The following is a 72,089-nucleotide window of genomic DNA, read 5'->3' as shown; positions in this document are numbered from 1 at the left end:
TTTTGAAGGTTATTTCATCCGTCCTTCAAAAGTTAAAGCTTGGTAAGTGTTTTGACGGACGGACGGTTGGAATTTTCCGGGCCGTCTGATTAGCTGCAGGTCACGTGATTGACGGGCGGATGACGGACGGATGAGACGGCTCATTGCTAGTCCAGCTCTAGGTGGCATTAAGTTGGAAAAGAAGTGGGAGCGGAGTTGTACTACCAGCCGTGTCGCATCGCGTCGCGTAGCCGGTTTACTCTTACGTCACCGTCGCGTCACCGTTAAAAGTCAGTCCCACACGACACACATTTCCTTAGCAGTTTGCATGCCTATTTTCCGTCAGCACGCCTTTTCTCGTGTAGGTAACATTGCTGCTTCCTTTCGAGGGGTCTGGCCCAGGGTATAAGAGTGACCATACACCAAGTCTTAGCCAAAACCGTAATAGAACGTGTTCTATTTTCCTTCTCTACCCACGAGCAGGAGTCGTCAAGATGGCGGACCCACGTGTAGCAATATAAACCGTTATTTAGTTCCTTTTTTTAAACAATAGGGGGCGTAACAAACATAATGGTGTGAAAAATGAAAATTTTATGATAGTAAAACTAACCTGGAGTATATATGTTAACTAAAATAATCGTATAAAGAAGTAATCGCAAGTTTTAAAAATAAACATTGAAAATGCATTTAAATATTAATAAGTCTTAGTTTCCACCTCCAAACAACAAAGTTTCGGTAGTTTAGTGTTATAGCTTGCGGTTGTGGTGTTCACGTGGTGATTTCTGATGTGGTTAAAAACCTCGTCACTGCAGAAACTTCTTTAACTTTTATTAAATATCAGAATACTGGATTATACATATTGTGCTTTAATACAACATGTATTGATACATTTTATTTATCTTTTTGTTGTAATATTATTAAATACATAGCTCATAACATCGATTTTTATTATTTCACATATAGGTAGATTTATTTTTACTTAAAAAAATTATTTATATGTTTACAAGTAATTTAAACAAAAATAGTTCTCTCATTAAAACTCCTACGTTTATTAGTAAAAGACAGTCCATAAATTATTAATGAATAAACTAACACTTCATGGAAACCCACACATGTTAGCTTAAATGAAAATGTGAGATGGTTTTCCTCCACTTTAGATTTAAATTTATAATGCGATTCATGTGGTTTTTATTTGTCTCACTGTGTTACAAAAATTGTTAGTTACAATTTCTCCAAGTAAGTAGTAAAATTAATTAGTAATCAAGTAACATACATAATATATGTGAATCGGTAGAATTTTTTTTACTATTAAAATGAAATTAGCACTAATTAATACAGTGAATTAGCTTGAATAACTGTCTAATTAATGTAATATTATAAGTAAATCATGAATAAACTGCATGAATACAAAATCCAATTTCCTTCGTATCGTTTAAATTTTATAATACTAGATTTTGAAACCAATAAAAATTACAATTTCGTCAATTTCAAAATTTCTCTGTATTTGTTTTTAAATACCAAAACCACTTTTTTTTTGCAAATGAAATATACAAAATAAAATATCAAAAAATCATTCAACAGGTTACATAATTTTTAACATAAACAGCTAAATTTATTATTATTTGTAGTATTTTGTTAAAACGACAACTAGTTTATCCTTCCCCGATATGCTTGCTTTGCTGTTTTCTGTTAAACATTTTAAGGATCGTGTGTATAGCAGTAAAGAAAGAATTCTCAACTCCAGACAAACATTTATGCCCACTTTTATATCCATAGGTATAATAGAAGTTATAGCCGATATTGGGCATCGTGTGGGGTGGCCTTAAGGGGCCCGCCTCGTCAGGGGTGTATGTGTGTTAGTGAGGCGGGATGATAAGTGTGACGCTCCTGGTGCTTTCTAGCGCGATATAGCCTCTAAGCGCAAGGCTCTGAACTGGCGCGCAGTCTTCTCGTCGTCACAGGACAACTCTGATATTTGAGCGGTGACTTTAACATTATATGGCAGAGAAATTAAGATAACGGGATAATGCAAGTCCCTTGAGTGTTTTAAAGAATCTGTACCGGTTGTCATTACGCCTAAAAATTATTTTGAAAACAAGCCAATTAGCTTATTTTTAAAATACAGTTTAAAAACCTAATCCGAAATTAAAAGTTATTTTCGGCCCGCGGCGAATTCTTAAATGTTTTTCGTAAACAGACCCCATGAGGATATCTTGAGGATATCTTGAGTAGTTTTGTTGTTTCTGTGTGTGTGCCCGGGCAGACAATGATCCATCATGTCCACCCGGAAACGTGTCGAGCAACAATGATCCGAAAGTCCGCCAGATACTTTTCCATTTTGAGGCTGCCAACTGACTAGAAAGCTTGAATAGTGGTGAAAATTTATCTGGAATTGCATGACGATCATTAAAATTAAGAGTTTATAAATCAATAAACACATTTTTCCCTTCTCTGATGTATAGTAAAATATTTTCATATTTACATACGTTATTTCATACACTTCTATGCCTCGAGCAGTTTTTTTTTGTATCAAGCATGAAACTTAGAAATGTGTTTAAATGTAAGGTGAAATCATTTAAAAGAAGTAACCACAAAAATAAACAAAGTTATAAACCTTTTAATATAGTAAAGGTTCCTGGCAATACGCATCTTGATGGCATGTTGTAGGTTAAATTCAACCGTCCGTTCGTGGAAAGTTAAAGCTTGGCAAGGTTTTGAAGGACTGACGGATGGAAAATTTGCGGGACATCTGATTGGCTGCAGATCACGTGATGGACGAATGGATGACGGATGAGACGGGTCACTGTGAATCCAGCTTTATTATATAAGCGCAATGGTGCGAGAACAGCGACCGGGAATAAAATAATTTCAACGCAGCATTGACATCATTGCGAAAATAAAAAATTATCAGCGTGCGTCACTTTCCGAGTAGAAAATGCGTTTCAAAATTTTGTTTTTTATTTAATTTTATGCTGTTGCATCGGTGATAAATAATATTATTTATTGTGTATTTTTTAATTTTACGTTTCATAAATTTACCTGTGGTAAGGTTGAGTTGTGTTCAAGCACTGTAATTTTTCCGAATTTGAATTCAACATGTTCCTCTCACAAACATGTCGATTAAAAAATTTCTTGTAAAAATGTATGGCTGTCATATGTGTGGTGCAGCATAGCTAAAGTTCTGAAAAATTATATATATATATATATATATATATATATATATATATATATATATAATGGTATACTTTGTTTGTGGCGCGGGTAAAAAGTAAAAATCGCATGTTTTGACTACGCGATATTTTACGGTCGCATCGCGTTGTTCTGGCCGTACGACGCCGCAATGGCCACCATACATTGTTTCTCAAATTGCGCACGTGATAATAACATTAGCCACAGTGTGGCCACTGCAGCTGTCAAATCAAGGTTATTTATAGCTGTGGCTAAGTTTTTTTTTTTTTTTTTAATTTTATTTTGGGGGCTTGACCTTTGCCAAAATCTTTTGGCGCGAGTTTTGGCTTCGGCTGCTCGAATTCGTTGTCGCTTTGAATTTATTAGTGGTTTCTTTTTCTCCTAAAAAAAAAACTTCCTCATCCCACACTTTCTGTCGGCATTCACACCGGAATACTACCTACTGTCATTCTGACCCTAACGTCTTAATTAAGTAAAAAAACAAAAATATAATCCAGACGTGTGAACAACTAACTTCTAAATTCGTGGCAACCATTTATTTTAAAGTTTGCATATAAATTATGATTTCATGGCATTCTAGTACTAAATTCAAACTTTTTTTTTTTAATTTGAGGTGATTCATTAGTAACAAGAAATAAATTTTAATTTTTTTTATGTAGAATGTTTTGTCTGTGATGCGTGTGGAATAAAATTCTAAAAGAACAAAACCCTAATCGCTTCTAAGACATATCTTTCACTTTCACATAGAGGTAGCCCACTGTGACAAAAAAAAACAGAAATAAACCTTTCATGCATGAGCGTAAAACCATCATTTTCTTGGCCAGTAAGAAAGATGAAACTACGAAAGAGGTAATTTTCCTAAATTATTATACCTTTTATAAGTTTGTATTTTTGCTCGTGATTTTTAATGCATTTATACTGTACCATATAAATTGTTTCATCCTAATAAATAAGTTTTAATTTTATTGTTTTTAAAAACATAGTGGTCATTTAATATTTCAATCATATCATGAACGAATGCCACGTAATCGCTTGGTACACAGTTTAGAATTGTTTCTTTGTGAACTCTTTCGTAAAAATATTTGTTTTCGACCAACCCTAGAATCCCGAGATTTACACAGTTTTGTGAAAACATATTTATTTATTTATTAATGATAATTATAAATTATAAATTAAAATTTTGTAACAAAATATTTAATTCTTTACATTCATGCTACAATTTAAATATAAATATGGTATAAAAATTCTTGAAAGCATTTGAATAAGTTTATTAACTATAAAATACAGTCATATTAAAAGTTCAATTTATATCACTGTCAAAAATATAAAAATTATAGATGCAAAATAGTTTAGGAAACTACTCTCTTGAGCATGTCTATAAACTACATATAACTTGAATCTTACCGTACTCAGATTGGTTCCCAGGTAGGAAAATAGAGGGTGAATTCCGTTAGAGTGTTAAACGATAGTCCCGACATGTCGCAAAAGGCATTTATTATTTTTTTCTTTTAATCACGTCTTCCGCGAGCGCGTTGCGGCCAGTAAAGAAAAAAAAATGGAACGAAAATATAATTTTTCTATACGACGTCGGAGGGCGCGAGCGTGGTTCGCCTGCCGCCCGGAAGTTTGGTTCCGTCTCTCTCGCTCTCTCGCTCTCTCTCTCTCTCTCTCTCTCGCGCGCGCGGGAGTCAACACGTCCTATCACCTCCGCCGCCTTCAACCGACTGAGCCGCGCGCCGCCGCGCTCCGGCCAGGAAAAGCCGGTCCCGCGCCGGCTGAAGCGCTCTGCGCATGCGCAGGAGGCGATGACGTGTCGGGCTTCCCCTTCCCCTCCCTCCACATCATTCACCCGAACGGCGCGGCGTCGGGCGTCTCCGCACCATCAGAGGAGCTACTCGTTTCCCTGTTTACCTGTGAGATTCCACACGGGAGACCTAAGATGCACATGAAATTCTGCCATTCCCGATTACACCCGATCAATTCACCTTCGGCCAACTTCGGGATTTGTTTTATTTTTGCGCAGGAAAAATGAATTCAAATATTAAAAGTGGTCGGTTAGGTTAGCTACATTAAATTACTTTAAAACACTATGGACAGTTAGTTAGGTTGTTATAGCTACATTAAAATAAACAGAGAAATATAAATATATAAATAAACCCGAGGTTGGCCGAAGGTGAATTGTTCGGGTGTAATCGGGCAGGGACAGAACTTGATGGACATCTTAGGCTTCCCGATTCCACACGCAGGACAGTTACTTACATTGCTATTATAATTAAAGTATCAATTTGTGTGGTGTATATTGGTATCTAAGTCCTACTGACAGCACATATCATCCTTAGATTGCAGTGTACATCTTTCCAACGCACGATTTCCGCTATTAGCGCTGTCATTGTTTCGGTACGCTCTGTTGCTAAATGCACGCCATAGAGTGCAAAAGGTTTCAGACACTACTTTGTAATGTAATGAAAATTTGTTAACTGCATCGGAAAAGAAATTGTATTTTCTAAGGTAAAATTCGAAATACCTTTTTCTGGTTTACGTATTTAAACAAAAGCATCATTTGATAATTTCTTTTTTTTTAATTCAAAGGAGATGTAGTTGGAAGAGGACGTCTTGGTTTCAACCATCTATGTTAACATTTTGTTTATATCTTTTAATTAAAAATGGGCATTTACATTCACTCATGTGTTTCTAATAACAAAAAAGAGTATTTTCAATACGGAGCAACAGCTTCCCCTCCTCCAAGTCTATAATCGAGAAGAGCCAGTCAGGAATTCAACCGGGGGTTATACGGAAAGCAAGTTCGGTGCCTTTCTACTGCGACACCTCATTCCACGATAAAATCGAGCCACAATACACGACTTTGAATGGGAAACGTTTTGAGGTTTTTTGATGTGCAACATCTTAACTTTCGGTGTAAGGCATTTGGTAAGGAGTAAAATCGTGAATAGAACGGATGTCGCATAGAACGGAAATTTGTAACTACGGTGCTGCCATCTGTGGCGGATGGCGCGAACCATATTCCACAAAGCCAAAGGTAAACTTTGAATTATTAACTGTTAAGTGAATTTCAACAAGTGTTTTAATAAAATTATTAGTAAAAATAGCAGGTCCAAAGCCGGAGATTAGAATTTTTTTGAAGTCTTTTTCGCTTTTATCGGAATTGTTTCATTATACAGTTTAAAATCTCGCTCTATTAATAGAATGATTCGATAATCGACGTAAATGATCCGGCAATTAATTCTAGCGGCGGGTTCGGAAACTGAAATATGATTCGCGTCCTGTAATATAGTTGGAAACACAATTAGCGTATGTATTTATAACGCTACGCATTATTTTAAAGAATTCTACGACAAATTTTGTGTCCGAGTTTCGAATTATAAGTTTATTTTCAACATGACGGGGCATAAGTTTGCTCGTTACCGAGGTTAAATGTTACACATCTCTGGCGTGTACTGAAAGACTTGGTCACATTTGTTTTGTTTGTTTTATTTTATATTTAATAATAATTTTTATTTCCCATTTTTTTACACTTTGTTAACAATATTCACTTAATTAACCAGGAAATTTAGCACTCACGAAATCAAGCTTGTATGTGAGTGCATCTAGTCACTTCAAATTACATCGGGGGTTGTCTTTGTCACGTCGTTGAAGACTACAACATTTCGGTTTCCAGTAACCTCGTGAACGAACTCCAAAATCACATATGTACTAGGGAAAATATTACACATGCTCATTGGCAACTGTCTCATCAGACCTGTACACCGGGTTGCTTGCCATTCGTCACTTATTCCGCTAAAGGTTAGTCATTGGCTGTGAGGTCTTCAGATCCACTGCAGCTAAATCACCGGAGCAGCGAAAAGGTAAACGATTTTGGATTCCAAACCATCACCAAATGAATTCACAAAATTTTCCAGTGTCCACCAATCGGTTTTCAGGTCTGATTGGGAGAAAACGCAATGAGTGTTAAAGATGCACAATGTCTAGAGACCGGAAAAATTCGCGGATACATTTCAAGATAGGCTGAAATTCAAACATGTGTACAATTCTGCTGGTTATGCTATTGGCTCGCAGTATAACTGGAGCTCTCTGGGCCAATGAGAGACTATCGACCAAAGAAGCGTCGAATCACAAGCCACCCAGTGGAGACGCCTCACAATTTAGTACCCAATGAACACGCGTGTTTACTTGAGATGTGCGGAGGATAATGGAGGCTATCCTAGAGGTCATTGAATCCGCGAATTTTTCCGGTCCCTAACAATGTCTACCTCTCTCACATTGCGTGTGCACCTTAGAAACAGGTCCGGGTAGTCTGTCAGAGTTTTGGAAAAAACTCGCGTGACACCGCAAGGTATGCCGAGGTCCGGGTGCGGACCTTCCCGCGCCGCCGGTTGGCCTCGGCGCCGACGAACGGCCAGTGATAACCCGGGAAGGCAAGAGGACGCCGAGGGTCAGGTCAGGGGCCTGTAGCGAGGACAGTGCCTGCCAGGTGATGTATTAATAGGCGAAGTTCCGCTGTGTGGCCGACAGCCAACCTGCCGGCATCGCGCAGAAAGAGAGTTTGTCCTGGCCACGAGGAGAGTAGAGTTCGAGCCTAGTAGCCACGAAGATTTAGTGCAATTTTTTCTGATATACGCCATTGGTGTTTTGCGCTGTTTATCACGAAAAAAATTTGGTTGTCTGTAAAGTCGGTTTACGGACGATAGTTTAACGTGACGTCATAACAAAACATTGATGAAATGATTGCAAACTTTTATGAATAAAATTGAATCATTTTTATTGAATTATCACTATTTTGTATGGATACAAAGAAGGAGTGAAATTAAATCTACAATTTAATTGATAAACTTACTTTTATTTGCAGTCATTAATTCAAATATCTTTATTACTTTAACGAAGAGATTATTTAAACTATAACTTTTATACGTGTTTTCTATTTAACTTTTTCCAATCTGTGTTATTCTGTAAGATAGGACGATGATAGGAAAAGTAGGAAACGAATGGCAGTGCTTCAAGTTTAATGTGCTTCGAAAAAGTCAAATCGATGGTTGTTCCAATCGAGTGGAAGAGAGATAGATGCGGCGCAAGCGTACAATGAGCGTAACGGGACACAGCGTGACGGGACAATGTGCGTTACGGGACACTCTCGTGCGTGCAGCCGGCGTTCATCGATTTATTAGACGTTGTCACGTCAACAATTGAAGAAAAATGCAAATTAAGAATTAAAAATGAAAACATAAACCCCACAGAGCTGACGTCAAAGAGATAAACCCAATGATGAACCCAAACAAGTACTATGGACAACACAACGACGAAAGCACAGACGAATACATTCAAACTGCTGTAATAATTCTTTCCTTTACATCAAAACTTGTGATGCCATTTCTAGTAGCTGTGTAGTTGTCAATGAAAAAAATACGGATTGTTCGTAAAAATAATTCTGAGAATTTTGAGAATGTTTTTATGTATTGTAAATTAAATTATGAGGAACATAAAAATGCTATGATAGTAATATGTCGAACGGCTCACTATTCCAAGTTTTGTTATATTGTGATTTGACGTTATCAATTTGAATGTTTTATTTTGTCATATAACTTATCATAAGAAATTTAGATTTTCAGATTTATTAATGGTAAAGCAGTTTTTCTGTAACGTTTTAAATTAATATTCAGTGGACACTAGGTACACCATATGCTTGTGTCAATACATTCTGAATATTGACATCATCTAAGAATATTTAATTAAAGGTGTGTAACATTAAGAGTTCTCCTATCCTGATATTCAAATGATTTTACTTAAGAGTGGGCAATGAGTGGGATAATGACGTCTTTCTTAAATTGTTTACTCAAGGCTCAGCCTCACTTAAATATTTGATTATAGCTTGTTTTGATTATTGGAGTTGTTTGTTAGCACATATTAAGAAAATGTAACTATAGCTATAGATAGTTGGCAAAATATATTATCTCACACTTCAAATATTAATCTTCAACCACCGTCATGTAATTATGATGCAATTAGTCAAACATATTATAAATTATAAATACTTCTTTGCCTTTCCTACAGCTCTAGATAACTTGATGATATCTTGGGACTAAATTTGAAGGTGCTTGTGATTTATGTACTCTGTGCAGTGGGAAAATTCAACAAATTGCCTTTAAAATGAATTCTACGAGGCGAAAACTGAAAAGTGAACACTGTTTTGTGATGCCGAGCCTTAAGTAAATTTGTTATAAAAAAAGTTAAAATTTCTGCTAGTAGTAGATTCTATTTTTATGTACGAAAGATGCTTAAATAGCACCATTTTGCTCCTTAGAATACAATTTTATTTCTACCGGGGGAGAGCCCCCGGACACCCCCTTTGTTAAATCCACCACTTATAATGATACTCTCCTTTGCCCCCCCCCCCCCCCAATTAAATATTTGCTTCCTACGTGCCTACGCTGGAACGGAACATGCAACCTTAAATTAGTCGCATTACAGCCATGACTAAATATATAAGTGTAGACAGCAGTTGACTGTTCAAGCAATAGACTATCGTTACATTTTTAAAAAATACATACGAGACCTCAAAGGACACAAGGATGCATGAAAAGGACGTGAGCGACTAGTCTTTCAAGAAAGACTGCATCAGCTATTCTGTAAGCGTGTGTATGTGTGTATGTATTTATGTATGTATGTATGTATGTATGTATGTATGTATGTATGTATGTATGTATGTATGTATGTATGTATGTATGTAAATATTCGGATGGTCATTTAAAATGCCTGATATCATTTAGGTTCATTTTTCAAGGATCCTTTAGTGCAACAGGTCCTTTACGGAGTTACTGGGAAATAGCACGGAGTATCTTGACTCGCCGAATACTTCAAGACGGGAAACTTGGGCTCTCGGCGAGAGATGAGCGATCACATAAAGCGTTGGAAAGGGGCTAGGGGAGAGAGATAGAGAGTAAGTTTGCCGAATGTCAAATAAAAACACGGTAAAACTAAGGTGCTATCAGAAATGAAGCACATCTACTACACGCTCAATTAAACGAAGTTTCAGAAATTTAAAATATTAATAAGTTTGTTCAAGAGTGCCATAATTCATGACCACAGTAAACAACGTCAATGTTGGGAATATGTTACAGAAAGAAAGTCTAGAAACAAAAATTCACAGATACTTCCTAAATATTTTAAATTCATATACAGTTGTTATAAATTTATGTTTTGGTCAACGTTAAAGCCTGGACTTTAGCGAAAAATTAAACCCTTATTACACAGTAAGTTACACGTAAAGTTGGCTTTATGGTAGCTACCTTATACCTTAGGTGATCACACCTCACTACTGTATGTAATCATCAAATCCCTGCCATTTACAGGGGTATATCCATGCTGGTGTACTTCAAGGATAGTTTAATTTTAATTAAAATCGCAGTGCGCCTCCCACCCAAAGACGCATAAATAAATCTCTGCTAGGCTCTCATTTTGTAATTGGCAATCAGAGCACTTAACTTTTATTTAACGCTTAAATTTATCAAAATCGCAAAGTCAAAAGTTCTTTAAATTAACTTAACTAGGTCAATTACAGTGTAATTTTTTTGTACATTTAACTGAAATAATCGTGTAAGATTACGGATATTTGTAAATTTGTACATCTACATGATAGCAATTGTATTGCAACAAAATAATCTTTAGCAGTAATACTAGGCACAGTAATACTTGCCCAGGAATTGGTGCTTTGTGTTGCCCCAGTACCTAAATTAGTTAAAGTAATTTGTTAACCGTTCCCTGAAAGGCTTTCTATTATTTACCGCGCACATTAAAAAAAATATAATAAAACAATATTTGAATGTAACAGATGAATATTTGATTATCATTTGAATGGTTTAATAAATTTATGTTCGTATAAAACATCTACCAAAATTTAAATTTATGTGCTAATTTCCGTAAGCGCAACAGAAATATTCGGCATCGTTTCAAAAATTGTATTTCGTACATCCAAAAAAAAACCATAGCCATGTGGTGTACAATGTTTACAAAGGAATATTTTGTAAAAGTACAAAAAAATATATTTTTCGGTGTAAAGCGACGTGACGCTAACCATCTTAAAGTCAAGACGTTAAGTCGCATGCCTAAAAGACGAGGCCTTAACCGAGAAGCAACGAAAATTGAACAGCCAAAGATAACATTTGCGTTGATGTGCGACTACACGCAAGCCAACGTTGGGAACATGAAAATACCGCAGATTAATACAGCGACATAAGGACTGGAAAATCCCACACGTCGGTGTCTCTGTCGCTACAGGACCAAAAGTAGTTTTACAACGCCGTGTAGGAGTCCAGCATCGAACACGATAGACCAGAAAGGAACAAATCAGGTGCAAACCAACAATTCTTGAGGTCAAAACGACTATCAACAGATTGAATCCTCCTCGAGAACTCATTGCGATTGAGCAGCATTTTCCACGAGTCAATTAAACCAACGATTTTTCCAGTTTCTGAATGAAATACATGGCTCTTCTCGTGGACACTCGAGGTCACGTGGTACGTGAGGTGACGAAATTATAACGGAGCATTGATTGAGTTATTAAAAGGAGTTGGAAATTGAGAGGAGTTACCAGGGATAATCCCTCAGTCATGGTTAAACGTCTACCGCGTTCCCAACTAGTGTAACACCTGGACACGAACCCGCCTGGAATAGAACCAAGATCGCTTAGGAGAAAGGCGAGTGATCTGAGCAAAACACTCCCCCACCCCCCAACCCCCACAAAGCAACCAAAATACCTGACCTAAAACTGGATTCCTACCTTCTCGTGAGCAGTATGGCGAGCCCTTTGAAACCAATCTGTGCGAGTATAAACAATTCAAGAACTCATGGCCGTGCCCAGGATTATGTGAAGGAGGGGGTTCCAGTTCAACCATTATATCATTTTTTTACGACTAAGAATTCTTTATAATGGAAATTTGGGAAATTTAAAAAATAAAATTAATTAACACACTAAAATCTCAAGGTATAGTAAACTTTTAGTACACCAACGTTTACACTTAAAATTTTCAAGTAATGATTTGCCTTGAGAAAATAAAACTGGACATTTTATATTTTGTTTATTTTCATTAAAATATTTTTATAATTTGTCCTTAAATCAATTTTTTTATTTTGTTAAGACAAGTCATAAATACGTATATATATATATATATATATATATATATATATATATATATATATATATATTAAAATTAATAAATACATGGAACACACATGTCATGTTTGTATGGAAAACATACTTACACATGTGCAAACTGGCATGAAATGTAGACTATACTTGGAAACCGAATACCTGCTGCCTCTGTGTATGAGGGCATGAACGACATTACATTGTATACTATGAGTGAAAGTTGTAGCATGCATAGTAACTTCGGTGCAACGGAACAAGATTAAATTTTCCAGCTGAAATTTTGTCGCGCCCTCTGGTCATCTGCCTCGCTGTTGACGTCACGAATGTGTGAAACGTGACTGGATGAAAATAATTTTTACTCCGCTCTACGTCGTTCCGTTGCGGTGTTGTGTTTCCGTGAACTAAGTCACGTTGCATTTAGAACGCAGATTTTAATAAAAGACTGGTAAATACATCAGCAATCTGATTTACTAAAGAATTAAAAAAGTTAGTACTGCAACTTTTAACTTTTTTAGATATAACAATTAAGCTCTCGGTATATTGCATTTTGTTGGAGTAATTACGTGAATGCGACGGAAGTAAAGGAACGGAAGTTGTAACAGACGGTGCTGGTATCTATGGCGAAAGGCGCGCACCAAATTTCACAAAGTTATCAGTTATTGGGCGTAAAGGTCTGTTTTCAATCCTTCACTATTCCAGTTGCAAATAGCGACTAAAAATCGTTGTAGCTAGCAAAATTAAGGCAGTTATTTAACACTGGAATTGTTATTTTTTCCCCTCATTCAAAAGAGAAGAACATTTTGTCGTGGTAGCAGATGTAATCTATATAAATAAAATATATAAATTTTCGTTCAAAATCTTAAATCTCCGGAAGTTCTTCACCAACTGCTTTGAAATTTTGACACAGCGCTGCATTTGAATACGTGCGCTTATTTATTATAACAATGTCACACCTATGACAGGTAAAAGGATAGAAAGCCCATAGGTAGGTAATTATATATGTAAATGAATGTTTGTGTGCTCCTCTTCTGTTTTGTAAAGGTAAAGACAAATATATAGATAGTAAGAGATAGACATACATAGACAGAGATATATAGAGGGGTGTAGAGAGGTATAGAAAGATAGAGAGAGGGAGATAAACGGATATATAGAGATAGAGCTACGAATATATATGTAAATATATATAGAATACAGAGAGATGTGGAGAGATAGATAGGGAGATAGATTTAGATATAGATAGACACATATACATAGGAGAATATATACTTATAGAGATTGTTATGGCAAGATATGGATAGAGACATATATAATGAATGAGGGATATATATAGATTCACAGAGATGTAGAGAAATTAGATAGGAAGACAGATTGAGATATATAGACATATAAATATATATTGAGAGAAATAGTGAGATTTCTAGCACATATATCAAGAGAGAGATATAGAGATGCTTTTTATGTGTGTACCTACTTCAAACAAATATTAAAAAAAAAAAATTATATTTTCCATTTATCCAGACTGATCCACAGAACACGTGGCTGGGTACAGCTAGTTATATATAATTTGATCCAAGCATCATATTTATTTGCATGATTAGGAAGAAAATCTAATGACTGAATGAATTACACATGTTGTATAATCAAGCTCATATTCCGCTTAGCTTTGACGTGCAGACGCTATAACTATTATTAAAATACTGCACATCATTTTCAAATTCACAAAACAATTAATACTATATTGTTTCCACACACGTTAAATGTTATACTTATATGGAATTAACCGAAATACTAACCTAAAGCACTTTAAAACACATAGTACTAAGAAGGCCTATATTTTTGTACAATTTTTTTTGTTTAAACGACTGAAATCTGCATGTAAATACTCCCTGCAAAAATAATTTAACCTTATTAAACTGTACCAACGTATAATAATACGTATAATTTTGTTATTAATAGAAATAAAAAATAACTTCTAGTGACGAGAATGGAAGCATGTCCCTAGCGAGCACTCTACCGTTGTGCTACTAAGTCAGTCAGGAGTCTTAAAGAAGAATTTGTATTATAATCATTGTAATGCAAGATTTCTTCGGTAATTAAAACTTGTGAATACCTTTTACTGTGATTCTTTTTATTTACCGAATACATTCCACGTTAGTTTCACTATCATAGTTTCATTTGCACACCAATACGTTTGGTATGTACCCTAAAGTTTCCGAACGTGACTCAATATGGGTCAATGATACTAAACGTGGGTCCGCCATCTTTGTGTCACATTTCCGTTCATCGACTTCCGCTCCAGTTTAACATAATTACTTCCATAAGATGCCGTATACCGATAGCTGAGATGTTTACACATCACAAATTTTCATTCATACTGCACTAACAATAAACCGTCATCTTAAAATAGTTCAAAATAACAAATTACTATAAAAATTTGACGTGCTGACTTTCTAACAACTATTAATTGCGTTATTTAACTGTATGATGTTATATATGTACTATAATAGCTATCATAACTGTCAGATTATAAGGCTTCTGGGTTTTAAAGCGTTCTCGTAAACACAGCCGTAAAGGACGTTATATGTTAGTTTCAGAACAGATGTACCTACCTAAAAATAACTGATACGTGGTGAAAAAATCAAAGTAACATTTAATCTACTCAATATATGTAATTGTAAGTAAAAAAATTCAAATCAAACCAAAATTTTTATTAAATAGTGTATGTCCCTTTTCTTCGTTTCTAATAGAAATAATTATCTTCAAAATTACTATGATAGTCTTCATCCGTGAATTTAAATCTAACTATAGAATATTACTGTATTTTTAAATTATACTGCTGAAAAATTACACCTTTGATCTAGTATTTTGGTTTATTTGGTATTTGGAATTTTCGTTTATTCAACGCTCCATAAGTATTTAATCACCTTTTACTGTGTCATATTTCGAAGTAGACCACATGGTATGCTCGATCCATTTCTTTTTCCAATACAGAACGTTACGAAAACAGCAAAAAAAAAAAAAAAAATTGCCAACAACATATGGCCAGTGATACGTAGTTAAAGGCCGAAACATCTATAGTTATACAAAATAATTTATACTTCAAGCAAGATATCTTTTAGTGGTTAGTGAAGCGTACAATATTATTATTAATTTTATTGTTGGAAAATATATGCTTAAGGGGCCCACCTATTCAGGGGGTTTGAGTTTGGTAGTAGGTATGATAAGTGGAACGTTCGCTGGTGCTTCTAGCACGGTATCGCCTCTAAGCGCAATGCTCTGGACTGGCGCGCAGTCTTCTCGTCGTGCATAGGACAACTATGAAATTTGAGCTGTGACCATTAAATGTGTCGAAACCCTTGGCAACTAGACCAACTGTGAACCCATTATTCAACATAAATTTATTTTTGAACTGTTCAATTTGTAGTTTCTTCTAGTTTCACGTAACAAAATATTTCCTCTTTGCAATTTTCCTTTTGCATTATTCGCTTTAGAATTTAGTGTGTGGTTTTTTTTTAAATTCCATAGTACCAATAACTAAAACGGCTACAAAATTTTATTTTTTTTGCGATGAAATCGTCAATTATTTCACTCCGGTAATTTTGTATTACATTATTTAAATGTCAAAATCCTAAAAAAAAAAAAAAAAAAAAAAAAAAAAAAAAAAAAAAAAAGTTTTAAACTTATGTTGCGCACGCGATAAAGTGATACAGATAACTGTAGTCTTCAAGTAAACAATATTTTTCTGGAAAATATATTATCAGATATTTACAGTATATAAATTCAGAGAAGTCATAAACACCAGAATTTTGGTTTCATTTGGTTTCGAAAATTCAATTAACTTTTTTTTCGAACAAATTGTAAACGTGACACGGCATACATATTACGTATTGGAGCTTTCTAAAGGACGCAACATAACACCTAATTTTATAAGTTAGAATTTTTCCGAGATCATACGAGAGATAAAAATCCCTACACGAGATGACAATCTTATCGACGATAAAACCCTCATGCATCGTACCCTCCCCGGCCAAGTGTTCTTGTATATTTAATGTCCCCGGTGCAAGCATCCCATAAAGGAAATAAAACAACGGCGCTGGTTCGACGGAAGGCTTTCACGCGCTGATAAAAGCTTCTATCAGCCCGTAAAATCGACAGCAAGGGGAAAAAAAGTATATATATAGTTCGACAGTGTGTGTGAGGTAGAGAAGGTAAGAGAATCGCGAAACCCATCAAAAGGTTCTGAAAGCTCCGTAAAGATGATGTGGGAAGCGTAAATGGGTAGCCTAAATGCGCTTGCTCCGCTTGAAACACTTAAGCTTTGCTACCGGAGGTAGGGTGGCCCTTTTACATTATTTTTTTAAATCAAACATGAAGCTTAAATCTACTGGCTGCGTCTGACAGGTGAAGATTATTTCCCCTTATCTCTTTTCATTCGGTAAATACTGTTGCTTGCTCGACGCACTTAAGGGGGGTGGATAGTATCCTTAATTATTTGGCTTCTATTACTTCGTGATTTCCAACATTAATTTAAAAATATTATTAATTAAATTGTTTAAAACACGGGTTTTCCACTTAAAAATAATCCTTATTTAATGTTTTTTTTAATGAATTTAATGGAAAATGTTTATGCCAGTTCTAGCATGTACTGAAAGCATGAAATCACATGGTACACATTTTTGGATGTCTGTATGTAACTTTTGACTTGAGACTCTTTATTTTTCGTATGTCATTTATAAATCAATAAAAAAAGAAATGTTTTTTTTTTCTCCTAGAAACTCTAAAGGACCAAGGCATTTTATGGTTTTAGTAAAAACAATTTTTATTTATTCAATAATTGTATACTAAAAATAAAATGTTAAAATACAAATGCTGCATTCGAACAGTTAATCAAAATTTGTATAAGTACCACATGATTTCATGCTTTCAGCACATTGTAAGACTGACTAAAAATTTGCTTAAAGAAAACAAAAAATAAATAAATAAGGGTTTGTTTAGTAGAAAAAGCTTTTTACAAACAATTAAATATGGTTAAATTTTAATTTATTTAAAATCTGCAAAATAACGAAACAATAGAAGCAAAATAGTTTAGGCTCTTCTCATACGTCCACTCTACTATCGAGATGTCCTTTGGACGTTGCGGAACATGGAGTTAGGCTTCGGCCACACAGCGCTATTCTAGTTACTTTTGCAATGTTCGCTACGCTAATAAAACATGCCAGCTGCATCTTAGGTATGGTGAACAGAAAATTATACTAAAATGGCATCAGCACACACTAGCAGACGAAAAAAAGATGGCGGCCTCCAGCGGACGAAGACAAGGTGGCGGACATGATGTCATACCAGTTGACGATACATACCTTGGTATTGGTGGTGAGAAGTCAGTCTAGGTGGCTTCCGTGGAGGAAGGATATGTCGTTTTTAATTTTTTTGCTCTTACCGGTTTCGAACCAAGGACGGGAATCGATCTAATCAATCGGTATTCTAATAAGTCAATTTTTTGATGAATTTTGAACTTTTTTCATTAAAATCGGATAATAAATAAAGATTTTCAAGATGGCATCTGTAACAATAATTGATACAGTGGTGACATAATCCAAATTGTGGGGTGTGACGTAATATGTTTTTATTAGTTTTTTATTGAGAATTTTTAAATACATTAATAAATTACTGGTTTACTCTCGCCGGAAATCGAACCGAAGACCGAAATTGTTTAAATAACTAAACATTTGAAGTAGGCAATTTTTAAAATATTTTTTTTGGAATTTTTTTCGGAATTTCTAGCATTGAAATTACGGATTTTCAAGATGGCAGCCCTAACAAAACATGTAATGGTAATTTTTAATATTTTTAATAAAATTTTGATAATTAATTTTTTTATAAATTTTTAAACTGTTTTCATTAAAATCGGATAATAAATATAGATTTTCAAGATAGCGGACATGACGTCATACTAGTTGACGATATATATACTTTGACATAAGTGGTGGGAGGTCAGTCTGCCAGCAGCATTCGTTAAGGAAGGATCGGTCGACAATTTTTTTTGACCTCACCGGTTTCGAACCAAGGACTCCGAGCTCCATGATGGAAGTGTACATTTAATTTTTTAATATTTTTTATTTCATTTTTTATTAAATTCGATTATTTAATTTTGTTATGAATTTTAAAATTTTCCCCGATTTTCTAAAATAAAAATTACGGATTTTCAAGATGGCGGCCGTAACGGAAATTGCAACAGTGATGTTATAATCCAATATGGCGGTCATAATCCTAGATGATGTCAGAGGCTTATCAGAGGCTTTAAACATGGATGCTTAAGCCTCTTTTAGGACTTAGTGTTCTTTCTAAGGCAAAAAAAATTTTTGAGGTTTTCGAAATCATAATTTTTGAACTGTGGAATGTTTGATTGAGAAATTTTGCCAAAAAAAATGGAAATTTTGGCGAATTTTGAGGACTTTTGGAAAATTTTGAATGTCAAAGTCAAGGTTTAAGGTCATCCAAGATGGCCACCGTGATATCAAAATCCAAGATGGCGGACTGTCACCACCTCGCTCCTCACCCAGAACCCTGGCGCAGGACATACTATTCTATACTACTTTGGTTCTCGGCTATTTCGGCTGATTTCGACCATGCGCAGATCATAAAACCAACATCTGTTTTCATGCGGAATTGGACAGTACTTCTGCGCAAACAACCAAACAATTTCTTTGCTTAAATTCATTACACAAATAAGGTGCTGTTTTAGTGTTTATAGCCCACTTATAAATCTGATACGGTTAACATCGTTTAGTGGAAATTTCACATATCTTATCACAAAACGTGTTAAATTGCCTGCATAAAGCTCGTCATGCTCGCTTTACACAATCTTCTTGATTCTGCATTATGTTGCCGCATTTGCTGCAAACGAATTGTTCCGGCTTCTCCTTGCTGTCAGGCTCGATACTCAGCGTTATGCTGACGCATTTGCTGCAACCGAGTTGCTCTGTCTTCTTTTCACTGTGAGGCTCGATACTTAGCATTATGATGACGCATTTACTGCAACCGAGTTGCTCTGTCTTCTTCCGATTGTGAGGCTCTATATATTTTCATATACAGTTGTCTTTTGTTCATTTTCTCTCCTAATTCTTCACTTCAAAGTTTTGATGTTTTTTCTATTAACTTTTCCCTTTTTTTCTCCAATCTCCTTTTTTTGTGTTGAAGTTTATTTTTTCGTAATCTTTTTTATTAATCATTTCACATCCCATCATTGTTCCCACGAGTAATGGACAATTAAATGGTCCGAAAGAAGATGTGCCTGGTTCCCTGAGGTTGACGCTAGCGACATGACATTTTTAGTCACCCTCTTGCCGGTACCTTATTTTTTGTCGCTACATCCCCGTGCTGGGAGTGGGTAATTTGCATGCCTGCTGCCTTCCTTGGATGTGGTAGCCATTTCTCAGGCTCCCTCTCCGGAAGGCAATCGTTAATCCTGATGATTCTGATCAGGACAATGGAACAAAATTATTAAATTATTGTATTGTCATCGGTCCTTGACAAGTGTGCAAAATTTCGAATTAATCTGACCTTTTAAAGTGGGTAAAAATCATGTTCAAATATTCCGTTACATACAAACATACATACATACAGGTGAAGCTAATAAAAGCATGTTGAAACGGGTGTATGCAGTACAAGAATTCTTGTGCTGCCTGATATTCAAGTTTGAATGTGTTCGTCTGTGCTGTCACTGTTGTGTTGTCCATAATACAGTTTAGGTTTATTGTTAGGTTTATCTGTCTCACATCAACTAATTTAGGCATGTTTTCTGTGAGTTTATGTTTTCAATTTTTATTTCTTAATTTGCTTATATAAATTTTCCCATGACAAACAGTGCAAAACTGCAATGGTGTATGTCCAAGAAATTGTATTAAATCCAAATTACCCATTGCATGACTTATTTAAAGAATATAAAACTTACTGGCTCTTTCTTAATACCACATTGAATGAGCCTTTATCCTAAAGGACTCTTGAAAAGTGCATCTTAAAGGATGTCAGCAATTTTTGCTGACCATCTAAATAGTAGCTATGATCCTTACAAAATCTCGGATGCAGCCATTCATAAAAGAATAAGTCGCTCACTTCCATTCATGCATCATGTGGTCTTTCAAGAAGTTTCTAACTCTATATATCAGTAAAAGAATGTGGGCGACTCTTACAGTACTCACCAGTTATGTATTAACATCTAACCTTGTTAACGAGAGAATAAATGTGTGTTCCTATTGTTCAAGTTGTAAATAAACTTTATGAAAAGATTTTATTAAAATACTATCCACTTTGTTAAAATTCACTAAACAGTTAAAACTTCAAAGTTTCAGCACACTAGAATTTATACTGCTATGTCTTCTTCTAATACCAATATGAAACCTTTTAAAACACACATTATAACACTAAGTATACATTAGTATATATTTATTTTTGCATTCACGACTGAAATCAGTCTGTAAATAATTACTACAAACAAACCTTAACCTCACTGAGCTGAACCTAAATTATTATTATACAATATTATATTATAATTATAATATAATTATATTATGTTATTAAAAAGTTAAAAGATACTATCCAGTGATGAGATTCAAAGATCATCCCCTGAGGTTAACAAGCACACACTTTACCGCTGTGCTACCAAGCCCATTTACATTTTGCAAGGAGAATATCTATTATCATCATTGTAATGTCAGTTTTCTTAGGTATTTAAAAACTTGAGATTAATTTTTTACAATGACTATTGTAGTTTACTAAATATATTACAGAGTAGTTTAACTATCATATAGTTTCTCATTTGACACACCAATGCAGTTTTTATGTACCCTATGTTTACGAAAGTGACTATATACTGGTTTATGTTGCTACATGTGGGTCCGCCATCTTTGTGTCATATTCAAGTTCATCAATTTCTGTTCCATTTTCATGAAATTACTTCTATCGAGAGCAAAGATGTTACCACATCAAAAATGTAATGATAGTCTGTCATTTTGCAACCTAACTACATTATTCATTCTATTATGTTTATTTATCACAGTCAAATAATTCACTTAAACAAGTAAAAATTAAAAAATTCCTTTAAATATAGGTACTATTAAAAATTTGTCGAAAAATACAAATGGCTGTCAAATAAAGTACTTTTTTTTTTTACACACAGCTGTGGAAGGCTTAAAAAAACAGGCTCAATCCAACTCAATTTCCACACTGAATCATTTCTAAGGCAAGTTTTCGAACAATCTGTATAGTAAGGCATCGGTTGTCACGGCACTGTAATGAATAATTGAGACAGTAAAATGACTCGGCATAGTGCACGGGACCGAGCCTCAAGTGAGGCATGCAGTGACGGGTCTCAGGTGGTCTGGACAGCTGACATCACTCGACAAATCACTGAATGACGAGGCAGTCTAACGAAACCATCAGCCAACAAGTATGAGTTTGACAAAGGAGCCAATCCTAGCGGTCAAACTTACTGCTAACTGACAAGGGTCTCCACCAACATGTGAAAGCGTATGGGCGACATTAAATGTCCTGTTTTCACAAACACAGATAGTGAAAAGAGTTAAAGGTAAACAGATGATCCAGATGACAGCTATGACCAGATGTAATTATGTAAATACTTTATTTTATCATTTTAAATTAAAGCTTTTACACACTTTAAATAAAATATATATTTTTTTCCATAAAATTTATTTTTAATAAGAATCTTATTTTACTACATATTCTTACAAAGTTATATAAACATACACACTAATTTTAAATGAACATTTTAATGACAATGCTTTGAATAACACTGTAAATGCATCTACAATGAGAAACCTCTTGTCAAAATATTCACTTAATAGAAATAAAATATATATACATTTTCTTTGTACTGATGATTGTAATTCATCTTGAGATGCATCACGGTTTAAATAAGAGAATAAATCTTTTGGAATAGCTTTCTTAAATGGCAATAATGTGTTATTCAAGAATGCAAAAGCACAAAAGAATAACAAGTTTGTCTCTCTGGCGTTACATTACGACAGACTGTTGGCATCTCCGTTGTCATGGTAGCTGTTCCCATTTATTGTGTATGACGTTCCTAAACCGTAAAGATGCCCACAATACTTGGCATCATCAATGTTATCTTCAAAAAACATCTGAAATAAAAAAAAATTAATTAAGATTATAAATTCACTTTTCACTTTACACTAAACGTTCCCATTCAAATATTTTCCACAATCCAATTTAGCATAATTTTTGAAGAAGAAACCTAAGACAGCCAGGGGCGCAACAACAGGGGGGGCAAGGGTATTTTGCATCCCCTTCTGAAACCTTGAAGTGGGGGCAAACGGGGGCAAAGAAAGTGCTGTGTAATCAATTTTTAGATAATAAAACTGCTTATATAGCACCATTTTCCACCTTGAAATACAAATTTTCCCGGGGGAGGACCCCCGGACCCCCCCCCCCCCCCGTTTCAATAGGGGGGATCGATGATTCTTTATAAAAAGATATTTTGCCCCCCCTTTGGAAATTTAGATGTTGCGCCCCGGAAGACAGCCTATTGTAAATACAAGCTTTAAGATACAAAATCATAATTTCTTTTGAAGAAACCTTCCTGGAAAACTGAAATATTCAACCAGCAAATTTTTTTTTTAGTTACTGCACACACATTAAAAAATATGATTCAACTGTGGGGACCATTTTTTGAGCGCTGGTTAACATTATATGAACCTACTTTCCAAATACTGAAAGTTTTCCAATCATAAGGGTAGGATGGCACAAAAGCTATAGAAAAATTTACCAAATAATTCACAAATTATGTTTTTAAAACCTTAAAATTTCCTTGTTTTACAAAACAAAATTATAATATTAATTTTACGATCGATGTGACGAGAACTGTGTTCGTACAGTATAGCCTAATTAAGTTACCAAATAGTAGAGACCTGCAAAATTAGCGGTTTCGATGGCCTTCAGGATAGACTGCACATACCTCTGTACACTCGGACAAATAATGCAAGTTCATTGGCTGCTGACTTGTAAGTCATCTCAGCTGGTTTGTCTGTGATTCAATCCTTCTTTGGTTGAGGGTTTATAACTGGTTGAGATTCGTCCAGATGAACAGTTAGCCAATAGCAAAATTATCTAAGAGGTATATGTGTTTGAATTCTAGCCTATCACCAAATGAATCCGCGAATTTTGCAGGTCTCTACCAATTACAGTAGAACCCTGTTATAATGTTCCTGCATATAACGTTTTCCTGCTTATAATGTCATATTTTTAAAGTCCCAATATTTCCCCCATAAGGACAATGTATTTATTTCCTGCATATAACGTTCATAAATAGTGAAAAAAATGTTTTAAAACCAAATTATTCCAACACTTACGATAAAAAGTTTCCTTTATGTATGTTTATGTTTACAATCACTGCCATACAATACATGAAGTTTGTTAAAATACAATTTTATGCAATATACTGAAGGTACACAATGTTCATAGTTACGTGTCAGTTGGCACCCTTTGTCAACTCTTCTCTTCCTTGCCATTCCAGTGGGTATTCAGATGCACGTACATAGTCCTACGATATTTAAGTTGCCAACCATTGAGCGAGGGCATAACTAAAGTGTTTTCTATTGCTTACAAATAATTTTTTTTTCATTCATACGTAGGAATCCCAAAATTAAACATTTTCAGGTGGCGAAGGAGTAGACGTTCTCACTCTTAATGTTGTCATCATGAATCGTGAGACAATTTTACAAAAAATGTGGCAGTGTATCTTTAAAGACAAACAAAATTTAAGCAGGGAACAAGACGAAGTTGAAAAATTGTTGGCTTGTTTCAGAAAATTCATGTATCAAGTATACTATCTTTGGTTTTAACATTAAAGTTGTTTACTTAGCTTGGTGAGTCCGTTGGTACAAACCTCGAACATTGTTAAGTGCTAAATTTAGATTTCCTGCTTATAACGTTTTCCTGCTTATAATTTTTTTTTCTTGTGCTCCCTTGAAAAACATTATAACAGGGATCTACTGTAGTGTTATTACAGTTTTATTAATAACTGATATTTACATTACTAATAAATAAATTTTACTTAAAAATATCCCATCACAAATAATTTGCCACTTAAAAAATGTTTATTCGCAAGTCACTCTATGTTTGTCAAGTTCCACAGTTTGCACTCCTCACTAGAGCTAGGCTCAACAGTGGTTCAACCCTTCCCTTGCGCCTGTCTACTGAGACACTTCGCGTGTCTCATGTGATTATGTTTAGTGTTTATTATGTTTAATTATAATTTTAACGTAATTTTTTGAAGTAATGTTTTAATATTTATTTTTATATACGTCTTTACTAGTTTTAGTTAATATTTAATCAAGTACTGTGGTTTACCGTGCGGCCATTGACCCCCTGCTGAATGGACTTGTCCACCCATGAGAGAGGGGGAAATTAGCGGAGGGAGTTGGCTGACGTCACGGCAGTGTGACGTATGCGGCGAGCGAACTTTTTTGGACACTTGGCAGTCGGAGTCGAGAGAACCTTGCGGGAGTTGTGAATATGGGTCGCCAGGGAGTGCACGGGAGTTGGGAACACTACCCATACTTCGTGATGAACGATTAACCATAGACATTGCTACGCGAAGTTATCGTTACCGCGGCCCGCATCAGATGCATAATATTTCTTATAATTTGCAACGTACGGGAACGTATTTCGCATCAACAATTTTAAACTTTTTCGCAAGTCGCGAGTGTCAATCCACCACGCCCCGAAGTGCATCGACCGGGACCATTTGACCGTGCAACAGGTGTGATCTACGCCCAGTCTACAGCCCGGGTACCCGAGGCACGACAGTTTGGTAAATATGTACTGCACGGCGAGCACCAATGTAAGTAGAACTTTAATTTATTAATGGTGAAAGAAGAGGTTGTTTTTGGGACGGTAACCAAGATTTCGTGTGGACTCTCCTCCCCTCCCTCGCGCGGTGATGGACAGACTTAGACTTATGCGATGGCAAGGTTTTTGTGCCGCAGCTAACGTGATCGCTACGGCCGGGCGTCACGTATAGCATTTGTAAATTTTATGTTTTTTTTTATATATGTATTTTATTTCACAAGTTGGTACTTCATGTATTCTATATTACCGGGAATAAATTTAAATGTTTGCATATAATATAATTGGTTTGAGCACTGCAATAATCTACTGCACACCCAATCAAATTGGTAATTTAGTTTTGCGTCTCTACTGCGTTTACACAAGTAGCCTTGGCGAAGACAAGGTCAGCGGGAAAAATTATGCTTGTAACTGGCGGTGCAGGTAGAGATGGACGTGGGCTGTTTGCCCCCCCCCACGGGGAAATTTTTTACACCCCACAAGTGCGCCACTCTGCTCTTAGAGTTGCAGTGGTTATTGCAGTTGCAGTAATTTTACATTTGTCATTGATTCGGTCCACCCTAGACATGGCGAACAGCTGGGTATTCAACTTAGAAAGGGAGCAGTTAATTGCCAATTTGCATGCCGCAGGGCAAATGGTAGAGAACGATGATGATGTGCACTTACTATGTCTTAAGTTAGTCGAATATCTTAATGGGAGTGACGAATGGTCATTTGTGGAAAGCCCTGAGAATGCTCGTGAACGGGATTTGGCAGCCGATGTACTGGCAACTATTGGTGTCAACATGTTGAAAAACTTTCCGCGATTAGAGGCAAATAATGGTGATGAGTTGAGGAAAATATTGCTTGAAGTCGAAATGTTGAATGATACAAAAATTTTTTGTGATGATTGTAGTATGTTGAGGTGTCTTTTGGGGAAAAGTACCGGCATAATGAGGGATATTATTGCGCGCGGATTGGTGGAAAAGCGTAGTTGGCCGCAAGTTCGTGACATGTTGTGGGAGAATTATGCCCGAGGAGAGTTAAATTTGGTTTGATACACGAGTATGTGAGTCGTTTTCAGAAGCGTGGAGAAAGTACTGCGGAATTCGTGGTCGATGTCGTTAGGCACATAAAAATATTTGGAGTGAGATTTTTGGATCACGAAGTTATTTCTATGATTATTGAAAATATGGTCCCTGAAATACGAGTAGAATGTTCGTTTGTTAAGAGGCCGGAAAGTATTTCGGGATTAATGGACTGGGCGGTGGAAGTGGATAATGTAAATTATGCTAGCAGGAGGTCCGGCGAAGGGCAAGTTAGTGCGGCCGCTCAGGAAATAGAAACCGGGAATGCCTTAATGGAGGTGGGAGGCAAAAATAGTGGTGTAGAACTTTCTAGTGAAAGGTCCATTGAGGAAAATTCCCAGCTTAGGGCGACGCCCTTAATATGCGATTTTTGTAAGAAAAAAGGTCATATAAGAGATACGTGTTTTCGTAGGAATGGTTATGTGAGTAATTCTAATAAAATTTGTTTTTGTTGTGGTAAGACGGGACATGTACAAAAATGGTGTAAGCAATGGAGGAGTGGTAAGAAACGTTGCGGGTTCTATGGTAAAAGTGGTCATTTAACGAGTAGATGTTGGCAAAAGATGAAACTTAATCATTTTCGATTTAAAGATAAGCACCATATGTTAGTGATGTGAAGTGGAAATAATTTATGTGTGGAGGTAGAAGTGGGTAAGAATACCGTCAAAGCCCTTGTAGATACCGGAGCGAGTAAGAGTTTCGTGAGCGAAGAATTTTTTGAGCAATGCCTAAAACAAGGGAAACGAGTTGGGCATATTGTAGAGAGAGGGGAAGGTATACAGGTGCAAACAGCTGACGGGAAAATTCATAAGATTGTTGTGAAAGTAATCATGCATATAAAAGTGGATAAATTCTAGTGGGATCGGGAATTTTATGTGATTTCTAATTTGGTGTATAAAATGATATTGGGAATTGATTTTTTGAGTGATACTCGGGCGTTTATTGATTGCCGGACTCGTAGGTTAAGTTTCGGTTTTGCACCACAGTATCGTATTGGATTGGAAAAACCCCAGGGTAGCGAACAGGTAATTTGTGGAGGGATAGAGGGGTGCCGAGAAAGGTTCAGTATAAGCGAAGTTGAGAAAATTCAGGGAGTGATTGATGAATTTCAGGATGTCATTACCAAAAGAGTAGGTAAATGTGTTTTGGACCCCTATAAAATTCAGTTAACGGACGATATCCCCATTAAATGCGTACCATACCAGTGTTCGCCCCCAAAAATGAAAGCCTTTAGGGAAATTATTCAGGATTTGCAAAAAGAAGGTATAATAACTGCCTCAAAGTCGAATTATGCATCACCCGCATTTTTAGTAAAGAAGAAGAAAGCTGGCGAATTCGTATTGTTTTGGACTACCGTCTTTTGAATCAAAAGATTAGGCTTGATCCGTTCCCATTACCAAAAATAGATACTATTTTTCAATACCTAGGAAAGGCGAAGTTTTTTACCATCTTGGATCTAAATGCTGCATTCCATCAATGTATTTTAGATGAATCGAGCCGAAAATATACTGGTTTTGTCACCCCTTGGGGACATTATGAGTGGACCCGCGTGCCGTTTGGGGTGAATTTTGGAGCTCAATGTCTGTCAAGAATCTTAGGAAAAATTTTGCAGGACGTGCAATACAAGTTTGCTCTGAATTTTTTGGATGATATTTGCGTGTATTCAAATAGTTTGGAGGAGCACATTGAGCATTTACGCATAGTGTTAGGTAAATTGAGAGAAGCTGGGTTTACCCTAAATCCTGAAAAAATTTGTTGGGCAAAGCGGCAAATACATTTTTTAGGTTTCATTATTGGTGAGGGTAAATTAGTGATGGATCCTTTGAAAATCTCACCTATTGTCAGTTATCCTCCTCCAAAAAATGTTAAAGGGGTTATGAGATTTTTGGGGATGATTGGGTTTTTTAGCCGGTTCATCCCGAATTATTCGGAACTTTGTGCCCCCTTAAATAACTTAAAAAAGAAAGGGATACCCTTCGAGTGGGTGGAGGAACAAGAAAAGGCGTTTAAAGCACTCAAAATAGCAATTTCAAGCCCGCCTGTTTTATCCTTGCCCGACTTTGAAAAGAGGTTTGTGGTACAGGTTGATGCCTCGAGTTTGGCTTTGGGAGGAGTATTATTGCAGGAAGGCCCCCTGGGGATGCAACCTATAATGTACATCAGTCGTACCCTAAACCAACATGAACAGAAGTACAGTGTGTATGAAAAGGAGGCGCTGGCCTGTATTTATGCCTTGGAGAGATTAGAGACGTTTTTAGAGCACGCAGAGTTTGACTTGTGCACCGACAACCAGGCATTGACGTGGTTGTTTACCCACCCCCGTCAGTTGGGTAAGATCGGGAGGTGGGTAATGCGCTTAAGTAGATTTAATTTTAAAATCAAGCATGTCAAAGGATCTGAGAATGTGGTAGCGGATGCGCTATCGCGTATGTATAATGCCGAGGAGATTGAAGAAGTAGGTGAAAGGTCAGACGAAGAGAGTGAGGAGAATTTTGATGTTTGTAATGTATTAGGAAATTTCCCAGAGGGTTTTGTTGATTTAAAGGAATGGCAAGATAAAGATGAGGAGGTAGGAAAAATCCGGGAAAATATCCAACTCCCCCAATACAAAAATTTTGAGATTCACAATGAAAAACTGCACTACAGTAAAGGGGGAAAGAGGAGGTTGTATGTGCCACGTGCGTTGGTCAATATGTTGATGCGTTATTTCCATGACTCACAAGTTGGAGCTCACAACGGCGTGGAAAAAACCTTAGACAAAATTTCAGATAATTTTTATTGGCCTACCATTAAAGAGGACGTAAGAAAATACGTTAAAGGATGTGTCTCCTGCCAGTTGGCGAAACAACCTCAAAATAGTAAAGTTGGGTACCATAGTGTGGAGAGTATTACACGCCCCTGGCAGAGGGTATTTTTAGATGTTTTCGGCCCTTTACCCAGGTCGATGAAAGGAAATAGTTGTTTGTTAATTTTGGTTGATGGTTTTAGTAAATATTGCGTATTTTTGCCGTTGAGGGATATGAAAAGTAGCCAGATTATTAAAGCCCTTGTGGAGAAGGTGTGGAGTTTGTTTGGTGAACAGGTTGTAATGGATAACGCCAGTTATTTTTGCAGTCAGCTGTTTCAAAGCATGTGTCTTAATTGGGGTATCAAACACATTAAAACGAGTCCTTATTATCCGAACCCTAATCTTGTTGAAAGGGTAAATAAAAATGTGAAAATAGCAATGACCATCTTTAGTGAGAAAGATCATCAAAAATGGGATGAGCCCTTAATTTTTTTAAATATGGCTTTTAACATGACCAAGCATGGGGCTACTGGATTTACGCCAGCATTAATATTCTTGGGGCGAGACATCAGCCATCCCCTATTAAATGTGTGGGGCATTTCGCCAGAGAATTTGTTAATTCATAGCCCGCGTAAGTTGGAAGAACTGTGGGTAGATGTCGCCATGAATTTGGAAAAGAGTAAGGAAGTAGTTAGGGGTCAGTATAATAAAGGGCGGTTGCCGAACCCGTTTACTGTAAACCAGGAAGTTTTGTGTAGGGAGCACCATCTCAGTGATAAAGGCAAACGTAAGACGGCGAAATTGATGTATGCCTTTGGGGGTCCTTATGTAATTTAAAAATTTATGGGGCCCGTTACCGTTTTGTTAGAAGAATGCGGAAATCATTTTCGCGTGAAAAAAGCTCACCTTTCGCAGTTGAAGCCCTATTGTCGGGGGTAGTCCGAATGTAATTTGGTTTCTAAGTGATATAAAGGAGTTGTGACGTAAATAAGTGAGAATTTATATACTTTCATATCTATATTTATATTTAAATTATGATTGTAAGAATATATTTCGTGATTTTTGAAAGTGTTTTAGCGAGTCTTTTATATTTACATACTGTAATGTTTGCCGTAATTTTGGCAGGTAGCTGGATTTTTGGACTCTAATAAATTTAGTATGTATTAGACGTGTATCTAAGTTACCTATAGCCGTTTGTGGAAAATTGTTTTGAAGAGAAAGTTTCATGGCCGCTGTAATTTTTTTTATCGGTTAAATTTACATCCAGGATAAAATTATTTTAGTTTAGTTTAATTTTCCTTGTAAAACCTTTGGAGAGTTTAGCTATGGGTCGCGCTTTACAGTTAATGTTTGGTGCTATTTCGAGTTTGCTATCTGTGTCTTAGTTTTGTGTTTTTCTCTTTCGCGGCTCTTTTGAGTCTTTCTTACTTCGTCTTCTACGTGTTGCTTTTAGTGTTACTTACTTTACGCGGACCTAATAGTTAGATAACTCAAAGGGGTATTATATTTTTTATTTTTATTTTTTTTTGTCGGGGAGGTTGAGACACTTCGCGTGTCTCATGTGATTATGTTTAGTGTTTATTATGTTTAATTATAATTTTAACGTAATTTTTTGAAGTAATGTTTTAATATTTATTTTTATATACGTCTTTACTAGTTTTAGTTAATATTTAATCAAGTACTGTGGTTTACCGTGCGGCCATTGACCCCCTGCTGAATGGACTTGTCCACCCATGAGAGAGGGGGAAATTAGCGGAGGGAGTTGGCTGACGTCACGGCAGTGTGACGTATGCGGCGAGCGAACTTTTTTGGACACTTGGCAGTCGGAGTCGAGAGAACCTTGCGGGAGTTGTGAATATGGGTCGCCAGGGAGTGCACGGGAGTTGGGAACACTACCCATACTTCGTGATGAACGATTAACCATAGACATTGCTACGCGGAGTTATCGTTGCCGCGGCCCGCATCAGATGCATAATATTTCTTATAATTTGCAACGTACGGGAACGTATTTCGCATCAACAATTTTAAACTTTTTCGCAAGTCGCGAGTGTCAATCCCCCACGCCCCGAAGTGCATCGACCGGGACCATTTGACCGTGCAACAGGTGTGATCTACGCCCAGTCTACAGCCCGGGTACCCGAGGCACGACAGTTTGGTAAATATGTACTGCACGGCGAGCACCAATGTAAGTAGAACTTTAATTTATTAATGGTGAAAGAAGAGGTTGTTTTTGGGACGGTAACCAAGATTTCGTGTGGACTCTCCCCCCCTCCCTCGCGCGGTGATGGACAGACTTAGACTTATGCGATGGCAAGGTTTTTGTGCCGCAGCTAACGTGATCGCTACGGCCGGGCGTCACGTATAGCATTTGTAAATTTTATGTTTTTTTTTATATATGTATTTTATTTCACAAGTTGGTACTTCATGTATTCTAATTTACCGGGAATAAATTTAAATGTTTGCATATAATATAATTGGTTTGAGCACTGCAATAATCTACTGCACACCCAATCAAATTGGTAATTTAGTTTTGCGTCTCTACTGCGTTTACGCAAGTAGCCTTGGCGAAGACAAGGTCAGCGGGAATAATTATGCTTGTAACTGGCGGTGCAGGTAGAGATGGACGTGGGCTGTTTGCCCCCCCACGGGGAAATTTTTTACACCCTACACTACACACACAGTCTCGTGCCACTTGGTCGCACTCTCTCGATCCCACCGCCACGTCGCTCTCGAGGGGGTCTCACTCTCTTCGCCGATGTCACACTTCCCTTCACTCTTGGAATTTGCCCGGAAGTCGCTCGGAACTCTCGCAGCACTAACGTGGAGGCTGGCATCACTGCTTATGTACCTGTGGTGCTCTTCTCAAACAGATGAGAGCAGCTGTAATGTGTCGCATTATCCCGGGCCGATCCGAAACCTGAAAAATCCCGAAAGGTGGCGCCTATTCACGCTACTCCACGCGGCGGCCCGCGGACTTCTCAAGGCCGCTCAGCGTTAGATAACAGCGCCGAGAAGGACAATGCGTAGGGTGCGGAGGCAGGAGAGGGTAGCTACGACCCTTGCAATCCGGCCAGGCAAGCGTGGCATATCTTATGTCAGTGGACGGCACGTGACACTGAAAAAGACGCCAGTGGCTGTGCAGGGCCGCCAGCCAGCTCCGAACCTGGCATCGTGGTCTAGTCTCTCGTATTTGTAACATTGCCCTTCCTTAAACCTGTTAGTTCTCGAACAGGTAACACTGTACTGTTGTGGACCATGCTGCGAAGCCATCCTATGCATCGGGCAAGTGTACTGGATATGGCCCACTTCTCGACGGATGTAACATTGTGGCCGTCCTGCAACTCTTCGGGACCATAGGTCAGCTTTGTGATTACTATGGGTCTCGCTCTTCTGCACTTGCTGCTGTGGCATCTTCCTTTTTCATGGGGCAACCCCCCTGGCCACGTTCCCGTTCCGGGCGTCTCCACTGAACATGCCCTTGCTGGCATGCAGAACACCGTAGGCGACTTCCTGCTCCTTTAATCTGCGAGCTGTCACCCTCCTTAAACCCATTGTCACACCGAATTGTTCTCTTGTCTAATCCTTGCATCAAAAGCATTGTCCTTCGCTCTTGGATTTCTTAACTACGATTCGGACAGTCGCGTTCTTTGCAGACGAAGCACCACTGTCGTCCCTGGTTCTCCGAAACTGTGATCCATTCAACAGCTTCCTTAGTGTACCGAGTATAATCTCTTCATTAGTACTCGAGTGACCAGTCGCTTGGTGGTAAGGTTCTATCACAGCCTGTCTCGCTCTGATACTCATGTTTCTTGAGGGAATGCAGGCACCTTCAATTTCCAGGGTATGAACAAGAGCATCATGGATATTTTTGTGGCGGGCCAAACAAAGAGTTTTCTGAACCTGTGCATCTCTAAGCTCGTCTGTAAACGCACTGGTGGCTAGCTGCTGGCGGAACTCTGTTGGTGCTACTGGGTAGGCGAGGTGCATGAGTCGCTCAAAGTTGGCTTTACAAATTCTTGGAGTGTTTCTGAAGATCTCTGTTGATGTGTCTTCAGGGTTGTTCTATACACCTCACTTATGTGTCTGTCACCATATCTCAGCTGAAGGGTCTCTACTAATACTCCAAAGTCTTTCTGGTCTGAAACTGGTATGGTATGCAGCAGCTCTAGTGGAGATCCTCGCAGGGCCAAGACGAGTGCCGTAGCCTTTCCTTCCTAATCACAACCGTTCACTTCAGCGGCTGCCTCGAACTGTCGCCTGTAAACAGCCAACGATGATTGGTTATCAAAGGTGGGTAGCTTGAATTTTGGGTGGCCTGTTGCACCTTCCACCTTCATGTCTCCGGAGGAACTGTTCCGTTTGGCAGCAGATGTAGCTTCCTTGTTCATCCGATGGCACTCCTCGGTCACAGCTGCTACATGCTGTTCGGTGGTCTACTTGAACTGAGCTAGCTGTTGTGCCATCAGTTCTTCACGTTCGGCTAGCTGTTGCTCCTGTCTGGCAAGTTGCTGTTCCTGCTGTGCAAGATGCTGCTCTAAACACTGTACTTTACCTTCGAACTGGATGCTTGTTTCGTCAATCTTCTTCTTCATTTCTTTTTATGCAGCAATTATTTCATTACGCATCTCTTCTTGGTTCTTCTTGATGTCCTCTATCTTGGTCTTCATAGCATTCATTATCTCCTCTTGGCAGTTATCAATTTTATTCTTCATCTCTTCTTGGCCATTCTTTGTTTCCTCCTGGCCCCTCTTGATTTTATTATTCATTTCGGCCAAGAAAGCCATTATGATTTCAAGTTCCTCAGCAGCCATCTTTCTTATCCACATACACAACCAGTCTGTCACTATCACCACTGCCCTAAATTCAACAGTGTAATTTGAACTATGAGCTAACCTAAACTTATACCGAAAACTAACACTAACTTTACTACTACTATTAATACAGTTCCTAAAATAGCTTAATTCTCGAATAACTTAATTTTTAAAAATGTTACATTTATTTTTTTAATTTTAGTTAAAAAAAAATTGCAAACTAAAAGTATTTATTAGGTCTATCCCACTTCTGTCATCAAAATGTTACAATCTATGTGGGGAGAATTGGGTTCGTAAGGGATAGCCCAAGTAAGTTTTCCAGTTAAGTTTTACTACAGTTTTATTAATTACTAATATTTACATTATTAATAAATAATTGTACTAAAAAATGTCAAATTACCAATCACTGTCACTTAAAAAAATATTTATTCGCATGTCACTCAATTTATGTCAAATTCCACAGTTCCTCACTGGAGCTAAACTCAACAGTGATTCGCCCCTTACATTGCGCCAGTCCACACACCCAGTCTCGCGCCACTCTGTAACACTCTCTCAATCCCGTCACTCCGTATCCCACTGCTCTTGAGGGGGTATCTGACCCTCTTCGCTGATGTCACACTTCCCTTCACTCGCGGAACTCTCCAAACTCTCGGAACTTGCTCAGAACTCTTGTGGAACTCTGGCGGCACTCCCGCGGAGGCCGGCATCACTGCATTAAGTACCTATGGCTCCCTTCTCGAACCAACGAGAGCAGCTGTGACATGTCGCATCATCACGGGCCGAGCTGACGCCCATAAAGTCCAGAAAGGCAGTGCCCATTCATACCACTCCGCACGGCACCCCGCAGAATTTCCAAGGCCGGTCAGTGTTAGATAAAAGGGCCCAGGAAGGATAATGCGTAGGGAGAGGAGGGGGGAGAGGGTTAGCGACGACCCTTGTAATCCGGCCTTACATCAGTGGACCGCACGTGACGCCAATGGCAGTGCCGGGCTGACAGCCAGCTCTGAATCTGGCATCGTGGTCTGGTCTCTCGTAACAATAATATTAAAACAATTTTCTCACATTTTTAAAATCAATTTACCAATTTTTATTTTAGTTTGAGTTTTACGTCTATCAACAAGAGATGGAATTTGATAAGGAATTGCATGAACTGGTCATGCGACACTGTACGGATGCAGCCTAACACTTGCCCAGAATGCTTTCTGAAAACTATGTAAATCCAGAAAGGCGGTAATGGGATTCCAGTTCTAGCTCTCCTGAACACAAATTTTACTATTAAACAATGCAACATGGTTAAGTTTTTTTACATGTTAAATTCAATAAATTTGTAACTAATTGCAACACAAATTTACAACTTTTTAAAATTTTTTTTTTTAACAAAAACTTTTATTTTTTATGTAATACTACAAAAAAAGGATTAATTTCCACTACAGTTCTCAATATTGTGTTCCATATGTTGTGGGAGATCTAAAAATAGCAAAAGGAACTTTCTTGGCAATATTCATAGACACAAACTTGGTTTTCATGTTGCTTTATGCAAGCCACATGGAAAATAAAGATCAACAAAAGTTGCAGGGGGAAGGAAAAAGAGGCTTCGTTTTAGAAAAACTTAAGTAATTGATTGAATGAATGGAGGATTAAGAATTTGTCCAAAGCAAGATTTTTAAAGACAGTAAGGGTTGAAGTGATGCAAACAGGGCATTGACGAAATGCTTTGAAGATTTATTTATTTTATTTTATTTATTTTATTTTATTTATTTATTTAAAATTGTGACATGTCTACCAACAGCTAAGGCCATAGTGGTAGACACCATACATATATACAAAGAGGTTACAAAGACACATGGACAAACATAATACAAACTGGACAAAAAAAAAAAAATGGGAAAAACATAATACAAAGAAGAAAAAAAAAATATATATATATATAATACAAATATCACAGAAACTAAAATACAATGAAGTCAAAAAATATAATAAAATATTAGAAGTTAGATAAGATATTCTTAAGGCAAATTTTTTTGTTGGTTTGATCAAAATGATTAACAAGTTTGTTGTAATTAGAAATCAATCTATATAGTAAATCATTCCTTTTATTGAAAGTACATCAGAAAGTGCTGGATGATAAACATCTTCTTTAACAAGATAATCAAGAGCGTTATTTATAGTACATAGATCTAAGTTAGTGAAACAAAGATCCAATAGACGAGTAGGAGGTTGAGTATAGTTAAACTGATTCAAACCCAAAGTGGTTACAAAACTGATTAACGCAAATGCTTTAGATTTTATAGAATTTTGAGTAATATTTGAAGTGTGAAAGTGAGACCAATCAACTCCAGGTACATTAAAATCTCTTAAGAGTAAAATGTCATCTTGGAAATTTTTAAATTTTTCCTCCAGATGTGTAAAATAAAGAGCATAAGTTTCTGGAGTAATTTGAGGTGGTAAATAAATATTACCAAGTGTTAAATATTTTTTACGATTGGTTCTAATTTTAATCCAAATGGCTTCTATTCCCAAATGGTCATATTCATGAGTAATAAATACATTTTTGAATTTATTTTTATTTACTGCAATTAAAACACCGCCTACTCTATTCATTAGTGTTAAAGAAGGGTCTCTATCGGTTCTAAATACGTGAAAAGAATCATTAAAATAGTGCGAGTTTATAGACGTTGACGTAAACGAGGTTTCAGTGAGACAAATGATATCATAGTTTGTATGTAAAATATTGTTTGAAAATTCAATTGCTTTAGTCCTGAGTCCTCTCACATTTTGGTAGAAGATTACCCACTCTTTGGGAGAAACAGCCACAAATAAAGATTTATGGAGCTCCTCCGGGCTCCTGGGAAGGATTAGACGCAGATAAGTTCAACTCAGACATAAGTGTAGGCGTCGAAGCAGACGCCGACGCAGATGTAATCTCAGGATTGACGTTGGCCCGTCCAGAAGCAGACGTAGATCCATTATTAGTGATTTGTTCAGGATGCAGTTTCCCGTAAAAAGGACTGATCAGGCATCCACTGGGCCAGAAAACAATGTTATTTATTCTCACAAAGTCTTCTTCAAGCACAGAGATATGAAATGAAGAGTAAGTGTTAAATTTGGTACGCAGTTTAACGACTTTAACGTGAGAGAGATTCAGTTCATTAGTAATATACTCTACTATCTCATGTTCCTGAACAGAAGGGTCAAATCGTGTCACAAATAATGCTTTTGTTTTCCTTGGAACCAATTTGCTAACTGTCTTTAGAGTAGGGATATTTCTGATGCCTACTTGCATGGGCGGTTTTTTGCGATCATGATCACGTTTTACTTCTGAATTCACAATGTTCTTGGCTTTCCGTCCGTATTGCACCGTAGTGAAACCATCTTCACTGGGCTGTTGGTTAATAATATTATTACTGCTCTTGGCGAAGCGCTTTTCATGCTGATTCGTATGGGGGTCACGGGACGGAGTACCGTTACCCGAGACACCAGCTGTTGCGACACTAGTTGTTGCGACACTTTCACTTTCCGTGTTCTTGTTGTTTGAGGACTTAAGCAAAGCTTGACTATACGATTTCACCTTGTCCAAGCACGGTAATAAACTTTTAATATGAAGTAGTTCCTGTTTGATTTCCGCCGTTTCATTACGCGAATCAATTAGTAAAGTTTTAAGAACTTCATTTTCACTTCGTAGATCATCAAACTTGGCACAAAGCAAGTCAATCCTCTTTACTAAATCATTGAAATTAGGAGCTTCGGTACTACCTAAAATTTCCAGCCTTTTAATTTCAAACGTCGTTTTTTCCAGAGAATCGGTAGAGGCAGATCCAGATCCAGTAGTTACAGATGCCGATTTCCTAATGGGTGACCTAATCATTTTAGAGTGGGATTTTATATTTGTTTCACAAAAGGAATCATCACACACTGATGAGGGAAACCCCAAAAAATCTGATTGATTGCTCACTGACAAATTAATGATGAATAACTCGCGGCGAACACGCAACACACAAAAGGCCGGCGGAGCGCACGGCGCACACGTCCGTCGGCTATGAACTCTCGGCCGCTATTGCTTAATGGACAACAGACATCTTGAACGTGGTTCATGTGTAGGTTTCTGTGAGGAAAACATTACTGAGAAGAACAACTGCAACGTCCGCCACATTTTTCACTTGCAAAAAATCAAATTTTCTGACCCCACAGGAAATAAAACTTGTATCGTCTAGGTGGTAGGATAGTGATATGACCACATAATCACCGTGACTACTTTAGAGACAACTCAAAAACATGTAGGTAATATAGAAACTAATTATCACTACAAATAAATTCCGTAGCTATTAAGATAAGTAGTTTTCTGTACCCATTAAGAAAGGTTCTAAATAGTGGTCCCATTTCATACTGTTATGACTCGCTCTGAGCACTCTGGCAAGCGGCTTCGAGGCTCGCCCTGAGTCAAACACGAGGTGTCAGCAGTTTCAACACCGCCAGCGAAACAGCGACGCGAGTCGCCGAAGGCCGACCGCCGCTGCGAGAGAAAAGAGGACAACACGGAACATCAACACGGACGCGGACGGAAGAATAAAAACGACAGCCACCGTCGAGAAGGAGCTTCTTCTGGTCACCGGCGACTGGACGGCTGAAGTCGTGACGCCGGAACCACGGAGCGCCGTGTCCTCGGCCGCCGCAGTCCGTCGTCGAATTCCTGCCGCGAGCGCGACCCAGCACAGCGTGGGTAAGGAACCTGCCGAGGTGTGGTAGCGAGGCTCCCCGATAATTGTCTAATTTGGTGACCGCTAACTCTATAGTAGTACGTGACATTAAATCAAGTCTCTATATTGAACTGTCTTTCATTGTTAGTCTTGAGCCCCCTATCACCCTGTCTTAGAATAGTAAATAATTGAGATCATCTTAAGGTTGAATCATAACAATACGAACTCATGAACAAATTTAAACATTCATCATGAATGAAAATATGTATTGCAAATGTACGTAAGATTGGTAGTTAAAATTACTTTAATTTATGGTGGTAAATACTGGTGGTATAACCTGTGGTAGATAAAATAAAGATACTGTGTTTCACATAACTGAATCTATTTACAATTACCCTGCTATAGCATGCCATTGAAAACTTTAAAATAACTGCAAATGCATAAAAAGTAAAATTAGAACAGTTATGGCATGTAAACATTAAAAATAATAACAAGCAAGCTATTGTATATAACTATATAATTATCCAAAGAAGGTTTTCCATAGGCATAAACTCAAGCAGCAAAGAATTGGACAAATAAAAGTTAGTTGATCATTATCTAATTCATTTTTTACCATAAATAGTTCATTTATTTCTGAGACCTCGTATCATGAATTTTTTTGCCATTGGGTCGAATTAACTTCACAATAAAATTGATCAGAGCTTAAGCTACTCGCTAGATTCTCGTTAAATTTTGACGTCACTAATTATCCTTAGTTGAAATTAATTTCCTGTAACCCAACTCCCTACTTTAACAAAAACATTGCCTACAAGGTAAAGGAAACACTGTAGTGAATAATAAAAGGTTTAAAATCAATATGCACTTTCGAATACATTTTTCAGTAACCAAAGTTGTGGCAAATACATGGTCATCTTACCTCCCTCATTTTGAAAAAAGCCATGCCAGTAAGAAGGCTGTCACTTCCCGCTTGATGTTGAGGGCCGATTCTTTCCAGGTCCAACTGGTCAGCTACTTCTTGCAGCCCACCTTTCAAATTTTTACAGCTCTTCATCAAGTACTGCCAACACAACAATTTTATTTTTCCCTGCACTCCGGTATCTAGAAAACTGATAACTATTTTGTAACAATCTTAAATTAGTTATAACTTATAACAATCCATGCTAGAAATGTCAACATTTTCACCAAAAATTATAGCGTAACAAACCCATTACAGTTAAAACATAAATCTATCACATTAATAAATTATTATTTTCTACGATTATATTATTATAATAACAAGGAGTCAAATAACGTTATTTCAATATTCACGAACACAATAAAAAATGCAACTTAAAAAAACTGTTTGTAGCAGTGTTAAAATGTACCATCATTGTTCAATATCACAAGGCAGCAACTCATGGATTTAACTTAGAAATATTTCATGGTTAAATCCCAATCGCAATTTAAATACTAGGTGATAAAAAAATGGCTTATAAAAACAATTATTGAAAGTTTCTTTTTATTTTAACCCATGTCTTGCTGCAAACATTCAGGTCTTCTGGTAATGGCAATGAGGCAATAAAGAGAATGACACACTGAACTCTCCATCTTCATTTAAGACATAACGTGACCCTTCTGCCTACAAGTGCTTACAATCAGTCAGGTCCAACTAAATCATTCAATATGTCGTATTTACCCTAATAACCTGTGCACAATTTATAGTAAAATGTGTGCCGAAACTTGTCAATGCCACATGGCAACGCTACACAGCAAAAGTTTCGTCATACTGCACGGTTGGTTAACCTGCTATTGCTTAATGGACAACAGACATCTTGAACGTGGTTCATGTGTAGGTTTCTGTGAGGAAAACATTACAATAATTACTGACTGATTGCAGTTCAAATCATCTATAGTTCTAAAAAAACCTAAAATGATTTAAAAAGGCTCAGAAATAGAAAATCGTGCTGCGGGAGGGAGAAAGTATTTTGTCATGGAAAGTCATATACATAACTGGAAGAAAAAAAAAATTGTTTTGAGTGATGGTGTATTGTAGTAACATTTTTTTTTAGGAGAGAGAAATTGTTGCGGTCGCTTCTTCAGCAATTTCCCTATTTATTTATTTTGTTATATTCTTTTTAACATAGAATTTATTTCAGTCATTCCTGGCCAGGATTTTAATGGTGCTTTGCAGTAATCAAAATAGCTGTGGTCGGAAGCCATTTTACATTCATGACACTTTATTCTCTCCTAAGAGTAAACATGTTGTCATTCACAGCAAATCCCTAAATTAAATATTCGCTGCCTAATATCTATAAGGAAAAAAGATTTCAAGAATGCATGCAAAAAGATTTTTAATGAAAAATTGATACATTAGATAGTTCTCTCGTGCAAGAATAAAGAATGCCGAAAAATATAACCGGCAGACATCAACACCTGTACCAAGAATGCTATTAGGTTTAAAGAAAAACTTTAATGCAATTATATTATAACTTTGAATGATTACCAAAGTGTTCAATAGACATTTCATAATAACTTGAAATATGGTTGAAACGTTAAAAGGTATGTTTCAAAAGTTAGATGTAACGCTCATTCTAAATAACAAATATTTTTGTTTGTGGTCAAAATGTTAGTGGTGCAAGGCTTATACAAGAGTGAAGTTTATTCAAGTAAAAATGGTAAATGTTTCAATGACTTTGAATTATCTTTGAAAGATTTGTGCAATGGGAGTGCATGAGTTGATGTAAGCATTTGGATATACGCCATTGCTAAAGCACATGTATGTCTGTAGAAGAAAACTAGCTGAATTTTTTTTGGGTTCAATATTTTTGTGCTGTCATCATTTGTGGTTTTTTTTCGTTCTCTTCTGTTTTTTGGAAAACTATTGTATTTGTTTCGCCTTTTCGTTTTGCTGTGTTTTTGTCTTGTTTCAACTGTTGTGCTGTCATCATTTGTGGGGTTTTTTTCGTTCTGTTAGTCCATTTTCTTTGTTTTTCTTTGTTTGTGACCATATTCCTGTTATGGAATATTATGTGGTGTTTATATCCTGTTGACAACAGCAATTTTTTGCTTAATTTGTGTTTTTGTCTTTTGTATTTTTTGTAGTTTTCTTCTACACAGACATACATGTGCTTTAGCAATGGCGTATGTCCAAAAGCTTACATCAAGACTTCCAATTAATCTTCAGAAACTACCACCAGCTTTTGCCAGATTGGTTAGTGGTCACATCACATTGCTTATAAAATAGTTTTCTATAAACATTAAAAAAAAAAACATAAATAATTATTATTTCATTTTGCTCCAAAATGCTTTCTTTCTGACTAAACACATTCACTGTGATATGCTAGATGTAATTTGTCCATTGTGACAAAACACGGATTACATAATAAATTGTGTGTTTGTAAGTTAGGAAGATATTAAATATTTTCCTTTCCATTACCAATCACCAATCAGAGAGAAAAACCCCAAAGATTGTAAACAATAAATATTGTTACTTACATATGACAATAACAACTTTATTCTGGGAATGACTTAACACACAAAGTGAATCTCTATAGCGTAAAGAGATCCACAGAAAATCATTCGAGCTACGTAAATCCAGGACTTCTAGAAATATTAATAACTCTAGCCATTTCCCTAGATCAGTAAGGATCAACTACTCAAGGTTAAAACAATTGGTACTCATCTATTAGCACCAAAAACAACAAAAAAGCTATAACATTTTTATAATTTCTGTATTTTACAAGGTACAGTGCTGCCTTGACAGAAATTGAATAACTAAATGGTAAATCTAGCTGAATGGAACAGGTAACCATGATGATATGAACTGAAGAATTGGGAAGAAATAAGAAGCACTGAATACAATAATAATTCAAAAACTTCAATATCTGGGACACATAATTTGAGAGAAATATTGCCTGCTGGAGTTCATCTTTCAAAGGAACATAGATAGCAGGCAGAACGAGGTAGAAGACACATTTCCTATTTGGAAAATTTTAAAATTGTTGGTTTAAATATAGCGCTAATTTATTTATGGCTGCAAGATGTAAAGACAGGATATCCATGATTATTGTATACTTTCTCGGAGAAGATTGCACATGAAAAATAAGAAGAAACCAAAAAAATACAATATTTAAAAAAAAATCAGCAACACAATTTTTATATGTAATATACGAATACTTACTTTTACATCGTATACAGTTGGAAAATAGATCCTCAATAGCTCAAAAAATTCACCTTCATCTTGAGGAAGATTTTGATCCGTCAGAAGTTTAATGAGGTAACCAAAATCATAGCCACTGCAAAAAAAAATAAAAAATAATTATTTTTTAACCAGACATAAGTATATCAATTGAACCACAAACACTAACATAAATGCTATGTGTAAATAAACTCTCAATGGGTATAATTTTTATTAATACCTATCTTCCTCCAAACAATATTGTATATTAAATTGTAGATGTTGGTATAAATATGCCATAGTCGTATTAGTGTCTAATTGTAATTACATAATATTATTAAGGTATGTTTACATTGGAAATTTATATCACACAATATCTGACACTTTATTATTACCAATGTAAATATGCCTGACATTAAATGTCACAAACATGTGAGCATCGCGATATATATTGCAACTCTTTCTTGTCTGGACCGGAGACCTAGTGTCCGACTCTCAAGTGTAAATGCTTTTTGATATTAAGTGACTGACTTTTATTCCACAATGTATCAGATACTTATTGCATGCAATTTGGTGACAAGTGTAAACCATAATAAAGGCAATACACCTATCCCTCACTTAGCACGACTAATTCTATTCCAAAAATGCTCGTGTTATTCGAAATCACGTATTCTGAAGCATTAGTTTCCATAAATAACAAGGCTAATTTATTTAATGTGTTCCAAAATTTTGTAGGAAAATATACTTTACGTAATATAAATGCGTTGAATAACACTCAACTATCAATATGTCACACCATTTATCTTTATAAGCCTCCCATCGCACTTTGTATGATAAACAACACTGCGTAACAGGAGATATGTGGTTATGTACTTTATCGTCAGTCGGCTGGCTGACTTGCCCGTACTGGCGTGACCTTCAACTCACGTCGCGTACATTTCCCAACCATCCTTAACTGACAGTGAAACCGATATTACTGTCAGGATAATTACATTTTTATTTTTTAAACAAATTAAAGTGCTTATTCGCGTATCACCACCTGGTTCTCACCAATCCTGTCAGGCCAATGATAATTTTTTTCATTGCAACATTCATTTAACAACCTTTTCCACGTGAATCATCTGTTCATTTCTGTTTCTGTATCAAATGTCAAATAAATTCCCGCTAGTACAACCAACAGCATCAGACTTATATAAACTTTTGGTAAGACTCATTTTGTATGATTGTGCGCACAGTTGACTTGCTTAAAACTAAAGTGTGACCAACATAAGTGTGACTTTCATGACAATCTGCGCGGCGCAATACTTCGAGTTTTGTCTAAAATACTTGTACACGATGCATGATGAGTGATCAAGCACGTACAGTTACTGACAGCTGAATGGGCAGACGTTGCTTTAGTTTGAGTGAATTTCCTGCCACTGGCTGGACTGAGTTCACGGTCCGGTTTGTGGCCAGGAGACAACGATACGGCACGGCGGCATACGCGCGGACCAAAAAACATTTGGTCCTTTACACTCCATAGCCGCAATTTAACTTGCCATAGCTGATGTTTGTACAACAGCCGATAGCATAGACAGACCTGCGTGCGCATTTCTTCCCCCCTTGTTTGGCTAACTGTATCCCACAGCACATCTATTGTTTACAGAAGTGGAAACAGACTTTGTGGCGTCGTGCAGAACTTTTTTTTTGCCTGCGGAGATTTCGTGCTAACTGAAATTTACAGACGTGCTATTCAAGACTAGGGCAGTAAAATTCACATCGCGCTAAATGAATCCGCGCAATCTGAAGATGTGCTAAGTGAGGGATAGGTGAACTTGTATCTCAGATATTTATAGCTTCAGTTCAAGGGCATTCCACTTTTGAGATAAGTGTGAGACAATTCGTGAGCATTTTTTTGTGAGTCCAATGACAAATAAAGGATGGCGAAGTGGGATGTCCATGATACAGAATAAAGCTCCAGTTGCAAGTAGCATGATTTTTTGAAAGAAATACCGTAAGTAGAGAATTATGACACAAAAAGCAAAAATTATTTTAAAACAATACACAATCTGTGAAAAAGGTTCAAAAGCGAGGGAAAAAAGTCCATCAAGGAAATAGTAATAATTATGTTTCCAAACGGCACAGTTGTATAACTGGGAAACTTTTGTTTTCCAGTGTTTATAAACTTTACCAAGTAAAATTATCAATGCAACCTATGAGTGCAGAAAATAAAAATAAATATAGTTTAAAAAACTAAAGAAACATGCTTTTAAAGATTATCAAACTAAAAAGTAAAAAATAATTTTAAAATTTAATTTATGACAATAGTATATAAGCAACACTAGTATAAATGAGAAAAAAGCTTGAGGCGCTTTGTGCCATATTTTTTGTATATTAAGCACCCCATGCTTTTTTCTCATTTATACTAGTATTGCTTATATACTATTGTCATAAATTAAATTTTAAAATTATTTTTTACTTTTTAGTTTGATAATCTTTAAAAGCATGTTTCTTTAGTTTTTTAAACTATATTTATTTTTAACTTTTTAGTTTGATATTCTTTAAAAGCACGTTTTTTTAGTTTTTTAAACTATATTTATGTATAATTATCATAGGGAAACGAGTTACCGACACTACCTATTACCATCTGAGATAACTGTTTGGAGTTGCAACGTCACAAAGAAATGGTAAAGTCTCTCCGAATCATTTACAGTTAGATGTATGGATAAAATCTTAGAATTTACCAGAAAAAAAAAGAAAAGAAAAAAAAACATTTTTTTTTTTTTTCGGCGTGGCCGGGAGTAGAACCCACGATCGCTGAATCTGAAAGCTGACGCCACAGAAGTTGCGCGCCTTAGACCGCTCGGCTAACGAACGTGATGAAATTGACGGGACATTTTACAGTGATGAGCCACTCACTCTTAGTCGAAAGAGTTACAGACGGACAGACAAACATACAGGTGAAGCTAATATAAAGCATGTAAAAATGACTGAATGTAGTACTTATAAAATTAAATACCAACATGATTTTACAAGCATTTTTACATCTATATTTGAAATTTAGCCTATTTAAACAATATAATACACCCTCAAAGCCTCTTTTAGTATCATTTGACTATCATTTTGTATTTCACATATTATTAAACCTCATTTTTTTACATTTCATCAGTCCGCTTTTTTTTTTAAATTTTTGCATGACACTTCTTTCAGTGACCAGTATAAACAGATTAACAACAGCCGGCTAAAATTTCTCGGACACTTATCACAGTGTCAGGCCAAAACATTGTCTAATACTTATCTTAGACACACACAATATTTACAAATGTCATGATGTAAAGGCGAATTAAAATGTACCTTAACATACACATTTTAAGGCATTAATGCTGTCAAGCATAATTTAACTAAGAACATAATATACAAAAGATAATTGAGAATTAAATAGTACAAATTAAGGCAATATGTTAATTAGTTCACAAAACACTCCCAATCAATCAGAATTCCAAAATTTATGTCAATGTTCAACATGATTTTTTTTAAAAAAAAAAAAAAAAATCTGGAATATAATTTAGAAACTGTGTGTCACTTTCAAATGAAACTGCCTTTCAAATTGAAGTTTTCCAAAATATTTGGTTTATTGTCATACACATGCCTGATGATGACATTAAAGTTTCTGCAGTACGCATGCGGTGCTATACATTGGGCTATTGCGACTTTAGTGTTTTTTAATGGATATCTTTTTCTTGTGCATATATTTTTAATGTTATATGAAATGAATGAGTGATTTTCTACTACAGAAGTGCTGCACTGCAGTATAGTGATTGAGTGACAAACTGCTGCATTGCTTTGCCACTGTACTATCTTCTTTTGTGTTTTTACAAGAAGGACTAACATTTATGTATGTAGTGGTGAATATTTGATATGGATTTAAATTTTAATGGACTGTTTTTTTTTAATATGATTTGTTTACATAATATTCTGGCATACATGTATCTATTTATGTGTAATTTGACCATTTTGGTGTTGCTGCATTGTCTAAACAACACAAGAGTAGCTAAATAAAGTAAAAGTGCCTTTTCATCCCAAAGGAGAATTATAATTGCTGATGTTTTTTAAAATTTTTGCATGAGGGATAGGAAGTGATATCCAACATCAGGGCTAGAGAATGTTTTATATCTGTAAAAAATGAATGAGCCCATGAAAGCTGCTTGACAAACAGGTACAGTAAAGTGAAAGTTGTCGTTACAGATGCAATACGCGGAAATCTGTGTACAATGGCATGCGCTTGTGTTCCTGTAGGTACTTTAGAATTTAAGTTCTGCATGCCAGTGCGCACTAGAAAGATCCTATAAATTTTTTAGGCCGTGTAGCCATGAACTTTTCGGACAGGAAGCCTGACGCGGGGCCTGGGTACGATTTGTAGAATGAATAAATTATGATTAAGGACAAAATTATCTGGAAAATTGCGATAAAACTGAAATAAAAACCGAAAAGCATGTCAATACGAATACACCATGTTACACTGCCTCTATGTGAGCATAAGGCAGTAGCGATCAGTAGGACCATGACGTTTCAAGCGGACAGTGTACGTCAATGTGGGTACATGTAAGGATGTGCCAGAGTGGCTAAAAGGGGCAATTTTGTTTGGCCGTGCTCATGGCAGTGCGGTGTGTGAATTTGCTGGATTTGTTGGGGTTTCGCAGCGGCCTGTTCAACATGCCTAAAAGCAGCGGTGTACTACACGTGGCAACAAAACACATCAGAATTGTGGTCAGAAAAAGATCCTGATTGAGAGGGACAGCAAACACGTTTCATGACTTGTGAATCAAAATCGCTTCCAAACCTGACAGGTGATGCTGCAGATAGTGAATGAAGATCCATCCCAACCTGTATTGCGATGGGATGTGCATGCAATGAACATCTGGAGCCGGTCACTTCACAAGGGGCCATTGCTCACACAGGCACATAAAGTTGCGCGTCTTCAATAGGCTAGAAATCATCGAACGTGGACAGTAGCTGACAGACAGAACGTAATGTCTGAAGAATCACATTTTTGCCTGTATTCTAATGACGCACATCGTTGAGTGCACTGAAAGCCAAATGGATCATTTCATACTGGATATGTGTAAGGCCAGGTAAAACTGGAGGTGGATCTGTGATGTTTTGGGGGTGTTTTTTGTATTATGGATTGAACCTGCTCACTGTAGTGACCACTAACATGAACCGGCATGTTTATTTAAACATTCTGGATGATCAGGTGTTTGAGTCAACATCTACATGATAAGTATACCACGACTTTTCAAGATGAGAACAGCAAAGTTCATGAGGATGGACGCATATGCGACTATTTTATGAACACTCCTGCATCCTTATTACATCTCGACTGGCCTGCAAAATCACCTGACTTATAGAACCCAATTGACAATCTGTGGGACATGTTGGAACAGTGAGTAAAATGCCTACAACAGCATCCCCGCAATTTGGTGGAATTGCGCGATCAAATCCTCAGCAAGTGGCTTCACCTGGATGCGAAGTATCTGTACAACCTTGTGGACTCACTTCCTAACCAAATCCAGGCAGTTATCAAGTCCAGCGGCGGAGTTATACTGTATTAAATTATGCTTGCAATTATTTTTCCAGGTGTGACTAAATTTTTGTCTGGTGAGCTTATCTTCAATGGCATTAGTGTTTGGAAATTTTACTCCACACAACCTTTCCAATAAAAGTCTTAATTTTTTATGCAGAAAACCCAAAACATCTGATGTATAAATTCAACCTAACCATTTTAACTAACCCAGAGACTCACCTGTGGAATGATAGCCACTTGACGTTATCCATGAGGACAACACCAGATGTCATCAGAAGCTCAGCAAAGTCCAGAGGATCAATGCCTTCTTCTTCATGTTTTTTGAACTGGATCCCTGAGTTCTGCAGCAAGTCAATACTGTCCTGGGCGTACATGTCTTCCCTAAACATTTTAAAACTTACTGGTAACATGAGGTCCATTCAATTGCAATTAGTCAATGACACAACTTACAGCAACAGCCCTTTGGAACCACATCAACTTCTTGCATTATGACAGAATGATTATAAATTATTTTAATAAAACTACCAACATATTACTAACAAGGCACAAAAGAATATTTACATTTTGAACACAAAAATTTATATATGTAGATGTACCAATTCCGTGATATTTTTAGGTTTGTTATTTTTTGCAGACAAAAACAATTTAATATATTTTTTGGAGAAAAAATTCAATCTTAATTTTCATTCTATGTCCTAACACTGCAATAGTAACAAAGAACTTGGTATTTAATTTTGCGATAATAATGTTGAAATAGTGACAAAGAGCGATAGTAACAATTGCAACAAACAAAATCTGAACCCAAATCCAATATTCATAGCATTGTTAATGGGCTAGCAATACAGAATAGGCATTTCTCTAACCATTCAGTTTAAACTTTCTGACCTAAAATATAATTTCCCGACTATTTTAGAATTTTTATAGAAATAATAAAATCTCTACTATTAAAGATTTGTTTGTACTGCTTTCCTTGAAGAGAGTCCCTGTGTAGTATATACAAACGTTACTAACATTTTTAAAAATTTCCCTGTAACTAAACTCATGGTACTGGATTCCTGTGTGTTTGCCACTAGCTCATTAGTCATTACTAATTGAAGAGTTCTTTATAAAGAGATTAAACAATATAAGAATACAATGGCAGATTTTCCTTTAGCCTTGTTCCCAGGTCAAATAATTTTAAATGTAGCTGCCAAGGAACTGTTAACGCTAGTGGTTTCACTAAATACTATTCAAATTAGAACAGCATTAAACCCCCAAATGCAATGCTATATATGCAAGCATACTGTTACCAAATAATTAAGGAAAAATCTGCTGGCTCAGGAAGTGAGATTTCCTTCAATAAACTTAAGAATAAACAAACATCTCTAACGTAGTCCACTAGAAATAAAAGGATCCTCTAATCCACCTTTACACTCCTTTATAATTACCCCAGAGTATTTGAGACACTGATTTGGATGGCTCTATTTCCGAACTTACAATTGTTTCTGAAAATGTAGTATATTTAAAAGAATTTATTATTTGAATAGGTAGATTAAATTTTTATTTCTTTGTTAAATAAGACACATAATTATTTATGAAAATGTATAGTTTAAAACATGATTTTTTTTCCAAGAAAAATTACTTCAATTTTTTTTATATCTTTTGTTATAACTTATAACAAAAAAAAATCTACAGCTGTAGCCCAGCAAATGCATTTTTAATCAACCCTTAAGTATTTTCAGTTGTTGCAGTTCGTATCCAAAGCGAAGAGGGTTGAACCAAAAAAAAACCACCTTACTTTAAACCATTTTCAGGCCATTCAAACATGCTTTGTTTAATATTGAAAATATGATTTTATACAAGCATAGTACATAAGTTTAATTAATGTCTAGAGTCAATAGTGATTGGCAACTACAAATAGTTACCTCTGCAAAGACCTTACATTTAATGTTGAGTTTTTTTTATTCAAATGACTAAAATTGTAATGATATTAGCAAAAGAAACTATTTTTAAGTATAAGAATATCTATAAATGTATCCTCTGCTTAAATATTTATCGATCGGAAAGTATTATGGCTAAGTATAAGATTTTATGGATTTATTTTTTAGACGATTTTGTTTTTATTTTGTCTAAATTTATTAAAAAAAATTTTTTTTTTTTTTTTTAACAAAAATGAATCTAAAATATTTCTTAATAATTATTTCACCAAAATAGAGTCATCCTGATTGACACCTGATGCAATTATACAATAAAATCATTAGTAATAATAATGTCTAGAACAGAACTATTCAGAAAAATAAAACAGCAAGTTTTCGTGGTTTAAACATGTGCTATCATGTAAGTAAAACATGTTACTAATGTAGGAAATGCAAGATCAAACAATATAATATTAATTTTTTCTAAACCATTTAGGTCATACATTCAGTATAAAATTAATGGTAAAAAAATTTAATTCAATAAATTTATTATGATAAAAGATAAAAATTTTCATAACATGAGTTAAATTTTGTCAAATTGGAGATTGATTTAATGTTTTTAGTTACATTTCAGTGTGTTATAACCTTGCATTTTGGTGTTAAGATGTAGTATTGACATTATTTTCGTTGTTACTTTGGTTTTATTGCAATTGGCCGTACAATCTTGTCCCTAGTTATAGCCATAAAACTGTTAAAATCAAGATGGCACCTTTTGGTTACTATTTTTCAGACTCAAAAGACAGCAATAATTTTAAAAAATACTTACGAGAGGTTGAACTTGAAGTTGAACTGCCAGGTCGTATAAGCACCGCCTGGGGGTTTGCCTGTCTCATCCAAGAACGTCAGGCCCAGTTGTATGATCCGCAGAAGGTCCACATTGCACCTGAGAAGCTGGTACTGGTAATCAGCCGTGCTTCGGAACTCTCCTATCGGTCGAGCCACAACGCCCGGGAATTCTGTATCCTAAGAGGTGTACAGCATGAGTGTTAAGCTCTTCGAACCATAATGAAACTAGAGCCTCTAAACATATAAAGCAGTATAAAACAGTATAAAACAAAAAAATTTGACATATGTCTTGTAAAAAAATCTGAAACATGCTCCTATTCCGTGTGTTGGATTAGTAGAATAGGCAATGTAATGGTCATTGACCAGGGCATGGCGGCATCAGCCGGTAAACTCAGCTCCCTTCCCAACTCTTGTCCATCCTTCTCAGCATTTGTACCATCACAGTTCATGAGCGTGTGCGAGTTCAGTGTGCCATGATTCCGGAAGACATACGTCATGCAGTGCCATCTTCCTCCTCTAATTAATTAATATGACTTTCTTTAAATCCCCAAGTGTACGTGTTTCAGCACATTGGCTTAAAACGCCCCATTTTAAAAATTATTTTAGTAAACTTACATCCTGAAGAAAGACGAGGCGAATAGTCCCAAGCGGACCCGAACATGGGCGAAGCAGACTTTATTTTAAACATTTAATATTAAATTGCTGTATGCGTGGGAGGACGTATCTCGTTTAAGTAAGTATCTTTGTGTGATCTTTTTCAATAATTTAGCCATCTGGTCTCTCTACTTTATTTCATTTTATATTGAACAGAACATTCATATGCATTTTTACAATGTGTATGACAATGCACCAAAACCTCATTATTCTGGGTGACGGCAGGTTGCAGCATGACGTTTTCCCCTCATATTACTATCACTGGGGAACTACATTGCTTTACAAAGACTGAAATTAAATTGCCGGATTTTCCCTGACCGATTCCAGCTTCCCTGATTTTTCATAATGGGAACACCCTGTCACATGTTACTATTCCTGAGATCTAAATTTGAAATTGAGGCACACTTTTAAAAATAAAATTTAAGATTCAAGTTTGAGAAAAAGTTGATTCTATTCTTTAATAATAATATGTGCTGTATTGTCCAACATTCGTCATTTTTTCGCATGTTAGACGTGCAGTGCTGAGTGACTGGCTGGCAACAGAAGGTTGGAAATAAAAAGAAACTAACTTAGAACTGAGGCAATGAATTTTTTTAATGCATTGTAACGGGGATATTGAGAAATTGTATTCAAAAATCCCCTAGATTGCTAGAACAAATATTTGGACAATGCAGAGTGTAATAAAAATTTCAAATAACAGATTGGGCCATCCATGTGATGCTAATGCTCAAGAAGCATACAAAACAATACTTATAAAGCAATATCTACATGTGTGGGAGAACATTTCCCAAAACAACGGTCAACACAAATAAAAAGGCAGCTAATTAATCATGCACGTTACTAAACTAAGGTGCCCAGAAGGAATCTCTATGTAAGCAAGAATAAACAAAGATCAGGTTACAGTTTGCAAAAACTTATGAAGCAAAGGACCTTATTTCTAGGACATTTTTGCCACAAGTTTCAAATGCTCCAAGGACCCAGCAAAATGCACACACCGACAACATGATGCACCCATACAAAACACCAAAAGCACTGCCCACGAAACACGTACCTGAGACGACCTTCAACGGGCTAAACCTCCCTGGGAGCTTGTGGTCCTGGCACGTCACAAAAAGCACCCCATCAACTTCCCACTAGCGGACACCCCACTAATAAAACACTTAATTAAGAAGACCAAACCATGTGGCACATCCTGCCTAAATTAACCACCCCCCCTCCAACTCAAATGGGGCACCCTGTCTCCTTGTACACAACTCGGCCAAAAACATACAGTCACACTATCACAAATAGAGGTAATGGGGGGGCATCCCGCGACCTGGTAATCTTTGCGAGCCGCTCAGTTTGCTGTCGATACACGACAGGCGGGCTGAACGGCTAGCACTGGCTATGATGTTGTCTCAGTTGATGACAGACCTGTCGTTTACCGTGCTGGCAGCATAAGCAACTGATCTGAGCCACTGCCCCACTTTAATTCATTAATTTTAAAACATCTGATAAATATAAATACATATGATTAAATAGCAGAAGAATTTGGTTTTGGCACACAGATTTCCAAATATTGTTATTTCCTTTTCGAATATGACTAACTGAGAATGATTCACAAACAAAAACCCATGGAAATGGGCAAGCTCACCATTGCCACATAGTGGTATCGCTGCACGATCTGCCGTATTGTCCTGAACTCCTCCTCTAGGTTGTAGCCCCACACATCTCGGATGCCACAGTCTTCGTTGTTGGGAATGTTGGTGTGGCTGCCGAGTGCACTGCCGCTACTTCCGCCACCTGCCGGCACCACGCCATAATGCAAAAAAAATGCCAGTCAAATTGCTTTTACAACCGTGGTATAAACATACTCTGCAGGAAAGCAAAAACTTAAGTCAAAGTAACCGAAACATGGGTTAGAGCTTAGCAGAAGGTGGTTACTACATAAGATGATGTAACTAACAATTATGTTACCGTAAGTTTCTATTGCACTTCCAGCCAAGAGAGGACCCGGGATCAAACCCTGGTTTGGCCATATTGATTTTGGTTTTCCATGTTTCCCATATACTCACTTTGTACCAGTGGGTGCCCTGTGGCAGGGGAGCAAATCTGTAGGAGAGTTTTGTGCGTGGGTTTTAACTGACATGATTTATCGCTGGATAGGGTGCTTGCATGTTGTATACTGCCCCATTTTGGCCTATATGCATACAATAAAACAGAATACTTTAAAAAATATAGAAAATTTCAATAATACATAGTTTTGACGTTTACTTTTATCAAGCCCATTTCACTGTCACAACTGTGCAATCACAAACAAGCCCCTGCACTGTGGTATTCTAGAGAAATGTATGTCCAGACATAAAAATAAATAAAGTAGATTGTTTATACTATTCCACTACGGATAATCCACTATTTTTGTTAAAGAGCTAGAGTGAATTGTTGCTCAATATAATATGCAAAAACTTTATATTAAACACTCAAACCGAAAGAAAAAAAAGTTTTGGTGTAAAATGTTTTAACACTAGAAAAATACACAAAAAATTTAGATTAGAATCCTAAAAATATTTAATAAAAATATTTATATTAATTTTATTGTAGACTTATAAATATTTTGTATTTATTGCTCCCAAATGGAGAAGCAATATATTGGCATATATTTAAAATTAACATCAGTAGGTACTATATAAGCATAATAATAATGTTTTTTTATATGTAACATCTTAGCTCTATACTGCATTTGGTAGAAGTAATTTTGTGAATGGAACAGAAATAGCATGGAACAGAAATGTGTAACCATGGAGCTACCATCTGTGGCGGATTGCCCAAACCAAAGTTCACAAAGTCCTAGGACCACTTTATAGTAGTATGGGCAGTATTTTAATAAAATTCCTCATCGTAAATTAGCTGTACAGCCAGGGTTTAGTATTTTCCAAGTCTTTTTCCATTTTACTGGAGCCGTTTCATTATATAGTTTAAAATTTGGGTCTGTAAATTGAATGATTCAATAGTCAATATGGCTGCTCCAGCAGAATATTTTGACGGCAGGTGCGAAAACTACAGTTGATTTGCGTCCAAAAATTTAGTTGAAAACACAATTTTAGTAGATTTGCACGCTCTGCATTATTCTAAAGAATTTGATGCTGTATTTCAAGCCCGAGTTTCCTATTACAAGTGTATTTGCAACAGAGAACACATGAAATTTCTCATTACCGAGGTTAGATGTTACACATCTCTAGCGAGTACTGAGAGACTCACGCACTTTTTTTTATCTGGTGGCCATCCTCTCCAAACAAAATTATAAACCCCTTACCCGTGGCTGTTGGCATGGCCAACTGCAAAAAAACTTCTTCGTAATGTGTGTAGTCCAGCTCACATCAAATTCGCCCACTGCTCTTCAAACAATATCCTCTTCCATTCGATCACACTAAAGCAGGGAAGGCTGTAAACACATAAGCGCACACATAAATTTTATTACAGTCATCTCATAGGTACTAATTTGAACTAAAAATTTTTCTCAAATTTCTGCTTTTATATTCACTTCCTTACATGTTCTGAAATTATTCTTTAAGGGGCTGTCTGGTAGGGGTGTATTGAGTGTTAGTGAGACGGGATGATAAGCACGGCACTTGCTGGTGTTTCTAGCGCAGTATAGCCTTTAAGTGCAAGGCTCTGAACTGGCGCGCAGTCTTCTCGTTGTCACAGGATTACTGGGATATTTGAGCGGTGACAGTAACATTACATGGTGGAGAAATGAAGATTAAGGTGTAAGTTAATGCAAGTCCCTTAAGTGCTTTCAAGAATCTGTACCAGTTGTTATTATACCTAAAAATTACTCCGAAAACACCCCTTTGGTCATTTTAACTCTTTCAAAATACAGTTTAAAAATTCATCCGCTATCAAAAGTACTTTTAAACCTCAGCGAATTCTTAAATGTTTTTCGTAAGCAGACCCCACTCGGATATCTTGAGTAGTTATGAAATTGCATTGTTTTTCCTGAAGCTCTGTGCACTGTATGTGTGCCCAGGCAGACGGCACCCTTTACATGGCATTATGGTTCTTCAAATAGTTTACCTTTTTAACAAGTGGTTAGGTAAAGTACACTGAAAATAGCATATAATCATGAGAATGATTGGTTACGTTAATTTTAAATATTTACTTTGAAATCATGTAAACAGATATGGTAGCTACAACAAATTTATACTATAAAATAATGATACTATAAAATAATCTATATTTAAAATTCGTAATTCTAAAATCAACAGTTGAAAGGTTTTTAGAGTATTTTTAAAGTACTTATCTAAAATAACCAACTGTCATGCTTTAAAACATTTTAAATGAACCTAAACTAAGCCAACATAACATTTTCACAATATAGGTAATACAAAAATAATTATAATATATAAACCAAATCAGGTACTAGTTGGAATAGTAAACTACTTGAAGTATTATGGCAACCTCATGGAGAATGATTTGAAAAATTGCCAAGAAAAAACAAATTATTTGGCACAGCTTACAGACGTAGGTAGATTTCAAAGTAGGTACACGTACCTATTTTCTTATGGAAATATTTTGGAAACTTCTATAAAATTCTGGAACAATTTACAAACTTAATGTACCTACATAACATTTATTTTCTCCAATATTACTAATAACTGATACAGGATTTTCTCATTTTTCATGCAGCCAAAATATTATGAATGTTTTTAACTTAATGCATCCAGCATTGACTAGTTTACAACAAATTATATATTTTTCTAACTAAGGTCATTATTCAATTATTTTGACCTTCAAATACTACTTTACATCCCTTGCACTAATAACGTGGTTGTATAAAATTTTTCTTTGCACCAAGTTAAACATAATGATAAGATGGTTTAAAATAAATTTAAACGGAATTGATACTAAGAAAGTTTTGAATTTTTTAATACTGTTACAATTTATAATGTGTGGAAGAACTGGGTTTGTAAGAGACAGCACAATTAAGTTTAATTCACAGTTTTATTAATTGCTAGGTAATATTTACTTCATTAAAAATACTTAAAAATGCTTAATCACCAATTACTCCTACTTAAAAATGTTTATTCCCAAGTCACTCGTGTCTGTCAAGCTCCACAGTTCGCACTCATCACAGGAGCTAGGCTCAACATGGTTTGCCCCTTACCACGCACCTGTCCACACACACAGTCTCGCGCCACTCAGTCCACTCTCAATCCCGTCGCTCTGTGTCGCGTCACTCTCGAAGGGGTGTCTCTCACCCTCTTCCCAGATGTTGCACTTCAATTCACTCGGAATCTGCCCGGGTCATGCATCGCTGCTTAAGTAGTTATGGGTCAGACTTTCCAGAACCTACAAGCGCAGTAGTTGTGACAAGTCACGTCATCCCGGGCCGACCCGACACCCGAACAGTGCAGAAAAATAGTGTCAGTTTGCTGTGGCAGACCGGCGGAATTCCCCAGGCCTCTCAACGATAGATGACAGCGCCGAGGTATAACGATGCACGGGATGCGGAGGGGGAAGGAGGGTAACAACGATCCCTTGTAATCCGGCCAGAGCATGCCTAAGTCAGTGCCGGCCACGTGAAGTGCACATAATGCTAGTTGCCTGGCAGGGCCGCCAGCTCCAAACCTGGCGCGTGTGGCGGTCCTGTTTGCATTAATGACAAATACTTTCAGACAATTTGAATGGATTTGATAGTGAGTCAACTAACGGAGTTATGTAATTTTTTGTCATTCATCCCATGTTTATTCCACACCTTGCAGTAATGGTAGGCCTTATAAAAAATTTACTTATTGTTCCCCGAAGCCGCAACGTCCGATGCTGGTATAGTAATGTAAGCTATAAAATTATTTTTCACAAACTAGTAGGAATTAAGAAACCATCCCTTAAGGGTGAATTTAGAGACGTGTGTAGAGAGTGAAAACCATGTTTTCAGATTTTTTTTTCTTACCGTTCTAAAAAGCCGCGACGCAAGAATATTACCATCTTATTTTTGTTACTTATATTAGTTTTTTTGAAAGCATGTAGGTGAGTAGTAAAAAGTGAACGATAGGTCAGCAAAATTAATCAAAACAGTATTAAAAAATTTTACGTAGCTAACTCGGCCTAATAATCACCACACAATTGTACAGTATTATTTTTGGAGCTTAGCTAACCTAAATTCCTAAACATTAAAACAGTTAATTACATATAGTTTCTTGAAATATCAGAATGCGACTCCACAAGATGATTAGTAATAAAGCAAGAAACTCAAATCTATTTTCGTGTAATTATTATTATTATTATTTTTTTTGTGGCGCCTCAACAGTAAATAATTACCGAAGGGCAAGAGTATGCAAGGCCGAAATTTTTTTCTTTCAAATACATTTTAGGATCCTAATTCATTATTATGACCAGGATATTTCGAAGTAGTAAAATAAACAGCAAACATTATGTACCACCGGATCAATTTATACATGATATTGCCATCAATATCAAGGAATAACTTGGATACGTGATGCGTAACTTATACCAAGAATACCACCACGAATCTAAAGAAATTAACATAAAAAATTTCATCTAACAAGATTTCTTAAACGTCTACTCTAAATAACCAAAACAGCAACAAAGACTTACTAACATCTTTGTGAGTTTTATCAGCATTAAAGACAGTTTTTGGAAAGCCATTAACAAGGAAGAAAGCTACCAAAACACCTGAAAAAAATGATATAACAGTAAAGTGTTTTACGTATAAACAATGCAATTTCATACCTCAAATCATTTCAACATGCTAGAACAATTCAATTGGACAACACAATTCCAAACACAACAAATATATGAACCATAGATACCACACAATAAGATAGGAATGGGCTATACATAGAGATAAGTAAATGGAACATATGGAAAATAACTGATATTTCTTAAACCTTGGAATTCACTATGCAATATGGCGCCTATGTAGCTGAGTCATTGTATACATGAACAACTGTTTTAAACAACAAACAAACACACGTGTTGTTATACTTCTAAAACCATTTAATCATTAAAATAATGATTTTGGACGGTTAATTAGGTTAGTATAGCAACATTAAAAAAAATGGGAGAGTGTGTGAATGGTTTGTTAGGTCAGGATAGCTACATATTAAATTAGAAATTCCTAAACTACCATTAAAATGATTTTACAGTATTTTTAATGTAGCTATACTAACCTAAATAACCGTCCGTAGTGTTTTAAAGTATTTATAATGTAGTCAATTGACTTATTTATATATAAGTTTTCCAAAACATGCAGACACACAGACACCGTTTTTAATTAGTGAATACATTGTCGTCCCCAGGCCCTAGCTCCTTCCCGATCCCCGACGTGCGGCTGTGCATTTAGGTCGTAATTAGTTTGCCTGACTAACTAAGTGAGAGGTGGGAGTTCGTGCCTACTGTGGCCGGGACCGGGAGCTGGGAAGAGGGGTATTTGATGAACAGGGTAAGCGTATGGGAGTGAGGTTGGCAACAGGAAACATCCGCTGTTAGTCCACGAGATGTTTTATTCAGCCCTTTTCCTTGAGCGCATTGGCCCACAACGATGTTACGGGACACGTCCCCCGCCGCGCCGTGAACGAACGTAAATTGCAGGTCATCCACAAAGGCGCACTAGTCCACGACTGAAGATGTCGAATGCTGGGGCTAGCTGAAACGACGATAGCGACGATAGCAACGCGCGTGGCAGAGGGCCTGCGGACTCGCGGAGAGCAGCGTCACAGAACCTCGCTCGACGTCAGCCAAACGGTGACTGGCGACTCCCCACCCTGCACGTGCCACAGCGCCGAGCAGTGGGAGGGGAAAGGGGGGAAAGCAGCACGAAGGGTCACATGTTCGCCACGTACCAGGCGCGGCCTCTGTATAAAGTTACACGATTCAAACAAAACACATAACTACCCTATTTGAATACACAATTACAAGTTAAGTTATTTACAAATAAATATACAGAGATGTCCGTCCTTGAGCGGTCCAGAAGCAAAGTTATTAGGGCGCACGCAGGTGCGTCCCTGGCACGGAGCACTCACAGCACTGCACCGAGTGGTTGGTGGGGAGGGGTAGCCCACCTGAGGTACCCGGCAGTGGGCAGAAACGGTCTCTAAGCCTAAGAGGGCACGATGAATGTCGTCAACATAATCACCTATTGGCTCACGTTCACATGACAAGATTCTCCAATTACAAGAAAAAACATAGCATAATCTCAAAAAAGAAATGGCTATCTACCTACAGCTACAAGAATACAGCAACATCGTGATTTAAGCATCGTAATAATATTAAAGTAAAAACAAGCTGCAAATCAAGTAATTTGTTGTTACACTAAACTAAAAAACGTTAGCACAATTGAAAAGTATGCCGGATAACACTTACCTAACTACACTGAATAGCAATAAATGTCAGTTTAGGTACTTAACGGGTCCTGTACAGTTTCATAATAACATCAATTTCTCGAAAGTATTATGAATTTCGTATCTCCGCTTACGGTAAAAAATAGTGGAAGGTCCTTTGCACAAAATAGGGGTATTATTCTAAAAATATTTTTTAGGAGATACCCCTCAAAGTAATATTTACCAAAATCCATAAATTCAAACTATGCCTTCAACCTTGAATCCTCCTCCCCAGCCAACAATTCAGGGTAGACATTGCCCACACTAATATCTCGTTATTTAACAATGAATCCATCCAACAGTTATTAACATTGCCGTCACTCGGCCTCTGTAGAAGGCCGGGGAAGTACCTGATTGGCGCTACGGGCGTCGCGGTGCTGCTGTTGTCCGGGAGCGCCAGGCTAGTGGGTCACTAGGCCATTGGTGATGGGTCGTGGGTACTCTGCCCCCGCGTGCCCCACCAGGTACGTGGCTTAAAATCTAACCTGAATTTCCTTGAGGCCGTTCGGCCATGTGGAAGACGGGGTGGCGTGAAATAATCATAAGCGACACCGGTTATGTTAATTTGCGTTTAATTAATGGACTTCTCTGGTGGTACACATGGGTACTCGGTACTCCCTATACGTACTCTACACGGTGGCAGAACCACTACACACTATGCGAATGCGCTATGCGGCATCTGAGCCATTGTACAGTTACATTAACATACATTGATTACAGAACAAAACACGACACTAATATAACTCAATGAATTCGCCACGGCAGTCTCGCGGGGCGCGGTTACGAGTGCTCTGAAGATGGCCAGTACTGAATGTTAACTGTCTTAGGGGGCTCAGTGAGCGTGGCCCTAAGTTACACCTTACACTTACTTGAAGTTGCAGCCGGCAGGCATATGCACGGTGGTTTTGCGAAAGCATGTTGGCTGGAGTTGGCCAGTGCCGTACGTGGTGTGGTCCACGACGCGGTGCGGAACCACTAAGGAAAACAGTTGAGATAAGCCTGGGTCCGCAAAATACACGCCGAGGCGACGTGAGTAGCAATGAAGTAAAAGAAAATGTTTAGATATTAAAGTGACTACAGAATGAACGATCGGTGTAACAAAGTGAAAGGCTGCTCACGGACACACGTCTTGACCCGGCGGAGAGTGGTTGGAGACTGCCGAACATGGCTGCCTCGCAAGGGAGGGAAACTTTTACCTCCTTTGTGAGTCGGTGCCAAAAACTTACATTAACTTAATTTGCTCTATTATAAGCTAAAAACACGTTCCAGGTGCCCAATTAAAAGGTAGCACCAGGTAATTGGGTGCTTAAGGCTTAACAATTGTTTTAGAGTATTTAATTATTTTAATTGTGGCATCAAGTTGGCGACTGTAAATTTATTAACATATTGTCTCCCTGTGAACTGTATTAGTGGGATTTATCCTAATCCGACTTGATCATTGTCACAGGCACTTTAATTAAGGCCAGTGGCCGCGGTGAATGTTAATGAGGTTTGTTGTCTGCTCTGTGCATGCAGTGCACGCACGGATGAGTGGCTACAACGCACATGTTTAATGTTTGGGAATTAATAACTGTAAACTAGTGTCTTTTCTCTTAATTGTTTTATGGGTTCGAACCCCCGGGGTTCCATGCCCTTAAGTTTCTTTGAGTCTATTGGGGTCACACCCGAGACGTTCGCCTGATTCATGCCCGCTGGGCTGGGGGTGCGCTCCGAAAATGTATTTGGGTACTAGTGGTGCGGAGCACGTGCTTAGAGGCCATGGTCGGGACAATGTCAACATTTTATGCGTAACACTGCTTTTTCAATACTGCCTGATTACATTTGGTACTACGGAATTGCGACATTGTCTATTGCATCTTAAATATATAGATAGCAACTAATTGAGCCGATAAAAATAGTATTTCACTAAAATCATCAAACACAATTAACCTGTGAACAGTTATCTTCTTATGCTTTTCCTTCAGTAACTGGCTCTCAGTTTTCCTAGAACTTCTGTTCACACAACCATATGCAACGATGCCATTATATATTAATATATCATGCTTTATAGATTGTCACACTGGTTCAAAATCACACATTCCACTTCTAAAACAACGACACTTTTGAGAAATTACAAGAAATTCACCTACAACACTTAAAAACCAAATTAACGATACATAAATTAACAAACTTTCAACTATTCGTAATGTAATAAAATGGCGAAATCAACGATGTTATTCATTAAGCAATATGGCGGACCTTCCCCCCTTACCATTCCCCGCCTGACTTTAAACCCCACACCCAAACGATGTGTTTATGTTCCTTCTGGTCAATTTACTTATATCTGGCTATACTGTAGACTGAATAGCATAAATTTCAGTTAAAGTTAAAAAATTATGAATTACATTTAAGTTGTATAATCAAAATTTCATTCTATGTTTACTAGTTGATGGAAGAGTAGGTGTTTTGAAGGGTCGTGTGAGAATGATATGGAGACTTCAGAAAAACAATTGTATTTTATATTTTTCCTTAAGTTCCTGTTCAGGTCATGATTTTATTAATCACTGATCAACTTTTAGACTTTTTCAATTGTTTAACTTTCACGAAATTAAAAATATATTGACGTCGTACCGACCATGGCCGTTAAGCCCGTGCTCCGCACCGCCGGTACCGTATCCCGTTTTCGCGGCGCGCCCCTTGCCCAGCCGGATTGAGTCAGGCCAGCGCCTCGGACGTGACCCCAATAGACATAATGAAATTTAAAGGTACGGAACCCCGGAGGCTCGAACCCATAATTCAATTAAGGGAAAAGCCATTAGTACGAAATTACTAATTACCCGACATGTAATAAGTGTGTCGTAGCTACTCTGGGCGAGTACACCACGCACGGAGCAGACAACAAACCTCATTAACAGTCACCGCGGCCACTGGCCTTAATTAAAATGCCCGTGACTATGATAAAGTCAGAAAAGGAGAAATCCCTCTAAAACAATTCGCAGTGGGACAATATGTTAGTAAATTTACAGTCGCCAACTTGATGTCACAATTTAAATAATTAAATACATTAAAACCACTGTTAAGCCTTAAGCACCCAATTACCAGGTGCTACATTTTTAATTGGGCACCTGGAACATGTTTTAACTGGTAATAGAGTAAATTCAATTAATATAAGTTTTTTGACGCCGACTCACAAAGAAGAGAAAGTTTCTCTTCCTTGCGAGGCGGCCATGTTCGGCAGTCTCCAACCACTCCGCGCCGGGAACAGACGTGTGTCCGTGGGCAGCATCCAAGTTTTCTTTCTTTGATTATTTTATTCTGTACTAAATCCTTAAATTTAAAACCTTTTATTAATTCACCGCTGCCCACGTCGACTCGGCGCGTATTTTGCGGAGCCGGGCCTATACCGACCGTCTTTAGTGTGATATCGCGCTACGTATCGTATCACAGAACGTACGGTACTGGCCGACTCCAGCGAAAGTGTTTATACTTAAGGACGCTGTGCATATGCCTGCCGGCTGCACACACGTAAGTATTTCGCCGAATTTAGGAGCCGGCTCATAGAGCCCCCCCTGCACCCGTTAACTTTCAGCGCTGGCCGTCTCCAGCGAGCATCGACCCACATCCCGCGAGACTGCCGCGGTAACCATTGTCACGTAGTGTTGTGTTTAGTGTTGCTGAGAATTTTTGTAGCGGGACTGAACTGCGGAGCGGACTTGTAGAGTGTACCGTGTACCCACATGGACCCCCGGTGAAACTCCCAAATTAAATGTATTCTCTCCATCTCGTATATCATTTTCCGCAATCCCCCGTCCTCCACATGGCCGAGCGGCCTTCACAGTCAAGGTAGAACCATTCAGGTTACATTCAAGCCATGTACCTGGCGGGGCACGCGGGGGCAGAGTACCCACGACTCCACACCAACGGCCTGGCGCCCCTCCGGACAACAAGAGCATCGCGACGCCCGTAGCGCCCGTCAGGTACCCCCCGGGCCTTTCACAGAGGTCAGGTGATGGCAATATAAAGCACATACTTTTTGCATAATTAGCTGCCAAAGTTACATTTTTAACATTTTTGGGTTGTACAAATAAGGAGAATTTAATTTATTGCAGAAGTGAAACTTTTTAGGTTTAACTGCAATGTCGACGAAGAGTTTGGGTGGATTAACGGCCACTCCCTTGATGAACTGTAGATAGATTCGTTCCTGGGCTCACCTGTGCGAGTCGCGGGACCACGGAAATAATCTTAAGTGGCAAAGTCTTTAAGATTGCAGTCAGCAGGCGTATACTCGACGAATTACGTGAAGTTCTGTTCGCGGGAGTCGGCCCGGACCGTAAGATGACTGCGTCACGAACCTTTGTTCCGCAACGAGCAAAAATTAAAGCGGCCGGGATAAGCCCTGCACTGGAAAAAGGGCATGGGGGGTCCCGGGTAGAGGAAAGAGGTTTTAGTGAATTATAATAGTTACCAGAATGACGAATCAGAAGCACAAAAGTTGAAGTCTCCCTGCGGGATCACACATCCGCCCTGGCCCAAGAGTAAAACTCTACTGCCGCTTTGTGCCGGCTTGGGAGGGAAGGAAGCGTCATGACGTGCCAAACTTTCTAATGTGCCGTTATTCCAATTTTATAGTCATAATTAGTCATTATTATTTATAGGACACTTGTATCTTAATGACATCTGTCTGAATTAGTTGGCGGAAGGCCTATTATAATACATAACTAAATTTAGATTAATTATATTTGAAAATAAAAATGCTGGAGACTGTCTGTCACTTGTTGACTACTCCAGTGGCTATTTGCAAGTAAAAACCGGAAGGTAAATTAGGTTGGTTAACACTGTGGTTAATTATTGGCGGAAGGCCGCAAGGGACGTTCCGGACGTTTATTAATTGTGGTTGCCCACAGGGAAAACCGCTGCACCCCTACGACGCACTTTCACTATTAATTGTTGTTCTGTTAATAAAAAATCACTTAATTAATCACAGCAATTTATGATGCGTGAGAACTGTTTAGTGGTGTTGGCATATTGATGTAATCTGGAAAGGCACTACCGGCGTCGGCGGCTCGCTTGACTCACGTGAAGTGTGCTAGGGGTGCGTTCCGTTAGCGGGGATTAATACTAGCGGGTGGAGGCCGGGCTTTATGGCCTTTGGAAGGATTATGACAAACGCCCCCCCTCTGGAGAAGCCCAGCTTAGCCTGCGATAGACCCCGCCATGGTTTGGCACACCTAGCTCTGGCAGCCGGTGTGTGCAGGCATCGCCTCGTCACTGTGGCGGCAGTATGGCCGAGGGGCGGCGTCGTGGCGCCTGTGTGGGCCAGAGTGTGTGCCTCCTTGGCTGCTGCTGTGGCAGGCTGGCCGAAGGGTGGCATCATGGCGACTGTGGAGGCCAGAGTGCGCGCCTCTATCTACGGCAACTGGTCAACTCGGGTGGTGCTCGTGGTTGTTAGGCCTGGCCCTTCTTTCTTGGGTCATCCTACATCGAGCACCTGGGGGTAGGGTTGTCCACCTGCCCCCTCAGAAAGTTTCCCAGGTCGTAATCGGCCATGTACTTCGGGATTTTTTGGGCTAGTCGGGGGCCCCCGTTGGGAGCATCTTCCAGTTGGGGTTCTTCTGTGGTTGGTTGGCGGGTTATTGATCGGTAGGGCCTCCTTTCCCATTCCGAGATGCCGGGTGGGTAGTGCATCTCCGCCTCCTTGCCTTCCAGTGGGCTCTCAATGTATGGATCCTCTCCCCCTGTTGTTGATTTGGGTGATGTGGACTGGTACGGCCTCCTCTCTCGCTCTGGGATGCCAAGTGGGCTGTGCGTCTCCACCCCTACATCTTCCCGTGGGCTCCCCATGTGTGGGTCCTCGGATCAGTGAGACTGGTTCGGTCGTCGCCATGACCTTTTCCGTGACTTCTCCCTGGGCAGATCGATGCGTGGCGTCGGCATCGGCGAGTGAGGCGAGGTGCCCCATGCGCATCTGGGAGCCCTTCTCATGGCAGACTGGCGAGTCGAAGGTCGTCCCGGTGTACCTTCTTCACCTTCCGCCCTCCGAGGCGTACCAGGTAAGTTGTCCTACCCTACAAGGACTGAAAATTTAGGATACTGAGAAAAATAAGATAACCCTAAAAACAATAGAACACATAACATTTATTAAGAAAATAAATAGTGATAACAAATAAGGTGGAACCTTCCACATACTCTACAATAAATATATACCAATAAATAAATAAATAAACATAGTTATTATGATTCCATTATTCTACCCACAAACATTTTTAATTTATTCTTATAATTTTCCATGCCAAACATCATTAGTTATTCCGCAACTTCAGTATTAAAATTATCAACAACATTCACTCACAAGAAAAATACTTTAAAAATTACTCAGTTTAGTTCGATAATGTCATCATAACCATGTAAGAAAAGGATCGTGATACAAGCGAATTACAGAGTTTATAATGGAAAATAAAAGAAAAATTTAGTTCTGACCTCATAAAAAGTAGTACACCATTGTTCAAATATTATTTAAGAGAGCAACTACCACGCAAACAAAGGAATTTTAAAGTTAACTATGAAGAAACATAAGTTGCAGAAGACTAAGACTAAGGCATCATCCAGACACCATTTCACTCACCTAATACTCACTTCTACGACGCATGGCCGGGCAACATAACAGCATTTCACAGGATTACTTGGCCCCAAAACCCCTACGGGAAAAACATCCTGACGGGAAGTTTTCCTGTAATTTCCAAACACGTAAAGTTATTAAAACAAGCCAGCCGTTCGTATCCACTCCACGCTGTGATGTCTACGTAGTCAGAAAACCGGCGCCTAGATTGCAACACTCACTTGCGCACGGCGACTGCGCACAATATGTGCTCTCAGCTGGCCTCAAAAAGAACGGTAAACAAGCCTGCGCCGAATTTCTCCAGAATCGCAGCAAACAACGCGTCAGCTGGCCTGACTGAAACGCGGTCATGCCTGCATCCCCAGACAAATACGTGCAAGATTCGCACTCTCCCAGCCCCGCGGAGACTCAAATTACATCAAAGGTGTTACAACATCTGAACTTGAGGGAAACCAAGTCCCGAACTAGAGAAAAGATTTAAATTTTGTTTCCGACAAATAAAATAATTGATAAATTAATGGTAACAATTTTTAACCACATGACAATTTACTTCCCATGTGGTATAATTCCTGCTCTGACACTAGAGTTACTTATGTATTCACGTATATACCACGTCTAAAACACAGTAATGAATGCGAGGATCCATTGCTTTCCGTTTTAACCATGCACGAGAACAGCTCAAATGTACACACGTTGAGTTTGATTTTAACCGACAAACTTTTGCTGCAGTTTTATCCCGACCAAATAAGTTCAAAAGATCCATTTGAATTATAGTAGGTATAAAGTGCTTCACAAGGATGGTATACATATTTGAATTTGGAGATGAGCAAAAGTTTTATTGTAAACAATAGATAAATATAATAGAGAAATATGTATTTGCGGTGGAACAATAAGAATCTAGATATAGTTCAATAGAACTAGGTTCTACCACCTAAAAAAAACTTGCTGCTGTAGCCCAACTATTTCATTGAAGTAATTAGGGTAACACCTTTATTTTCTACATATTTTTGTGGCATTGAAATGAAACAATTTTGTAACAGCCACAAAATTCGCTGTTTGAAGGACTGCATTCAATAAAACATAATTCAGATGCTCAGTGTTCTATCTTAAATACTTTATTATTTACAATCGAAATTTTCAATTTCAACGACATACCTATATACTAGCCTCAGGAAGAACTCCAGACCATAACATGTATATGTTTTCAACTGGTTTTTGCCATGATAAACCTGCAGCCTATGTTGGTCGGTCTAATTCAGACTCACCCTGCAAATCCATACTAACCGCTTAGTTGCGTGTACCAATAGGCTCGGGTCTAGCACTAAGGACTGGCCATGTCAGGGGCACAGTTACGTACGAGTGTTTCGTGTAATAAACTGCTTGTACTGGATTTACTTTTGACATTTGTCCAAAATCTGTAACATCATTGGGGCTGACAACCCAAGGTAACCTGGCCTGCTTGGCCTGCTTCTGCCCATGCCGCATGGTGATGTTACCACCTGAGATGCGAGATCTCATGTGTACTAGTGCTCCCAGTTACCCTGCTAGTTGACGCTCCGATATAGGTACTATCTGCATTCCCGTACACTCACCGACACAGGCAGTAGGCCAGCAACATCACTCGAAACAACATACTCACCGAGATCTCACATATTTTTTTAATGATAAAGTTCAGGAGGTAGGCTTGGTAGCCCTCTGCACCCGCTACTGATTCTATAGCTTCTCCCTGACTTACATGTGGCAAATCACAAGCTCAGTACCCAGCTGGGAGTGTAACAAAATTAATTAAAACCAAAAAATGCAGAAAGCAAAATTTCCCCAAATTTTATGTAGAAAATAACCTACGATTAAATGAGCAGACTAATGATAAACATTGAAGAATAATTTAATAATTAAAATTCATGTGATTTATTATACACATTTTTCACACTAAAGTGTTAATAATATCAATAATCGCAACAATATTCAAACACAGCAATTAGATAAAAATTACCAATTTAGACTGGGTACGCCTCAATTATCACCTTAACCAACCATATAATTAAAAGCTTACAACTTTAAATCAAAACTATTATGAATGTTCATTTTTTGTGCATGATTTATATACTTGGGTAAAAACCCTCCACAAGAATTCAAAATAAAATAATTTTTAAAATCATATGGTGATAAAATGAAATCCTTATAATTTACAAATCTATGTGTATATACCTTTAACAATAGTCCATTAAAAACGTCTTGCACTCAATTCTTATTTTACGTGAGTGCAGATACTCAGCATTCAGGATGCACCCACTACAGAAATAAATATGCAGTGTCCCTTAATGGGAATGTTATACTCCACTTGCGAAGCGAGCCAAGCAATTCAGTCACTCCTAGCATTCTTAAAATATTTACTGGATTTCGAAAAAAAAGTTCTGCATTATGAAATATATATATATATATATATATATACACACACGCACACACACACGTAACAGTTCATTTCAAAATATGAAAAAGCCTTGACTCAAAAAATTATTATTTGGTTATCTAAACAGTGATTCATGATGGACTTGTTACGAAGGTTACTGCAGGGGACCACTTTGCCACCCAGAACCTATTGTTTTAACACTGTTCAAAAAATAAATTTCATTTTTAATTATTGAGCCAAAATATCAAGTCTTCGTACGAAGGGACTGCTGGGCAAATGGTTCAGACAGGAATGCCTTACTTTGCACGATGTTGATGTAGTCCCAGCGGCCGTTAGCTGGTAGGCCTGCGACGACGAAATACCGCTGATGTTCCATGCAACAGCATGAGCAGCTCATCAGCCCCAGGATCTGTCTTCACGACCGCGTAGCCCGCCCCCATCAGGCGCCCATCCTGATGAAAGTCGCTTGCTGTCCTAATGCAACTCTCTCCCGCATGGCGCATGTCGAGTAATATTTACTCAAAATCATTTCTTACTAAAAGTTATAATTAACAAAAAAAATTGTGACTATAACTGAAGAGATCATAGTGTAAATACTTATGCTTGTTGCAACAGGGGAACAACATATACTTATAATCTCAATTTCATGATTATAAATATATGAAAATTAGTTATTTACTTTTTTAATATTTATTATTTAACAGACTTAATTTATAATTTTTTATTACATTGTGATTATGTCTTTAATTATCATATACATTTATTATAAATAAATTTAATAATACAGTTTATATTTTATTATTTAGCTAACTTGTATAACATAAGACCGAGCACTAACTGAATACTAAATACTGAATATACTACTTATATGCCAGATATATGCTTATAAGAATATGCATATAAAGATTTATATACCACTATACCCATATCTACCACTATAATCATAAATAACTTTTGGTTTGATGAGGAAATTTCTTGTATATGTATCTAATGGTTACACACTGGAAAAAAAACTGCAAAAACAAAATGCTGTGTGTTGTGAGCTGAAAAAATATTGGTACCGGCCACCATGCGCGATAGAAGTGAAACTTCACAGATAAGAGTAATAGGGTATTTTTAGGGGACGTTAAAATTTGAAACATGCGTAATCATGCGTCTAAAATGGACTTTTATTTACTAGTATCTGTCCATTTCTTCAATGGAATCTAAGAATGTATTAATGGCTTTATGATAGCTGAATTCTGATACACAAAAATATTGGAAATGTCCATACAAATTGTCACAATTCTAACGCTGACACCAGATATAACCTCAGAGTTGAGAGATTAGAGTTGTGAATTAATTGTGAGATGCGAAAGTATGCTAATGTAAGCGGAAGTACCTATGCAAACATGCAAAAAGTGTGCACAAACATGCTCAAGTGTGCGAAATTACGCAAAAATATGAGAAAAATATGTACAAAAGTATGAGAAAGAATGTAAACTTTTCCAAAAAGTATTGGAAAGTACAAGAAATCCTGAGTTGCTGCTGCCATCTGTAACCGGCTGTGATAATGTTTCAATTCAACCCTCCCTCGTTTTATTTTAAACCTCGCACTGTCGAGGAATATTCGTTACATGCGTTACGAATGTTACGCTCGTTAACCACTTTGCCCACTCACTTCCGTTACGTGTGATACTGATATCACTAAACCGGCTGTAAAAAAAAAAGGTCAAGCTTCAAAAATATTCCTACTACTCCCGTCACTCGTAGAATCACACGCAGGCATTACGTCACCGGGAATACGTTATTGCTGCGTTGACCGACGCCACCCGCTCGTCTTAAATCAACAGGGGGAAACAAAACGTGTTGATGGGTTTTCAAAAAAAAAAATCGAGCTTTCAGTACTTCAATTAAGTTCTTGTGCTGGGCAGTCGTATGTGTGCATCCCGTCCCAGTGGCGGCAGCAGCGAAATTGAAATTCCCAGCGGCAGCAGCTTATCATAAAAAAAAAAGGGGGGAAAAAGAGGCGTGAAAATAGTAACGCCGAGAGGGTATTGGCAAATGGGTTTAGTGCGAGGGAGAGAGAGAGAGAGAGAGAAGGCGGAAGAGAGGGGGGAGGCAGGTAGGAAGCAGTAGGTCCGAGCAATCATTCGACAAGTCAAAACGTCGTATGTTACAGATTTTTAATTTCTGCTCGGGATGGGTGACTACCCCCAGGTGAATGAATGATTGACGTGAAAACTGGGAAATGGGTGACGGGTGGTAAGGTGGTGTGGGGGGGGGGAGCCCTTCCCCCTCCAGCTACATTTATTTTTGCCGCAAGAGATAGAGAGGGAAACAAAAAATAAAAAACTAAAAAGTAGCTATACTCGGAAATTGCGCGAAAATAACATTGAACGAAATTTCGATGTAAATTTTGGGAAATGCAAAGCCAGCTGTATCCAACATGACAGACAATTTGCAACATGCAATAGGACAATACACTCGCGTCAGTGATACGGAATATGAGTTATCTTGGTTTCGTTTGACCTTATTTTCTGATTTGTAAAGGTTTAGCGGCAGTTGAATAGATGCAAACTTAAAACTTTCTTTTCTGAAGTTTTCTTGAATGACCCGGAACTTATACCAACGCAATTTTATTACGTTCAGAGAGAATTGTAACAATTTTTCTTTTGCTAAATACACTAAGCACATTTTCTTCCAAATCTTAACGACAAATAAGTTGACAGTATTATAGAATTAAATTATATGTATTATGCTTTTCTTGTTCTGCAGTATGGTTGGGTGGCTATCATATTGGATTTTCGTCAACGCACTACGCAATTTTCACAAACAGAAAATGTATTAACTGGTACAGTTTTGTTATAATGCTGATTTAATTACTTCCGAGGAGTATTTTCTTTAGTTAGCCGTTTTTACGACATTCTATGTCGAGCCTTGCCGTGCGACGGTGTGATTTTTCTCGGGGTACTCCCATTTACCTCCACTCATTCATTTCATCAATGCCCCATTCTTATTTCAACACTCCATCATCGACTCTAAT

The 72,089-nt window shown here is 37.5% G+C and overlaps 1 protein-coding gene across 4 annotated transcripts; it reads right to left on the bottom strand.

Annotated features, from left to right (window-relative positions):
• Nucleotides 1–22,013: 22,013 nt before the first annotated feature.
• Nucleotides 22,014–58,509, bottom strand: LOC134531888 (CCR4-NOT transcription complex subunit 7). Of its 4 annotated transcripts, none has more exons than XM_063367904.1 (8): nt 58,411–58,509; nt 54,974–55,102; nt 53,315–53,463; nt 51,008–51,204; nt 48,506–48,667; nt 42,727–42,841; nt 39,484–39,624; nt 22,014–22,482 (listed from the first exon to the last, which is right to left on the bottom strand). In XM_063367904.1, the coding sequence occupies exons 2-8, from the start codon at nt 54,987–54,989 to the stop codon at nt 22,360–22,362; spliced, it is 903 nt and encodes a 300-aa protein (XP_063223974.1). In that variant the 5' UTR covers nt 54,990–55,102; nt 58,411–58,509; the 3' UTR covers nt 22,014–22,359. The 4 variants fall into 4 exon arrangements, with proteins under 4 accessions (XP_063223974.1, XP_063223972.1, XP_063223973.1 ...); XM_063367902.1 differs by having other exon boundaries at nt 58,276–58,440; XM_063367903.1 differs by having other exon boundaries at nt 58,280–58,431.
• Between the last annotated feature and the right edge of the window lie 13,580 nt (nt 58,510–72,089).

Source organism: Bacillus rossius, chromosome 5, assembly GCF_032445375.1.
Source record: "Bacillus rossius redtenbacheri isolate Brsri chromosome 5, Brsri_v3, whole genome shotgun sequence".
Classification (NCBI taxonomy): Eukaryota; Metazoa; Arthropoda; class Insecta; order Phasmatodea; family Bacillidae; genus Bacillus; species Bacillus rossius.
This window is presented reverse-complemented; position numbering and strand designations above follow the sequence as displayed.

What these genes read in the sequence shown, in the direction of transcription:
- LOC134531888 (XM_063367904.1), bottom strand. An exon ending in AACTTCAAGTTCAACCTCTC is followed by an intron (nt 48,668 to 51,007) that starts GTAAGTATTTTT and finishes TAAAATGTTTAG; the next exon opens with GGAAGACATGTACGCCCAGG. An exon ending in AAGTGGCTATCATTCCACAG is followed by an intron (nt 42,842 to 48,505) that starts GTGAGTCTCTGG and finishes TTTTTTTTGCAG; the next exon opens with TGGCTATGATTTTGGTTACC.